The 72,089-nt window shown below is 42.9% G+C and overlaps 1 protein-coding gene across 1 annotated transcript; it reads left to right on the top strand.

Moving 5' to 3' along the window:
* Positions 1–20,629: 20,629 nt before the first annotated feature.
* On the top strand, positions 20,630–45,768 carry LOC116628859 (SET-binding protein-like). The gene is made up of 3 exons (XM_032399183.1): positions 20,630–21,092; positions 43,588–43,999; positions 45,648–45,768. The coding sequence occupies exons 1-3, from the start codon at positions 20,924–20,926 to the stop codon at positions 45,766–45,768; spliced, it is 702 nt and encodes a 233-aa protein (XP_032255074.1). The 5' UTR covers positions 20,630–20,923.
* Positions 45,769–72,089: the final 26,321 nt, after the last annotated feature.

The raw sequence follows: 72,089 nt of genomic DNA, 5'->3' as shown, positions 1-72,089 counted from the left end.
AGCTGGCAAAGTTGGTTTAGCTTCCTATTACCATCTGGTCTAGTAGCTACTTATTGAATTTTCTCCTTGCACACACTCAGGAAAACAAAACATAAAGGGAACTCAGTGTTTAGTTCTTAAGAGGGTCAAGTATCCAAGAAACCGGGATTGTTTGGCACTGTTTGGTGGTTGAGTCTTTGAAGCCAGCTTGCATGCATTCAGATTCTGACCCTGCCCACCTGCTAGTTGTGCTAGTAACAGAGGGTGAATTGCTTACTCCTTCTGGGTCTCAGTTTCCTCTTCTGTAAAATGGGAATAAATATAATATCCCTTCCACATAGGTTTGTTGTAAATATGAAATGAATTAATACATGTAAAGGTCTTGGAGAGTATTCTAGTAATAGTGCCTGTGCAATTGAAGTATGTGCTATTATTATTACTAGCACAGTTGTGAGATAAAGAGCTTCAGAAACTGGAATGCGTGCTTTAAACAACTAGGGGTGAGCCTTCTCTGGCCTCTCTGCCTTGGCATCAAGTGTTCCCTGATCAGTGCCCAAGCATTCTAGAGCATGGTGAGGAAGCATCTGGAAGCTGAATCACCTCCCTGCAGGTTTTCCTGGATTCAAGGCACAGAGAGTGAGTGGAAAGGAATGGCTCAGAACCTGGCCAGACCAGAAGGGAAGGAGCTGCATGGTGCAGGCATTAAAGTGCTTGAATAAGATGAATTTCTCAAGGGTCATTTCCACTGTCTTGAGGGTCTGAGCCAGATAGGGTGTTAAAGTGGGAGTATCAGGTCATCTCACATTTTGGCCCAGTTCAGAACCCTGGCCCCTCTCCCAGCTGTATATATTAGAAACTGATGCCTGGGTCTTGAGCTGCCTTTACCACTGTCACCCTGAAACCTTTACCTAAGAACCTACCCTTACATGGTGTTAAGAAGAACTCTTGCCTTTCCCAAGGCCTTAAAATACAACAGACATATACCTGATTTTCTCTGGGTGATCACAGCATACCTCCAACCACCCCACCCATGCCCCCGGGCCTGTTAGCATCTAGAATTGTTGGAAGGCTCAGAGGGCTTTTGAAGATATATAAACAACCATGTTTGTGCAAAGTAAAAAAGGAGTATTAGACCACACTTAGACCTGTTCATCTGTACTTATCAGTGTTGCCCACCACCACCAACTACATGTAGAGTGAAAGGCGATGAGGGAGGGAGTCGGTTTGCAAAATTCTGCTTTAGAAACAATCTTGGGTTAAACAGAGAAAAATAGATCGGTGTCTATACATACTTATGCCCATAAATCATCTGTTTAACAGAGAGAACATAAAGAGATTTGACATTTGGTCATGGGAATATTATATCGTTGAGTCAGATGTCTTTATAAGGCATTTTTTTATTCAGTCCTTATAATTACCATACAAAAGGAATTATTATCATGTATACTTAAGGAACCCGAGACCCACGGTCCGACCCACAGTGTGCACCCACTGGGAAGTTACTCCCTAACACAGACAGTCCCTTGGAGCATTACCGAAAGATATCAAACAACAAAAGAAAATACAGCCCAGGCGTGATGAAACTGACCAGCTACTTATTTTGCATTGTGGAGGCAGATAATTAGCTTGAGCTCTTGCGGAGCTTCCTATGAACTGGGCTGGTGGGGACGGGGGAGATTTTCCCTTCCATATACTATTTTAGGAAAGCCCAAAATTAAATCTAATTTCTGCAGCTGCCATTCGAAAGCAGGATGGCGGCAGCAGCATCTGGGGGACAACAGAGGCCCACGGAGCAGGGCAGAATATGCCGGGTGCAACTGAGAGCCCCAGGGCAGAGGGCAGAGCCACCTGCCCTAAAGTGGTCCCCAAGGCGGCACGGAGCCTGTGCAGAAAGTGGGAGGAGAGGGTGGCTCCCCAGCCCCCACCCCGCATCTCACAGAGCATCTCGCAGAGTTCCTGGAGCGGGGGGGAGCCTTCTGTACCTTTGTTCTCTCTCCGCCACGGCTTGTAAGTATTAGCCTGATGTTGTTTACTTCTTCTCCCCATCTCTCCAAGGAATATGATTCACACGTTTTCAGATTTATTTGAACAAAATGCAATAAATATGCTGCTTCAATTTTAACTGCTGGCCTGTAGCCAGGGTTTTTAATGAATCTGGCCTGTGCTACTGAAGTGTTCCAGGATCTCCAGGGCTCTGGGCACTGTGAGATTATACACACTGGTGTGCGTGCTCGCGCGCTCTCGTGCACACACACGTCCCCACCTCCTGTTCCCTGGAGGGCCAGTGACTCACAGTCAACTACAGGTTTTTCAGAGCCGACTCTGGTTAAAATTAGCGGGAGCCTTTATTGTTTAAGGATTCCTTCCTCCCCTTTTCACGGCTGCATGGAAATACCATCTTTTAATTTTTTCCCCTCTGTTGGAATCACTGTACCCACCTCCAAAAGCTGCCATCATGAGCCTCGTCTCTTTTCCTTTGTTTCCTTGCAAATGGTCACTAGACCAGGTCCAGCCTGTGAAGACTCCCATATAAAAAGAGCTGGCTCTGGGGGCTTGACGTGGAGCTAAAAGGACTCCGAGTTGATTTTCACCACAACCAGCCATGCTTTTGAGAGGTGGGAGCAAACAGGAAGAGGGACAGCCAAAAACATAGTCCCAGGCAGGACGCCCTTTTCCAGAAGGACAGGGAGGAGAACGGGAGATGGCTCCAGCAGACAAGAGGCACTCATCTCCTGGACCCCGCCTGCCAGGAAATACAGCCAACAGAGGGTAAAACTGAGGGATCTGCAGAATGGGTCCCACTTGGGGACCCCAGCCTCCTCTCTCTGTAGGAAGATGATCACCAGGACTTCCTTCAGCTTCAAACACCTGAAACTCCAAAGTTTTGTATCATAATGAACACTTACACCATTATGGGTGGGCATCCAGGAACCCCCTCAGAGGGAGGGGCTTTTTGCAGGGAGGGGTGATTTTAGGTCCTGGGCGTAGTTGCCCACTGGTGACAGAGACAAAGAGGTGGCTCCAAAGACATCGCCTCCTAATATGGTGGCCAGCTGCTGCCTCCTTGCTAAGGACACCATCACCCATTTCTCCTTTCAAAGAATAGACCATAGTCTGATCTCTTCATTAACACCAGTGACTTTTATTCATGTCAGCAGCCCACGTTGGCTTTTTCTCTCCCAAAGTTACTATCAAAAGTGAATTACAGATTGTTGGGCAGAAATCTGCCCACCTCACTCCATCCCCATCTCATTTAATCACATCCCCTAATGGGACCTCACAGTCATTAGGCAAAATAAGCAAAGAAGCTTGGAAGTCAAGCACCTGCGCAGGCAAATAGCATGAAAGGCCTGGCTGCCCTTCGCGCCCGGGGACGAGGAGCAGGGTGCAGGGGTCCAGGCTAGAAGTGCCTCACCAGCAGCGCACAGTGGGACCGGAGGGAGCCTCCACCTGCTCGTCAGTGCCATGACAGAACCCATTGAGTGATCTTTCCAGCCCCGATCTTCTGTGATTCTGACATCCGGACTGCAGACTTTGGGTGGTTTTCCCTTAACATCTTTTACCCTCATAGTAGTTGAGAATTAAAGACACTTACAGTTAAACACCCCTTCTCTGTGTTTCACTTTCTGGAAATGGAATAATAAATAGCTCTTATTTCTGCTGTGATTCCTCAAATCATAAAAATTGCATCCTCTTATTTATAATATTCATAGAACTGTAGAATTTTTCTTACGTAGACCGGGGGGAAAAAAAACACACCGTCTTGGTTCTACTTCAAGTAGTAGTGTTAGTGGTGTGGTTCTGTGTATGTCTGTCTCACGCCCCTCACAAGCACAGATGTGGCTCCGGGAAACACGGATTCGTCGGTCACGTGATCTCTTCCTAGCCCTTAGCTGGGTAAACACTGTTAGAAACCTATGAGAAATATAGGACCACAGACTCTTTTCCCAACTTACTAATTATCTTATTGGGAGGCCAGGATTACTGCGCATAATAATAATGATGATGGTGATGATGTTAACCAGCGTGCCTGTTCAGAAGCCAGGCAGCATGCTAGGTACTTGATGGCTCTTCACTTCCTGCAAGCCTCGGCAATTTCCATAAGGTATCTCATGTGTATTTCCATTTTACCCACAAGGAATCTAAGGCTTACATTAATTCATTGGCCCAAAACTGAGCCATGATTGAAAATGTATCTGACTGATTCTATGTGTTTGAGAGGTCATGTAACCAAGGGTTGAAGTGAATGTAAGCAAGGTCGATGGAACCGTGGTATAGGTGGATTGCTCCCTGCAAGGTCGGAGATATGGAAGTTCTGAGTCAGGAAGGTTACCTGCCACTTGAGTTCCTTTTTTTTTTTTTTTTTTTTAAGATTTTATTTATTTATTTGACAGAGAGAGAACAAGTAAGGGGAGGGAGAGAGGCAGAGGGAGAAGCAGGCTCCCGCTGAGCAGAGAGCCCGATGCGGGGCTCAATCCCAGGACCCTGGGATCATGACCTGAGTTGAAGGCAGATGCTTAACCGGGACTGAGCCATCCAGGCACCCCACTGAGTTCTTATTGAAAGGTATAAGCAGGAACTAACCCTGGGCAATGGGGAAGAGGCACCGGTCCAAAGGTGAGAAGGAGAATATGGACCCGTAGTAGATGTTAAAAGGAACCCTTTGCCACCTGCAATCCTCTTAAGCCACTGGCAAGCCTTTGATGAGCCCATTGGAGAGAGACAGCGTCCACCTGCCCTAGCCTGGACCCCAGTCGCTCTTTACGCTGGATGTCCTTCAAGCAAATTCCTGGCTTGACAAAGAGCTGCCCCCAGATAACTTTGATTATTTTTAAAACGGTGCTTATAAAAACAAACACATTCCACTTATTATATAACCAAGGCTGGAAAAATAATGTTTTACTGTCAGTTTTATTACTTGGGAAATGTAATAATTTCCAAGGTTTGAGAAATACAGTCCAGGAATTTTTTTTTTTTAACTTTTGTAAAGTCTTGCATTTGCTTTATTGGCCCTTCTTGGCTATTCCATTTGCTTCCTGAATCCTGGTTTTAGCCTCCTTTCTCTTCTTAGGGAAGCTTAATTCTCACGTTGATGTCAAACATAGAAGCTATTTTTTAGCTCTGAGTTCATGGAGATTGTCCACAGTTGCGGCCTCATGGCACATTCATTCCGAATTTTTTTCAACAAGCTCTGTGACTTCTTAATCCAGCATTGGGCCATTATCTGCTTGGACCCAGGGCTAGCTGGACAAAATTAAGAAGTAAGCCGTTTGCTGACAAGAGTTCTTTCCGTAAACCTTTGCCTAAAGAAAGCTTCACACTCTTTCTGTCCCTTTTTTGGAGTCCAGACACTAAAGCATCCATCTATTCCTTACAGCCATGAGGCAGGAAGGCTGTTTAAGGGCAAGCACTTGGCTGAGAGATTTGGGTTCAAATTCCTGCTAACGTTGTTGTTGTGAGACCCTGCGTGTGTTTCTTAACATCTCTGGGCCTCATTTTCCTCGCATATAAAACGTGGTTAATATTATCTACTTCATAGCGTTGTGGGGAGGTTTAGATTAAAAGTGACACATGTAATGAATCTTCAACCAAGGGCAGTTGGTCAGTCCTGAAGTAACCAAAAGGACTTCATTAAAAAGTGTCTTCCCTGTAAGGTGGCTCTAAGGTGTGCCCTCCTGAGTCGTTGTTACCATGAGGCGCCCACAGCCCTGGGTGTGGAACACATGACAGAAGCACCCAGACGAGCCTAGACCTGACTGTGCTTCTCAGGCCTTTTCATGTCCAGTTACTATTGCATTTATTTGGTTTATCTGGTAGAAATGAGAGCTCTGTTGTTGTCTTCTCAAAAATGGAAGTGATTCCCACTGTTGGCTCTCAGCTCTCCCGTTACAATGGCCAGATGATTTCCCTCCCGTTGAAAATCACAGGAAACCCTTCTATTGACCCGAGATGCAGAATCAGGGGGACTTAGAGACCATAAGGAACCCTCAGGACCAAAGCGAGTGGCATGCCCAAAGTCATAGAGCTAAAGATAGTGAGCCTGGGAATCCACCTCTGAGCCTCTGTGCCCCTCCCCCTCCACACCCTCCAGCTTTCCTGGTGATCTTAAACCCTGCACTGAGCACAGGAAGTCACCCCTGTGGGGAGAGCTCCTGCCCAGCATGGTTCTAAATGAATCGCTGGGCCAGTGTTCAGACTCTTTCTGACAATATCAGTGCAACATGGCTCATTATCTATTGCACGTTCGCCCATCAGTGTGGGCTGTCTCTGTGTTAGACTCACCCCCCTGCTTACTATTCCTGTGTCTTCATGCTCAGACTTTCACCTTGTGTGGTTTGCCTTTAGTGAGGGTGATAATCATCAGTGCCCTTTCTCGATTATTACACTAATTCTTGCCCATCTTTGTACAGCACTGGTGTCTTTACCAAGGTCTGCCAAAGTTCCTTCTTCATTGTAGAGGCTCAGTAGATTTTTTTTTTTGAATGAACAAATGGGTAAATGAATAAACACATGAATATTCCTAGCACATATCAATCCAGTGGTATTTATAACTTGCTAGACTGACTTCAGCTTACAAATTAAACAAGCCATGAAATTTGAATTTAGTAAAAGAATTTGGGGGGGGTCCTCTGAGCCAACTAATAACCATCTTGACTATCTTTTAACAAGTTGTTAGCATGCGGTGGTTTAAAGCCGTAAGGTGTCTGCTTCTTCAGGCACTGCCCCGGTGGCCCGGCGTGGTCCCATGCCTCTGCCTGGCCCTCTCTGCTTCCTAGGAAGGCTGGCAGCTTGCCGGTCCTCCAGCGCTGATGGAATGTCCACTCCCACTCATTGCTCTTATTTGCTCTTCTCTCCCCTAACCTCTCACTTTCTCCCCTATGTTCAAAGCTTCTTTAATGGTCTGAGATCTGAGCATCAGTCGGAGATTTTTGTATTGGGAATAAAGTCCTTCAAAAAGTATCTCAAATACCCAGCCCATGAAGACGGGAAGAAAAAATGAAACCTCAGGGCAGGTGTCTAAAAATCCACACTTGCAGAACACATACGTTAGGTGGGGACTTACCTTCTGGGAAACATAACTTCCTAAAAGCCCTCACCTCCAGCTGTCCAAATGAACAAAACAAGATTTGTTTTACAAACATATGATTTAAACATGGCTTTGGGTGTCTTTACAACCTTCCCCTCAGCGTCTCCTCCATAGTGCTTTGAAGGGAACGTCTAATGCAGAATTTGCCCGATAAAGGTTGAGGAAGGGAAAACGAAACAGAGGGAGGCAGATGGGAATTATACACAGTAGGGCACACTGGTTAACCATTCCATGTCATAGGTTCAACTTCCATCCTTGATTTTAAAATATTTCCTGTTGGCTGTCTGCTCAGAAACACCCCGGGAACAGCCTCCTTGCCTCTAAGGCAAGCCGTGGTAGAGAACTTTGTGTGTCTACATGGAAACCCTTCGGGACTTGCCACGACCCTCAGGTGAAGTCCAGACTCCTGGCACCATCCCCAGCCTGACCCAGGTCCCTCTCTTCTGTTACACTTCACCTGCCCACTCTAGAAGCTCTACCTCTACTGCAGCCACCGCTTTATGCTTTGAGCCTTTACACCTGCTGCTCTTCCTTCCCGTGATTCCTTTCGTGCCCTTTCAGCCTCTACCTCCACACTGTTAAAGACCCAAATCAGATGTTACCGCCCAGCGAAGTCCTTCCTGACCCAGCAGGGAAGTCACTCATTCTCCTGTTTCGTCATGGCTCTTGCACCTGATCTTGTTCTTATCAGAGAGTAGGAAAAATTAATATATATGGGTTTGCCTCCAGCTCTTTGAGGCTGGAGACTTATCTTTGTATCCTCACATTGAACTGGGGGGATGGCTACCCTGATTAATTCCATTATTGACGAGAAAACGAAAGCACAGAGAGGTTAAGTCAGCTGCCCAGGTTCAGACCACCAGTAGCTTGTAGAACTATGATTTGAACATAGGGAATGTGGGCTCACAGCCCCCCCCTTTGAATCACTTTGAAATGCTGTTTTTCCATAAAAATGATCATACTGGTTACCTTGTTACTTTTACTAGGGTGTCTTATTTTTTTTTTAATTCTTTTTTTATTAATGTAAATTCTTATTCTTAATCAACCAGATCAATTATTTATATTTGTATATGAGCTATACAGGTAATAAATTCCATCTTAAACTATTGTTCTAGGATACATGCTAGTGTGGCCCCAGGTGCGAGGGAAGGTACTGTAGGTGCTCTTTGTAGCTCAGGGGAGATTGTTATTTTTATTTAAATTTCTTGTTCCTACAACTTGGTTTTTTTAACTAAATATTTGACTACCCAAAGACTGGACTTTCTTATACTTTAAGGGTCCCCCAAAGGACCTGGAGTTGGCTGTGTTCAGGGTTGGCACTGAAACTTTTGCTGAACTAATTAACACAAGAACAAAACTGCTTCCTTGTTGTCAACTACGAACAAGAGAATGTGTCATCAGGTTGAATATTTAAGAGTCGAGAAGCTGTCTCACTGGGATCCCAGCTTTGAGAGCGTTGAGAGTTAGTTGGGATGGTAGAAATGGAGCGATGACTTGGCCAGCAACCTCTCCTCCAAACTGCCAGTCCTTCGTTCAGGCCTCCGGTGGCCTCCATCCTCGTCACCTTGCATCTTACAGGTATTATCTCATTTAATCCCCATGATAGCCCTCTGAGGTAGGTGGTTCATTAAACTTTTTTTTTTAAATAAGGAAATTGAAGCTTTGAGAGGTTAAATAACTTGAACAAGGTCAAATACCTGGTTTAGCAACAGAGCTGGGATTTAAACCAAGGGCCTTCTGACTCCAAGGTCATGGCCTTATTCACCAGCTTAAAACTTTCCTTGAAAAAAGTCTATTCCACAATTACTGGCTATTACATTTGGATTCTGATTCCCTTTTACACAGAAGATTTTTGCCTCCATGTCTTTATTTTACTTTCCTTATCCAACATCTCCCCCCATTTTTAAATAAAAATAAAAAATTTCCACAGATATTTTTTTAAACTTTTATTTATTTATTTGTCAGAAAGAGAGAGAGAGGGAACACAAGTAGGGGAAATGGGAGAGGGAGAAGCAGGGAGCCCACTGAGCTTCCCTGAGCAGGGAGCCCAATTCAGGGCTCGATCCCAGGACCCTGGGCAACTGAGCCAGCCAGGTGTCCCATCCACAGATATTTTTGATCCTGAAAATCAAACCTCAGCTTCCTGGTTCTATAACCCTGGATAGTTTGAGACTGCTTCTCCTGAAATGCTTGTTCCTTTTTTTTTTTTTTTAAATAGTATCCTACAGTCTCCAGTCTTTGGAATCCCATTTCTTGGCCTTCCAAATGAAATCCAGAACACAGAAGTCCTTATTCTTTTTTTTATTATTATTATGTTGTGTTAATCACCATACATTACATCATTAGTTTTTGATTTAGTGTTCCATGATTCATTGTTTGCATATAACACCCAGTGCTCCATTCAATACGTGCCCTCTTTAATACCATCACCAGGCTAACCCATCCGCCCTCCCCTCTCCCCTCTAGAACCCTCAGTTTGTTTCTCAGAGTCCATAGTCTCTCATGGTTCGTCTCCCCCTCCGATTTCCCACCCTTCATTTCTCCCTTGCTACTTTTTTTTTTTTTTTAACATATAATATATTATTTGTTTCAGAGGTACAGGTCTGTGATTCAACAGTCTTACACAATTCACAGCACTCACCATAGCACATACCCTCCCCAATGTCCATCACCCAGCCACCCCACCCCTCCCACCCCCACCACTCCAGCGACCCTCAGTTTGTTTCCTGAGATTAAGAATTCCTCATATCAATGAGATCATATGATACATGTCCTTCTCTGATTGAGTTATTTCGCTTAGCATAATACCCTCCAGTTCCATCCACGTCGTCGCAAATGGCAAGATTTCTTTTTTTTTTTGATGGCTGCATAATATTCCATCGTATATATATACCACCTCTTCTTTATCCATCCATCTGTTGATGGACATCTTGGCTCTTTCCATTGTTTGGCTACTATGAACATTGCTGCTATAAACATTGGGGTGCACGTAGCCCTTCGAATCACTACATTTGTATCTTTGGGGTAAATACCCAGTAGTGCAATTGCTGGGTCGTATGGTAGCTCTATTTACAACTTTTTGAAGAACCTCCATACTGTTTTCCAGAGTGGCTGCACCAGCTTGCATTCCCACCAACAGTGTAGGAGGGTTCCCCTTTCTCCGCATCCCCGCCAACATCTGTTGTTTCCTGACTTGTTAATTTTAGCAATTCTGACAGAAGTCCTTATTCTTTATCTCTGTCTAAAGACTAGATTCTCAGGAACTGGACTGACTCCCTGTGAATGTTTGAATCAAATGCAACCGTCTCTTCACCAGTTCCAGACCTCCCCAATGACTTTCTTTCTCTGATTTCATGCCCCACCAAGGACTCTTCCTCCCCATTGTCCACTTCTGTAAATTTCCTCACACCCTTCTCTGGATGACCAAGAGACCTCCTCCGATGCACTATTAAAATACCCCCCTCCCTTTTATCTGAAATCATATTGTCAGTCTTGCCTCATGTAATGGCATGTTGTCCCTTAGCCCCGTGTATGCACCACACACTGGTTGGAACCAACACAGGCATTATCCAAACCAGACATATTCTGGGCCACTTTGGGGTCTGGCAACAGTGAAATTTCCTTAGAGGATGGTTGGAAAAAGTGCACTGCCTCCCATTTCTTGAACAGAGGCTTGCATAGTCAACCAAGTAGAAAGAAATGTTGAGGTGCATTTAACCTCATTAGTTTCAGTAGGACTGACTCTCTCCAATCCATCAGAGTTGAGCTACATTAGTGAAACTCAACTATTTCCAAATCTCATTTACATAATGGATGAGATGTGAAATGAGCCCAATGTGAGGGGAGCTGCCCGGAGGCACTAAAGTTTATCACAATATGTAAGAGACCTTTTAGATCATTGCATTAAATTTCCACTAACAAGGTAACAAATTAATTGTCTGTATTACTGTACTAGCCCAAAGTCTACTGAGTGCAGACTATCAGTGAGGAAGCAGCTGAAGTTTCGAGGACTGTGGGCAAGAGGGATGTTTAGAGGGATGTGATGAATGCTACCTTAGCTCTCTCTTCTGCCCCTTTAAGAAATCCTCGGCACCTCTGTAATCTGATGGCGGACTTTGGCTTTATTAGTGAGGTAAGCGAGGATGAGTAAATCAACTGTATCAGACAAGCCTCAGGACATCTAGAAATTGATCATTCTGCCGAAATAAGCACTCAGTGTTTATTAGCTGGGAGTTCATCACTATCACTTCTCCTCATCCAATTCCTAAGAGATTTCAAAGCCATCATCATGGTATTAGCTCGTCTGACTGAACTACTAGAGATAAAGATTAGGAGATCTATCTAATGATGGGTCTGAGTTTCTGTGATTTTCTTCTTCTATTGCAAAGAAGAGAGCTTTCCCAGCACACATTCTGTGTCCATATGTGTATGCCCGCACACAATCAGAATGCATTTGCATTCTACAGGATGGATTTAAATAGTGGAACAGAGTAGGTGGTTTGAGGAAGAGGCCCAGTAGAGGTTTTAAAACAATACAGTTTTACCAAACATAAATCGATGACTACTAAACAAGGGGGATATGTGCTAAACTGACATTTCTAGCTGACACAGTGTGTCTATACAGTGGGTGATATTGCACTCAGAAGAAGAATTTGATTCTATAACCACATTATAATCCTAACATCCATACGTGGTCAGACTCCTACAGATATGTCCGTGAGAAATGAGTACATATCGGACTGATCTTTCACAAACCGGCAAATATGCATTTATCTATTTATACATATATTTATAGACACACATGCACTTAAGCTCCTGATATCAAGCGCTTTTCTCAATGTGGCTTCTAAATAAGCAGTAATCAAAATGCAAATAAGGTGACCCAGTTAGCATCGAGATCTGTATTACCATGCAGATGTGTTCTGTGACTCCACACTGTTAACGGTAAAAAGGAAGACACTACAAAAGATGCTTATATTAACCAGCCTTGACTAGTAAGCCCTTTATATTAGGAAGAATCTAGGGAAGGCATTCCCAGAGTCAACGGCCTTATAGATTGGATCAAATCTCTAGTTTTTGGCTTGGTCTGTTTGCAAACTGCCCGGTAAGTGTACAATACCGGGCGTGCCCCAGAAGAGCAAGAGGATGGCTTCTGTGAAGTCTCAGGATGGAACCCTTGCAGCTCAGTGCCAACATGCCGGCCTGCAATAAGGCCGGGGGTCAGAGTCATGGCTCTGCTATCCTCTCTGTGACATACTTGACAGAGCCAAATCTCAGCCCCTGTCTGGGATGAGTTGCCCAGGAAGGACCAGACTAACTCTAAACTTGCTTTGATTTTACTTTACTGAAGCTTCTTTGTGTTTATCTGTTGATGAAGCCTGTGACATGCTTAGTACACGACAGCAGCAAATTCCTAAGCTACCTGATCTCTAAGGACATAACAAGAGCATACTTGGTGCATCGTAGTATTAAATTGGTTTTAATTACATGTATGCATTGTTTCTTCCCTAGTGAATACATCTTGAAAGTCCCTTTGTTATATTTTTCAGAGAACAGCTACCACTCTATTGTCTCCACATTTTTTTTTTTAAACATGGGAGCAGTTACATCAGCATACTGTTTGGTTGTCTGTCAGCCCTTTGTCCTTCTTTGGTGTGTACACATGCGTCTGTGTGTGTGTGTATGAACGTAGGAATCAACTTAGGCAGGCAAGGGTTCTAACCTGAGCTTACAAGTATCTATGAACTTTAAGCTGTTTACAAAATGTGTTCACTGTGCATATATATGTATGTGTGTATATATATATATACACTTTTTCCCCCTAAGAAAAGGTTCTGATGTCTGAGATTCAGGAAGATTGAAAACCTCTTACTCAGTATGTCTCTCTTTGCAATTTTGAAATCTGATATATTTCCATTCTGGATGATGTAATTGGGTGCTTCTAGAAAACACCTTTCATCTGAGATGAATTTTTCACTATAGGATCAGGAGAGACTGACTTATGCATGATTAGAATTTACTGCATCCAGACTCTGTGAAGTTATAAATCTCTGTGAGATTCCAGTGGACAAAATATTATCCTCTCAGCCCATTTCTGCACTCCTGAATTAAGAGAAGAAAGAACTAATCAGATTGTTCAGCGGTTTCTCTGAATCTAGAGAGCGCGGAATCAGAATAGTAGAGCTAGAAGAGATTCTGACCAGTAGGAAAATGAAGCTTAGTGAGATTCCAGGTCTTGTCCGAGTTCATCCAGTAAATGTGGGGCAGATCCTGCAATAATTCAGTGTCTCAGAACTTTTGTCTAACACTCACATCAATAAATTATTTGTCTCTGATACAACTTATTGACTCTAAGTATCCATTGACTAGTTCCTTTGTGTCAGCTGTATGCTAGGAAGATAAAGGAAAAGAATATAAAGTCTCTGCTTCCTAAAGAATTTAAATCTTATAGGGGACACACATAACTTGAACATATGAAATAAGTTTATAATGAGAAAGCTAGTACTAAGACGATATAGTGCTAAGAAATAATAGTAATAGTTAACACAGGTGAGTGCTCATTATAGCTAGGCACCATGGTAACTTCTTTTATATGTGTGTTAGTTTTCTATCACTACTATAACAAATTTCCACAAACTTAGTGGCTTAAACAACACAAATATATTACTCTACACTGTTGGAGGTCAGAAGTCCAAAACGGATTTCACCGGACTAAAGTCAAAATCTCAGTAAGGCTGCATTCCTTTCTGGAAACTGTGGGGTAGAATCTATTTCCTTGCCTTTTCCAGCTTCCAGAGCCCATGCTCATTCCTTACCTTATAACCCTCCTCCTCCATCTTCAAAGCCACTAACGTAGCATCGCGCTGACCCTCCTTCCAACATCACATCTCTTTCTGGAACTCTTCTCTTCCGCCTCCTTCTTCCACTTTAAAGGATGCTTTGATTCCATTTCGACCACTTGGTAATCACGGCTACTCTCTGTATGTAAGGGCAGCTGTTTGGCCACATTAATTCTATCTTCAGTTCTCCTTTGCCATGTTACATAACACATTCACGGGTTCTGGGGATGAGGATATGGATATCTTTGGGGAGCTGGGGTTTTATTTTCTGTCTACCATAATGTATAAACTCATTTAATCCTCACAACAGGTTCATTTCACAGATGAGAACACTGAGGCACAGAGAGTTGATAGGACTTGCCCCAAGTCACACGGCTAGTGAAGCAGGTAGTCTTCTTCCAAAAATATATTCTCTACCTCTATTCTCTACTACATGGAAATAGGGGATTTAATAAAGAGGGCTGTGTGTGGACTAAAGTAGTTAGGGCAGCTTCCCCCAGAAGATTTGGGTCTAGAAGAATAGATGTGTTTTCTCTTTACCCATTCATCCACCCAACACTGTTGAGTATCTAGTATCTGTCAAGCTATGTGCTGGGGAATCAAAATAAAGTAAGACATGGTTCCTGACCTATAGGCAATGTTGCATTTGCCTCCAGGAATGTCAGAGAAATCAACCAGTAATGACACAAGAAGCCAGAAGTCTGTCCAAGACGATAAGACATATAGGAGAGAGGCTCTAACTCTACCCAACAATGGGTGGTGGGTTTCATTTTTGCCAGTGGCCTTTCCAACCATATCTCCTAGTATGTGGTTTTTATGACTCATCCCAACCACCCTTGTCTCAGCTGCACAAAGAAGGCTTGTTATTCCTGCTTCTACTCTTGTCGTTTCCCAGTCCTGGTAGAGAGAGCCTCCTCCTTCCACTTCTAGTGATTGAATTTTGCCCGTCAAGACTGGGGTTTCTGTATTTTTGTCTGTCTTCCTGAGTGGATAACTATTCATGTTCCCTGTGCTTAATGGTGCCTGGCACGCACAGGTCCTTAATGAATGTTGAATGAATAAATGGATGAGCACAGACCACCTCAGATCCCACGGAGATCTCATTTTCCTCCTAATTCCTGAGGGACTCATTTGGCTTCCTGTCTTGTTTGGTTTTCAGTTTCCTAAGTCTTTCTGTCCTATGTCACTCTCTACTTCTAAACTTTCTGTGCAAATACAGGGCTCACATCTTCCGAGTTGTGCTAGTAGGCACTCAGATAATTGTGAATTTTAAAATGATTAACTCTAGGCTCACTGAATAGCATTCTGTTCAAGAGTAACCTTGCCTGAATTTCACCTCCCAAGGTCCTAGAACGAAGTAAAACTTACTTGACACAAAACACATGTTGAGAGAGTCACTATGATTGAACAGGCTGTTTGCGGTCCACGGCACTGGGCTCAAGGGGGAGGTGGGGTTGAAATCCATCCCATGCTCCTCCCTCTGGACCTGGAGCAATGGAGATGCATGTGCACACAGAAAGCCAGGTCTTTTTCTAATGTTCACAGTGGTGCCCTCCCTTTGCTGAGATCTGGGTCCTTGGAGCTCTATCCCTCAGATACTATTAAAAAACACCTTAAGATCTTTCTGTGTCCTTATAAAAAGTAACAGCTGCCTTTGTGCATTGCCAAGTTTATTAGAATGCAATTCTTAGAAAACAGGGACTTCAATGGTTTTGACAAATGCTGTGTCCCTGGTACCAGTAAACATTCAATAAATACTTATTGAATTAATGAATACAATGATGCAACAAAAATAACATTTTTATTGACTTTGGCACAGAAAAATATTGTTTCCCAAATTCTAAAGGTATCATCTAGTGCTTGATTCACGTTCTCCCATAACATATATCCCCCTATGTGCCATGAGTGAAGTTCATTTGCAAACAAGAAAAAAGAGCAATGGATCAATCCGACAATTAGTTATGAGAATGGGAATTATTATCAAGTTTTCAAGAGTTTTTTTGTCTTGTGCAAAATATGTCATTTACTGGTTTACCCAAAAGGGAAAGAAAAGACATCGAATTGAGTTGACAGGCATGGATTTCCACACTCTTTCTTCTGCACATGTGATGTGTGAGTTTGGATCAGAAATCATCTGGTCCTCTGTGGCTCAGTTTCCTCATCTGTGTATTTGGAATTTCACCATCTGCCTTTTGTCATCCACAGAGATGCTGCAGGGGCAAATGGCATAATATATGTCAAAGCTCTTTGCAAGATTAAAAGCCACTGACTGCTCAGTATACCTCCCAGTGTGTGCCAAAGCCCTGCATTCTGCAGCATGAAGGGGGCCAGGGAGGTGACTGAGGAACCCAACCACTCAGGCTCTCTCACTATCCCAGACTAAGTTTTGTCACCAGGAAACAACTGCATTTGCGAATCGTATAATTAAAAAATTAATTAAGGTGTTCAACAAGCCTATATTAATGACATAGCATTTCCTAGATCTACTGCTCTCTGCAGTGGATGTTACAAAATGAATTACATATGATCCCTAGTGATGATTCCATTAGCCCCTCTATTTTAAAGAAATTGTGACATGAGGACCCATCAAGGAGTCAGGATCTAGTTCTTACCACTTCTTACCAACTGTGTGATTTTACGTAAGTTACACGACCTCTGTAAACCTCCTTTTTCTGATCTAGGAAAGGGGAGTATACAGTACTCCTCCTACAAAGATTTTCGTTTGTTTGCTTGTTTGTTTTCCCCAGAAAGAAGATGAGATAAAGTAGCTTTATAAACCTAGAGCAACATACAGATTACTCTAAGGTGAGGCTGGTTTATATTATCCAAGGTCACAGAGCTCATTAAAGGGATCCTGGGAAAGTCAGCCACCAAAGACCCTGCTTTTCCTCCATGACCCCTGTGACCTTGAACAACCCGGGGAAGAGGTAATTGAACAGCAACTACTACTTTGGAAGAAACAGAATCAAAATATTGAAGCTATTGACTCACCCTTAAGGCAGTAAACAGTGCTTTGGTCTCTGACCTTTTCCCATCCCGGGGCAGTCAATAACCTGGCCGCTAGATGCAGCGCCTGCCACTGATTCTGATTTGGGAGTACTTTAACCTTGAACCAAGCTCCAAGTAACCAAGGCAACAGGAAGTCAGCTTCTGCATCGGAGGACTCGGAATCCATAAATCAAGTCCCTAATGCAAACACGGTGTGCAGGTAGAGGTTTGAGGGGATAAGTGGTCTATGAGAAATTACCTTTGAAAATGAGTGACTGTTCCTCGATGCACTACAGCACAGTTTCAAAGACTTTTTTAAAATGTATCAATAGAGGTCAACAGGTTATTAGCAGAATGTTTTCCTATAGGTTTAACTTTGAAACAATATTTCCTCTTGGCTCTGTCTTTTAATTATGAACAGATGTTGGATCCACATAGTTATTAGCGTTGTTATTTCCTCCTTTAAAAACGTCCTGGCCTCCAAATATGCGAGCCCCAGTACAGTCTGTCCTGAGCTGGGGTTGACGGATGTTTCGAATGGAGGCGCCATGTGTGTTCTCCACACAGTCTGCTGTCTGAGGTGGAAGTGACCCCTTCCCACATCAAAGCTATGCTCACCTTTACTCAGGTCCCGGGGTTAGTTGAAGTAACACATCTCAATGATCCAGCGGTTCTTTCTGGTGGACCTCCAGCTTCACGCATCTCTCTCCTGCAGAGAGAGGGAAGCCAGGCCCATGCTGAGAAGAAAGGTTCCAAATGTCCCAGCACTCCGCCCTCATCCCACATCTCCGAGAACTTGCTTCTGAACTGTTTCACGCATGTCCGGTCATTTGGGCCCCTGTCCATGGAGCCTCAGCTCCCACCTGGAATGAAGGGAAATGAAGACTTCTGGTGGCCAGCCTGCCCAGTGCTCTCTCCCCGGGGGGGGGTCACCCATCCCAGGACCCCGAGCCCTCGGCCCTCAGGCAGATTTTGGGGATTCCAAATGCTGTTAGATTAGTCTTTGTTGAAAGCTTATCTAATATACTTGCTTCATGTATGCTATTTCTGGGATTGTTTCCATCATCCTTTCAAAACCCAAAAATGTCTGAGAAAACGTCAGGGCTCCTTTTTTTCTTTTCTCCTAATTGCTTTTCAAATTCATTGGATGGCAACTAACAAACAGTTCCATAATCTAGAAAATCCTAAATTATCGAGGGTTTTCAAGACAGCTTGAATAGTGACAATTTGAATTATAGAGTTTTTAAGTGTCATTTTATTACTTTTAACATAAACACTTGAGTAGCAAAGTATGCCCAATAGAGGTATGATCGAATGAACTTTAATGAAATGATGTGGACTGAGACTAATTTGGATGGTGAACATTTGCATGAAAATGGGTACAACGAAAATGACTTGAAATCAGTTTGTTCCCAAGTCAGAGTTAAATATCCTCCTGCTCATCCTGTTTGCGGCTTGTTCCCTGAGCCTGTCATAATTTGCACAAAGAATGACCTGCCCAACCTGTGTCCACAGGTACAAGGATGACGTATCAGTGGGTTTTTCCAGAGGAGCTGTTATCCAACAGAACTCTGGGACGGCTTGGACTTCCAGAGGCGCACTATGGCTATGGAAGGCCCACCTGCCTCCATTTAATGGGAGCATGCCCCGGGTTGCACGGCGAGTACCCAAGTGGGGGGACCGAACTGGGAGGACTTCCGTCAGACCCGGGGCTGCTGTCCCCAGTTGAGATTGTTAGCAGCCAGATGTTCAAGCGTAGCATTCTACCCCAAAGGCTGTGCTCTGGTAGACTTCTAGATTTTACCCCCAAAGTCTGTTTATTTTCTCAAAGGAAACAAAGTTTAATATGTTTGTGGCTTTGAAACTATTAACAAGAAAGAAGGCTAGGGAGTAAGTGTAAAAAAACTCCCTCTTCCTCACCAAACTTTGCTGCGCTCTCCTTCCTGAGGATAATCACTGTTAACTGTTCGGCTAGATCTCCTTGTGGGTGGTTCTGTATGTGTGTTACATGTGTTATGTGTGCACGCCTAGCCCATCCCTAACACCCCTGCATATTTCACAAATGGACATCCTGCCCACGTTTGCTGCCCTTCCTGGCTTCCTGATGGTCATGCCTTGCAATCTTTCTGTCGCAGAATTTGATGTCTGTCTACCTCCACCGTCAAAATGCTATGAAATAGAAAATCCAAAGAAGTGTAAATGGCATTGTTATTCACAACACCAGAGGGGGAGTTTCAGAGGGTGGGATGGAGAGTAGGAGGAAGGTAGTAGTAGATCAATGAAAATGTCAACATGCCTTTCTTCCTTAGATGCTTACAGGTGCTTTTTCCAGGTGTGAGGCTAGGGCCTGTGCACCCTTGATGTGGACGATGCTGTGGGCCGACCAGGGCAGTGGGCAGGTGTTAGAAGATGACCAGCTGGGCCGGGCTGATCCATGGGTCCTGGATTTAGCATCTGGCTACTTGCAGACTCCCAGCCCTGACATTAGGGCTGTGTGACTTTAGTTAGTTATCTCTTAACATCTCAGAAATCTGTTTCCCTCATCTGTAAAATTAAGAAACTGGTATCTTCTGCACTACACACTTCATGGGGCTGCCACTGACCCCCCCGAGCTGCCGTGTGGCGGCAACGTAACGTTACTCGGGGAGAGGACTAAATCACCCACGGTGGTTGGGTTGCACAAACGAGGATCGAGAGCTGTGGGATAAAGCCCCATTTGTTGTTGCTGTCAGCGGCAGGTAGCCTAGAAATGAAGAAATTCTGCATGGATGACCATCTGACATGGATTCAGACACGCCCAGCCTCTGGACTTGGGCTTGGACGAGTTGGAGAGCCACGTTCCTACAGCTGGGGATGCAGATGGGGCCCAGAAATCCTTGGGCAGGTCAGGGAAGAGAACGGAGCCTTTGCCAGCTGCCTTCCATTGCCCTGAGGAAGCCGCAGCTGCAGTACCGACAGTGGTGATAATAAGAGTAATAGGAACAGGAAACGCTTCCTTGTCCGGGAGTCTGTGCCGGCCACTGCTCTAAGCACTTTACGTTAATTGCCTCCGGGATCCTCCCAACCACCCCTGTGAGCTTATATGGTTCCACCCCATTTGTACAGCTCAGGAATCTCAGAGCTTGGAGAGGGTAAGCAACTTGCTTATGATCACACAGCTAAAAAATAAGAGAGCCTGGGTTCGAACCTCGGAAGCAAGGTTCCAGGATAGCTCTATAATATGTTATATAGTTCCAGGCCCTTACAGAGGCACTTCACAAGAGGCGCTTTTCAGCATCACAAAGACATGATTTATGATGCTTCTTAGGACCAGAGGCTGAAAAGCCCCCACATCAGCTTTCGCTCGGCCATGGGACTGCTACACACCAGCCCGCACAAGGCATCTTCTGCTCCGGCAGACCGGCCTCGCGTCTGGGTCATCTTCCTTCCCCACCCAGAACTCAGTGTGTGCTCTTCTTGGCACCAAGAATGCCTTTCCCTCTTCCTTGCTGCTTTAGCATAAGCTCTGGAAAGCCTTCCCTCACTTCTCCCCACACTAATCCTGAACTCCTTAGCGCTCCCCAGGCACCTAGGACGTGAATGGAGGAAGAACACCCAAGCCCGCCCGCCCTGTGCCATCCGATTTTTTCTTCTCCTTTAGTCTCGTGTCCCCAGCCAGATGACATGAGAAGCTAGGGTGGGGTCCCCTTCTCCCCTTCATGCTGCACACAGCACAACCTCTGTGAAGATGGGCTTCTTGACCCATAGAAGACAAAGGGTAGCTGCTGGCCTATCCTGCTTCACTGGGCCTGTCCCCCTGCTTCCATGCAGCCAAACTAGAATGTTGTCACCACTGATCTCAGCCACAAAACCAAAACCAGTCATGCTGCTAATATTTTTTTTCTTTAAATGTTCTAAAATTTCATTCTTGTTCTACCAGAAGGAGGGCAGGTGAATTAACAATTTTCTCAGCTCACTTTCAGGTTTTCTGTTGTCTGTTTTCCTGTTCTTTTCAAATAACTGCAAGCTTTGGGATTGTTCTTTTGTAGGGATGCCAAGTCCCCACCTAAAAGTGGACCAAACGGCACCACACAGTAAGAACGAGGGCTCCGCGTCCACCATGATGACCAGGAAGAAGCCAGCCGCGGTTGACAGCGTGGCAATCCCCCCGAGCCCAGTGCTCTCGCTCCTTGCTGCATCTGCAGCCACGTCTGATCCAGGTGAGCACTGGGCAGAGGCTTTGGGTTCACCCCCATGAAGGTGGGCACGGAGAAGGCCCACAGGGAGTGTGCTGTGGAATATAGGTTCTCCGCTTAGCAACCTCCCGTAGACACCGAGCGTGTTTCCACACTGAGTTTTCAAGATCAGCTCAGGACCTGGGGGCAAAGGCCCGTGAGTAGGAACTGAATGATAACAGTATTAATGGCTTTTTGTCAAGCCTTAGTAATTATTAATCTCTGCATCAGGGCCTTATCTGTGTTAATCTCACGTGACGCATAAAAGAGGTCTCTGAAGTAAATACCTATGTCCGCAGTTCAGAAGAGGAAGCCAGGAGTCAAGAAACTCACCTCAGGAACCTGTGGCCAGTCAGGATGCCAACATAGGTCCAGTACCCTTGCTCTCGGCCACTGGATTTGAATAGCTCCCTTGCTCACTGGGGGTGGGAGACAGTGATCAGAGTTTGTCAGAGGCCTTGATTCCTTCTACCCCATGATGTCAGGAATTCCTCAGTAGTCACCAGATCCCTCACTGGCAGTTGATAAAATATAAACTCCTTCAGACATCCCAGCTGCTCTGCCTTCTTCTGCTCCCCACATAATCTCCCACCAGTGCGTGCACCAGCCCCCACTTTGCCATGTTTATCCCTCCTGCCAAGAAAGCAGACCTTGGGCTTGGCTTAATGCTGTTCTTTGAGGACAGCCTTCCTCAACTCCTGTCTACATCCCACAGACCTTGAAGGCCCAGCCTCCCCCCCGAATGCACGCAGCACCCAGTGTCTACCATGTGTCTGCTACCTACTCAGACACTACAGAAGAACTGTCTTCTATTCACTTCTATTGTACACACCTCAGAGGTGGAATCCATGGTTTAGGTTCTTGCTCTCTTTGTGGCATGCAGAATGAGGGCACAGCGTGGACTTACTGCGCTGGTAACTGTTCAGCGTATTATAGTATTTAGAAATGCCTATTATGATTAGAAGCCCAGGAAGAGGCTCATTATTGATATTCACTCTAAACTCATCTTCTCAGTGAGCAGGATGCTTTGAGCAAAGAACTCAACTTGTCATCATCCCTACCTCCTTCATGGAAATTACCGGTAATTAGAAAATGTGCCCGAGTGAAATAACAGAAGGAAATATTTGGAGTGACGTTTCCCAAATTGAGTTCTGCAAAATATTAGTAGGTGTCTTGTGATAACAGATATTTTCATAGTTAAGTGAGTCTAGGGAATGCTGCTTTATACCTGCTTCCTTTCCATAGGGCTTTTCAGAGCCTTTAATTGACCAGTGTCTGCACTGTGATGCTCCAGGGAGGACAGACTCAGAACTTTACAATCTTATCTGACCACAGAACCCATTTTTCTTGCAATAGCTCTTAACATCTCTTGGAAGTGCCATTCTTCTCAGCCATTTGGGAAATCTTGCTTAGGAGAAATGGGATAGTCTCTCAAACAGGATCGTGAATCTACCCACTGTTCACATGCTAGGTGTGAAGTGAAAGTTCTTGGTGGAAATGCCAGGTAAATGATGCCTACAGTGAGAACAGGAAGAGGTCAGAGGGAAAGTCGTAGGTGAGTGAGGAAGAAACTACTCTGAGACTTGACAAATGGGAGCACCTTTGCAGGAGAGCGTCCAGGCAGAGGGAGCGATGTGGACATAGTCCTGGATGAGGAGCTGGTGCCAAGCCTGGAACTCTGAGAAGCGATCACTTGGCTGGAGTGAATGATTTGGTTTGGAGTCTGCACTATCCACCCCGATAATTACTTACGCAACCTTCTTGGTTAAGCTCTGGAGACCTCCCTTTATGGATTTAGAAATTAGCCTGTATATTTATGCCTTTGCTTGCCAAGCCCAGATATTTCCCAGAGGCAAAAGACAGGTGGTCCCCCCCATTTTCCTCCCCTCTTGGCTCTTTCCATTCAGAGTGAGAGAATGCATTCTTGGGACCCCATGCTTTCAAGGGCTCGCCTCCTCTATTTGCACTCAGTCATTTACAAATATGCTAAACAGGCATAGAAACAGGTGGGTATTAAACTTTTAAACCTGCCTCTCTGGTAATCAGAGCTGAGCCAAAGCTCTCCTGTTTCAGGATGCAGGAATGGGCTGTTTATTTTTGGCAGTGCTAAAATGAGACCCTCAGGAGAATTGCACAGATTTGGTCCATTTCCGGGTCTCAGGCTGCTAAGCAGAACTTTGGGGAGAAAACAAGCCAGAGATCTCCCCAGGTGCTGGAGGCCAGACCTTCCTGAGATTCCGCTCCCCACAGATAAATGGCTTCCCACAAACCTGAGAGAGTTAGGGTCACACAGCCTGGGCTCATGTCCAACGCCCTGTTTCACACGCAATGCACACGTGATTGCTTCCAAGATTCAGAGATCTGCCTGAGGTCATGCAATTGGATTGGAAACCAAACTTCTTGATTTATTGCCTGGTTTCCAGTGGATTCTCCCTCTGTCATAAGCCCAACATTAGCAAAGGCAGATTTCTTTCTCCCTAATTATAGACTCCTACTTCTTTTAGGAAATAGTGAGTGAAACTCATCATTTGATGCATTAACCACAGGCAAGCACACAGTAGAAAGTTAATAAATAGTAGCTTGGTTTGATTTCTTTCAGTTGTGTGCTTGTGCATTAGTCATATATATTTCTGCTGAGACAGTTCACTTCATTTTTGTTTTCTTTGGGGCCCCTTTTTCATCTTTCACTATAAGCAAGGTAATTTAGGAGTACTTCTAGCCTGTTTCCAGTAGGTCATCATTTTTACAGAGCGGTTTTGAAGACCCAGACAAGTGCAGAGTGGGGGCGGGGGGGGAGGAAAAGAGAGTAAAACTAAGTGTCTTCAAAAGCAAAAGTAATTTAAGAAATCATGTATTGAGATACAAAATATACTGAAGGAATTCAATTAATTAGAAATTCTTTTCCTTTTAAAGTAATGAATGCTAACATATCTAGTGCGGCCCTGACACGTAGTAGATGCTCAATAAATAATCACTGAGTGAAGTGGATTGTGGTGAGACCGTAGCTGCGTGATTATACAGCGCTAGACACGGCGGTAGACATTGGAGAAAAACATGCTCCGTCTTGGACGTTAACAATCAGATGGAAAACATTTGACGGACATGTGGTAGGCTGTTGGTAAATACTTGCCAAATGATTCATCAGTCTAGAGCCCTAACAGTATTTTTTCAAATAGGTGATCTTGGGTTTAAAAAAAAAATTGCCCACCTTATTTTATAAACATTATAACATGGGAGAAATGGATGTGGGTCAGAGGTTTAAAAACATGTCTTTTCTAGCTCAAGTGTGTGTGGGGTGGGGGTGGATGGATGGATGGATGGGTGGTTGTGTGTGTGTGTGTGTGTGTGTGTGTGTGTTTTGTTTAAGGCAATTTTCTAGCTTCTCGGAGTCTGGGAAGCATGCTGATTATAAAGTTATTGATTTGAAGGAAGAGGCAGAAGACGAGCTGCAGGAGAGGGAGGCCAGGCGGAGAACATGTCAGTTTGTGAGCTACTGGGAGGGAGGGATGGCCGTGGCTGCCACTGGGGCTCAAGCAGGTCAGCCTTCGTGACCAAACTGCTCAATAGCTATCGATCAGCCACAGTCCCTGGCCACAGTGCAGGGTCTGATTCAAGGGAGCACTGCATCATCCTTGTGAGTAATTAGGGCTAATGCAGTAAAGGCTTCAATAAAGTTTGTTCAAAGTGATGCATAATTTGAAATAACTTCTATTGCGCTGTCCCAGTCATGATTTAATAACCATATCAGATAATCCATACCTGAATAAGTCAGGCTAATTTTTCTGCTCTCCTACATATTGACCTAACTTCTCAGGAAGGTCATGCAATGTGGAGAGAATTTGTGATTTCACTACCGAAACGTCCCCCGACCTTTGTATTTCAGATGAGACTACATTAGTAAATAGATTAAAAATTCTGTAGGAATTCAGTAAAACGCCAAGAAAACAGAATCTCTACTGTCCTGCACCTGAAAGTCTAGTTGGAACACACACACACACACACACACACACACACACACATACCCTCAATATCCTTTCATCTTAAATCCAAGGAGAAAAAAACATGTATCAGGGTTGCTATCACTGATCCAATCTCAACTGCTCAGGGTGTGGCCCAGTAGAGAGAACAGCGGGAGGCAGGTGGGCACAGCTCATAGTTTCTGTTTCGTACGAAGGCTAATCCATTATTCTCTAAACCTGTATGATCGGCCTTGTTTAAAACAACCAGAGCCTATGAGTAAGTGGAAATACTGGGTAGAAGGAGGGGTAAAATAGGTGAGGGGGATGAAGGAGGGCACCTGCTGTGATGAGCACCGGGTGTTGTATGCAAGTGTTGAATCGCTAAATTGTACACCTGAAACTCTTATTACACTGTATGTTAACTAACTGGAATTTAAATAAAAACTTAAAAAATAATAGTGATAATAAAATAACAAAGTACAAAATAAAGGACAAAAAAACAAATAAATTTCACAAGTACATTAAATGCTTAGACATTTTGCTTCTGAAGGCAGAGACTGGTCTTAGGCAAACCATTTAATAATTAACCAAACTATCAGCACCATTGGAACGGACATATACCTGTAATCAAGATGCAAAACCTTAAACTTGAAAAATTACCTTCACAAATAAAAGAATACATTCTTAATTTTAATGGATTTAGAAGGAAATCCAGTATCCTAGTAGCTGGAGCAAAATAATCATGAAAATTGCTTCTGGCCCCCATATTCTAGCATGCCTGATTTTTCGACTAACCAACTTCCATCCATGGAGAGGGGCCCGGAGTAATGAAATCATATTCAGATGCAAAAAGCAATGAATTCTTTTTCAATAAGAATTGTAAAATTATTTTTTTTATTTGCTTTGTGCCTATGTGAAATCATCATCTGATGCTCCTAACCAAAATAGCATATCAATTCAGCCAAAAGTCTTGTCTTTTAAACTGAAATAGAGCAAATAAATGTACAAGTTAATAGGATTTGGAACATCCAAGGGCTATAAATATACAAATTGAAGAAGTCTTCAAATTATAAAATAAATTCCTGCAAGGCCAGATTAATCACTTAAAATATACAGTAGAAAACTTTCAGAAAAGTCCTAGGGAAAATAAAGCTTTATTTTATTTTATTTTTAAAGATTTTATTTATTTATGTGAGAGGGAGAGAGAGAGCACGAGCAGGGTGAGGGGCAGGGGGAGAAGCAGGCTCTCTGCTGAACAGGAAGCCCGATGCAGGGCTTGATCCCAGGACTCCAGGATCATGACCTGAGCTGAAGGCAGACACTTAACCGACTGAGCCACCCAGGCGCCCCTAAAGCTTTATTTTTAAAAATGAATTATTCAGCTTGCCTGAAAAGTGCTGCCTATGGACCCAAGTGGAAGCAACACAGAATGACTGTTTGCCTAGAGAGCTCTCCTGAATGTGGGACTTATGGAAAAGCCCCCCTCCCCTTGGCTCTGGGCCATGAAGAGACTCAATAGGGTTGGAACCTTCTGTGCTTCCCTGAAGATCCCATCACAGCAAAGGCCTTCTGTAAAACCTCCAAAAATTCTTTTTCTTTTTGCCCCAAAAGGAGGAAATAAGCTCTTTTCTGATTTCATTAGTGGACAGCTGAGCTGTCCCCATGGCCACAGCTATAAACATCCCAGAGAAGCACCAAACACTCCAGAATCTAGCCCCTGCCTTCTGCTCCAGCCACATCTCCTTGGAAATGTTAACCAGCGCCAGACTCCTTTGGAATTCCACTGTCAGAGTGTAATTAAAAAAAAAAAAAAAACCCTAAAAACTCATGTCAAAAATTCATTCAACTCTTTAACAAGGATAAAGCTGATCCAAAGAAGAATTAGAGGGGCAGGACGTTATAGGAATGTAAGCATTGGAGAAAGAACATCAAGCGAGATTGCTCAGTTAATGTCCTAATGGGCAATAAAATCATAACCTCCGGGCTTATCTTTTCTACCAGTCAGAAATCATTTGCATATTTTCTGAGCAAAAATCTTCAAGTTAACATATTACCTGGCAGAGTCTGGGCCCGTAATCAGTAGTGGGTAGCAAATCCAACAAAGGTACATTTCCCTAGATAATGAATCCTGGGGCAGCCCTTAAAATGATGACTCTGGGAATCTGAAAAGACACGCAACCTTCTATTGGCCTTGTTTCTAAGTTTTGGCCCATTCTTCTTCACCCCACACACGGGCCATGCACTGCTCTACTTGAATGCAGGTGTTCTTGCTTCAGATAGTCTACACTGAGAGCTGGCTGATCTCAGTCCTCAGTGCTCACATCTATAAAATGGGGGAAAGCATATTACCTAGGGTAGAGAATCATGGCGAGGACTAAATGAGATAGTCCTTGTGAAAATCTTAGCAGAGTGCCTGGCGCATAGCAAGAGGTTAGCAAATGAGCGCTGTTGTAGCCACTGCTGCGTTTGCTATTATTGTTGCCATCATCAGATTTCTACGCTGGAATGTTCCTCATCCACCCTTCAAGCCACATAGATGGCTAATTCATGATCATCCTTCAAGACTCGGCAGGTGCCTTCAACTCTAAGAAGCCTTGCCTCATAGCCACTTGGAGAACCACCCCATGGCCAAGTTGGATGCCTCACGCTCTGTCCTCCAGGGCTCCCTGTTAGAAGTCCATTGGTGACTGATCCCTACATTCAATACGGCGTCTGTGCTCATGCCTATGTCCCGCAATGGACCGTCCCCTCCCCTATTGTCGGATCTTATTCAACTTTAAAACCCCCAGTACCTGGCACCCAGGTGGGCAAACAATAGATAATCATTGAATATTAGACAAAATGAACTAAACAACAACTGTTTGCTGCGTAAAACCATCTGGTGCATGAAAACACATACTTTAGCGTTATATTCATTTGAGTCGAGAGGCAGTGATTTGCCTTTATTTTCCATATCAGTACCAGAAACAGCAAGCCATCCTAAGAATGTTCAGCAGAAGCAGCTACTGAAAGGGACCTCTGGGGCCTCCAGAGTCTTGTGTTCAGGAATGCCGCCCAGTTCCTGGCTAAGCCACGGGGATATTCTCGGGGGGAGATGATTTTCAAGGTGAGTGTCAGCCTATATAGCACAGCCTGTTCAGTACGAAGTATGTGCTTCTTCAGAGAAGAGGAGCCTGTACTGCATCTCTCCTCACTCGGCTCTTTTATGGTGTTTGGGGGATGAGCCACTCAATGGAAAGCTAGGCTGTAATTTAATTACTTTATATATAAGTGTCTCGCGTTGTGACCAGAGTACTGGTTTCCCAAGAGCAGCAATCATATTTCCTATTTCGGTTTTGTCCCCTTTGATGAGTATCGAGTCTCTCATAAATTCCCAGAACCTTTTGTTCTAAGGGATGAAAATAAGAGAAGCAAAAGCCAGGCTATTAAGCAACCTGTAATCATATTTGGGTGTCAAGAACCTTGCACGGTGCTGGGTGTGTAGCAAATACTCAATAAATATGTCTGGACTTGATTTAACTCTTTTTTTCCTCCAGAGTTGAGATTTTAGGAAAGACAGAAGGTATAATAACAGGTTTGAAAAGTGCTGTGTCTGTGAGGAATTTAACTCAATTTATCTTCTCTGAATGCTTCGTACAGATTATGCTCCCACCCACCTCCTGCCACAGTCAGACCCTCTTAAAAATAGAGTAATGATAATAATACATTTTCTCTTCTTCCCGGTGATGGTGTCATTCCCACCTCCACCGAAGCCCAGTGGGAGGTTTGGCTATGAGACGTCACACGCAGGGGGAGTCAGGTGCGATTACTGTAATGAGGGCTCCACGCTCGGCGAAATGCGGCAAAGAAAACCTCCCCTATGTGAAGTGATTTCTATTAAGATACTCATTTTATATCAAATATTCAAGCTCCTCTTTATAAATCGGAGAGAATGAAAAGAAACTTCTTCAAGGGGGAGATTTTATGTGGCCAGGAACGAAAGGGCACAAATATTTTATGATCAGTTTTGAGATGAAAGTGGTGTGCCTGCCTCATTCTCTGGCTCTTTCCGTTTCCACAGGTCTAATTAGATTGTTGGTTTAATGGTGGCGAGATAATTTAGTGGCCACTGAAAGCAACTGTGTTCATGAGAAGGGGGAGACCGTGCTTTGGGTTTCCTGTAATTAATGAAGAGTTTTTGAAAAACTTCTTGGTTCCAATGAAGTTGGCATAGTGTGCCCAGCTGTTGAGAAAGGAGGCAAGGTCTTTCCTGCTCATTGCTGTGGAAATGGCCTCAGGCAACGTGGAAGAACTGTGTAATGACTGTCGTTAAGAATGATCTTTAGTGGCCCAGGCAGGCTGTAGTCAGTCTACAATAAAGAGACAGAGAGAGAGGGATAGGGAGAAAGGAGGCAGTGAGGGAAAGCAGAGTAAGGATTATGAGACAGGCGTGACAGAGAGACAAACAGACATTCTACCTCTGGGAGCCACTGAAATAATCCCACTGCATCCTCCCAGGGCATCTCCTTCTCTTGTTGCTTAAACTGGAGTCGACCTGACAAGATTGGGTTAGACCAGCCTCGAAGGGCCCTCTGCCAACCTCTTCATGGCAGACGGTGATGAGGAAATTGAGCCCAGACAGATGAACTGAAGTACAAACCTTACCTGCAGGGAATTAGGAAATCTGGACTCTTTCTGGCCACCACACAGATATATAGTGGAAAATGGATTAGGAATTCAAGGGCCAGGGTTATGGTATAGCCTTGCAGGACTTAATCGTTCCTGTAGGTAAGTCGCTGAGTCTTCCTGAGACTTCTGAGTCTCAGTTTCCCCATCACTGAAAAAGAAAAAGTAATTTCTGCCTTTTAGGCAGCAGTGAGAAAGAAATAGCAGACGAAAACACCAATCACATATTCAAAACAATATATCACTGTGTCATGGCCCCTCTCATGTCAAGAATGAAGTCATGCTGTGTCATGATTTAATCATGTTAAGTCATAATTTAGTCATGTTATGACTCAGATCATAACATCCATTAACTATCTTTGGAAGTTTTATCCTCACTCCCTGCTCCAAATACTCCTATCTCAGAGCACAGTCAAAGCCCCCCACCCCTACCAGTGAGGGTATTAAATGCTATATCAAGTTCATCTTACCGGAACTTCTATAAGGCTTTGTTACAATTGTCAAATAATTTTTACGTACCTGCCACTCTGATACCTACAAGTATAAGATCAGCCCCTGCCCTGGGGTACTTTCATGCTATTTGGAAAGGCCTGACTCAAAACATGAGATGGCCAAATAATAGTAACGAGTGAATAAATTGAAGAACAATCTCAGATGCTAACAGAGATATCATTGAGCGATTGACAAGTTATTAACTTCCAACCAAATGGTACTAGGGAGCTCGAGGGACATGGTAAAGTGATCCGGGAAGAGAAGAGCTGAAAGAGCTTTCTGGGGATGGATTGAATTAAATAAGCAGACAAGCAGATGGGGCAGATTTACAGCATCTCTGAGGTAGGAGTATATGTGGAGATGATGAGCAGTGAGGATGCAAGAGAGGTTTGGTGTCAGATTATGGAGTCCCTGAAATTCTAGAATGAGGCACAGTGACCCTTGTGAGAGGCAATGATGGCAAAACAGCAACCATGAGTCAATAGCTATCTGCAGTTGTACTTTGACAGGGGGTTATACATTCTTAAAAAAATTAATTTGTCAACATCAGAAGACTTACCTAATAATCAAGAGTTTTGGCTTTTTGAAACTCAGACTACCTGATGACTCTGGGCTCGGATTCCTACCTGGCAACAATTGACTGATACAGAATAACATCCACCCCATTAAATGGGCCATATTCTCTTTTGTTTCTCATTCTTCTCCTTCCCCCCCCCATCTTCCTTCAGGGTCCTGACCCAACTTCACTCATTATCCTGGCAGCCTGGCCCCCTAGAAGGAGCCATCAAAGGCATTTGGACTGGACAGAGTAACAGGATCAAAACAATGCGCAGGGACACCCCATCTAGCAGAAGTAGCACGAGTAGTCGGTACTAACATCTTACGTTATTTAACTATGGAATTCGGAGGTTGGAACAGGCCTTTGAGATTGTGAAATTGAGAGGAAATTTGGCACTCTGATGCAGTCAATAGTAGAAAAGTAACAGGGAAACCCAAGCTTTCTTACTCTCTCTAGCTCCCCGTCGTCTTTGCTTCCTTAAGGAAATATGGTACGAAACTGGCTTTGAAATAGGGCAGCCCTCGCTTGAATCCCGAGTCCATCACTTCTAAGATGTGTGCCTTGGGGAAAACCATTCAACCTTGGAGGTTCCCATTCTCATCTCTGTACAACAGAGGTAGTAATGTCCTCATGCAGTTGTGATCACAATTAAATGAGGAAATGTGAAATACTGCAGCCCGCTGTGGGTGCTCCAAAAAGGATCGTTTCTTCCCCTTTCCCTTAGTCTCACATGGCTGCAGGCACGCTACCTCAGAGTCCATGGTGTGATACAAAGTAGATGTTACCAAAGTAAATGTCGAGTAAATGAATGATCAAAAACCCAGCACACCCCGCCCCTAGCAAAGAATGAAAGCCCTTGTTCTCACCTCCCCACCCCCACCAGGACTCCTAAAATGTGACATCTGTTGTTTAAGTGTCCTTTGTAATTCACTCTGTTAGTTTGTTTTACGAGGTCTGCTTTTGGAAAGGAACACAAGGAGGGAACTCGGCTGCCTCCCCCTCTCAGAATTTCCACCTGTTGAATCCTCTTCCCCAGCAATTTTTGCATGTGTCTTTGATACATCGTTAAACTAAGGGAGACCAGATAGCCTTCATGCAATAATGAGGAAACATGCATTTCTGCTACCAATGAGCAGTTTCAAAAGACAGAGAGAAGGTACTAATGAGGGAATTTCAGCTGTTCATTGATCCCAGTGATGTCTGAACACCCTGTGTGGCCTGGACCCACGGCTTGCCCCATAAAGATGACAGAGCTCAGAACAAAAGAGAGTAAGCCTCATATTACCTTTCAGTTCAGCAGGGGATGCAGGCCAGCCTCATGCAGAGTTCCTGGGTGGCTAGGTATAGTTTCAATGCTCAAAAACACTCTTCCAAGGAATTATCTTGCCCTCCAATACCTGGAGGTATTTTGAGAGGACTTTCCTTTATTTTGAAATCCAGGTTTGTTAGTGCCTAAATAGTCACAGTCCTGGTCTTTGTCTCATGCGTGATGCCAGAGTTAAGTGATTTGGGCTTTACATATGGAAAGTTCATTTTGTTGTGTAATTAATGGGAAGCAGACTTTGGGAAGCTGATGATCCAGGCCCTTATTTATATGAGAGCATATGTCTATGTTTTGTTTATGACTCACTCTCTTACTCCACGCATTGTAACTTGGGTTTGTTTACACTGACTTTTCCTAGAATCCAAGCCACATGGTATATGAGCCAATAATTTATGGTCTCTAAAAGGGAAAGATGATGAATGAGCTTTTTCCTCTTAAATTGTCAAATCTTAAACTGAGGAAGAAGTATTTGCTGCCTTGAGTCTGTCCAAGCTTGTATTTGGGGGGAAAAAAAAAGGTAATGGGAAAACTTAAAAAAAAAAAAAAAAAACTACTGGCATAGCGCTCGGAACTTGAATATACGTATAGATATTTGCCAAGAAAACATATGACCACTCCCCCACAATATACCATGTAATTCTGATCCAAATGTTCAGCAGTGAAAAGACCATTCATCCTCTGTTCCTGTCTATCTCTCTCTCTGTCCCTCTTCCTCTTTGTCTCTCACTCCCATTTTTTTTGATGTTAGGTAAGTATTATATAATATGTACATGCCTCCCTTTTCCAGAGGCCCCATAATTTTAACCAATCTGTGGGCTTAAATGTTCAAGCTGCTTTTCTTAAAGGCACTTAGTAAATTCCAAACTTATTTTTGGCATTGAATCTCCACTTCACCTATGGAGTGGTTTGGATATCAGTCTATATTTCACAGTACTTCCGTGTTTTTGGTCATAGCTTAGATACTCCAAACAGTTAATGGTGCTCTGAGGAGAGTAGGGAACAGCTGAAATATGTGAAGATCTAATTTAATTTACAGTGATTTGGATCCCCTTCAATAAATCCTTTCATATTTCACACACAGCCTTTACAAAATAGACAGTAAGTGTTGGTTTAGGTCAAGTCATGTAGATTGATTTCAATTCAAATAAGTCAGCTGAGCTGTGTGCTGGTCACATGGGGGAGGGAGGCACGGAACTGAGTGTCTAGCACAGAGCCTGGCACGGAGTGGGCTCAGTCAATGCTTCTTCCAAGAATGAATAAGAATGGATAAGGCATGGTCCTTGTTCCTTAAGAAAACACAGTTTGAAAGGAGAGAGAAATGCAGATTAATCCCACAATCTTAACACAGGACAGACTATATGAAATGCTGCCAGAGAGATACAAGCAATGTAGAGGGGACCAAAAAGATTAATATTGAAATGAGAGTCCTCATTAAGCTGAATTCCAGCAGAAATTGGAAAGCACTAGACGCATACTGAGTATTGTTTTGTTTTGTTGTTGTTGTTTTGTTTTGTTTTTTTCCCTTTCCTTGTCTTTCCTTTTCTCACTAGGGCAGGAGAATTGCCTCTGGATAAAAGACAAATGTAAGACATCCCCCCCCCCCCATCCAACATCAGATGCAATATCCTCTCCGACAGAAATAATAGAGTCGGGCACCCACCTGTAGGCAATGCGAAGTCCTGTTTCTGTGGCACATCCATCACCTGCTAACCAGACAGACACAGAAATATGTAAAAGTCTCAAGCAATGGGGAGACAATGCTTGTTGTTTTTATGAAGAATACAGGGATATTTTGTTGTGTACATTGCCATCTTTTTTCTTGAAAAACCTCAATAAAGAGAAAAATAATAGCATGCATTTTGAGTCACTTGAATCATGCCCAGAAGGAGTTAAAGGGACAGTTGTTAACTCTGAGGGTATTCAAACCCTCTGGAAATTCTACAAATCTGGGCAGTCTTTGAGAAAACAAAATTAAGATTCAAAACTTTCGTAACAGACTAGAACACTGGACTAAAACCAATAAAATTAGACTTTGCAGATTTAAATAGAAAGTTTGTATTTAAGCTCAAGAACCAATTCCACATAGCAATGGCCAGGTTTGGTAGCAGTTTATATGAAAGCATCTAAGGGAGTTAATTGAGCTTCTATTTAATATGAGCCAACAGTGTAATGTTGCTGGGGCGGGGCGGGGGGGGGGGGAGACTTCGAAGGTTTTATTTATTTATTTTTTATGTAGCTCTCATTAACAGAAGTATAGTGCCTTGATCACAGAAATTAATCAACCCGATCTTTCTGTATAATTATTTCATACTTGGAAAATCAGTTCAATTCCAGGCACCAAAATTTAAGATGAGATTTGGCAGATGCTAAAATCTCCAGAGGAACACGATCAAAATGGAATATAGTCTAGAATTCATTTCATATGAAACACAGACGAAGAAAGTGAGGGGTTTTACCTGGAACAGAGAAGACTTGGAGGTGTTTGACTTTTTTTGTTTGTTTGTTTGGTTTTTTTTTGTTTGTTTAACAGAATTGTATTTATTTAGTAAGGGTCCTGCCAAGAAGTCAAGATATTTGTCTGGAAGCACAGAACTGAGGGGTGGAAAGTCTAGACTAGAACCTTATTCTCATAATGTCCCAGGCAATATGTTTTCTATCAGGTCATAAATAACCAGCCTGAGTATTTAAGTAAACAAATGCAATTATTAAAACCAGGAAGAAAATAAAGCATGGATTACCTACCATTTGATGGAATTCTTCAAGCGCTAGCATGGTCAACAGGGTTTATTTTAGCTGAGCCTAAATATTAAAAATGTGAACATTTTCCTAAGATCATGTTTGGTGCATTCTTCTTTGTTCTTCCCTGTTTTTCTTTTCTTTCTTTCTTTTTTTTTTTTTCAAAATTTAAAAGAGAGAAAAATCTCTCACAATCAAGTACGAACACACAGCTACAATAATTGGTGTATTATATAAGGGATGGTATTTATGGTTAAGGATACAGTTATGCCACGTTTGAGAGGAAAGGAAAAAAAAGAAATATAAAGAGCCCTTTGAGAGGGTGCGACCACCCCCGCCGTGTGACCACCTGGCGTGCTGTGAGACTCAGCAGATGTAGCGTCAAACTTTTTGGCGTTAACTGCATTTCTCTCCAGCCTCTCAACTTGTCTAGTCAGTCTGCTGGGGCTTGAGCCACAGGCAACAGACAAAAGCCAAAGTTAATTGAAAGGAACAGAGGAGGCCTCCGTGGCCCTCATATGCCTGTTTCGGAGTGCCACTACTCACAATCCTCTCCGCGCCAACAGCCCAGGAAGCCACGGTGGCCCTAATAAGCATCACCCCCAGAAAGACTCCCAGCTCTGAAAGACTCCTTTGTGGACCCCTCCAGGGCAATGCCTACTAATGAATATGCCCAGTGAGCCTTAGAGACAGTGGCGGCTGCTGCTGGTGCCCCGATCTCTGAGCTCTCTCCCCCCCCCAACCCTCTCAGCACCCCCTGGAGTCCCGGTTACCTCCCCTGGAGGCTCTCAGAGCAACCTAGCTGTGTGTTCTTGCTCGGAGCCGGTTCTCTCTGGAGACAAGTTACCACCGCCTTTATCTGTCCAAAGCCACAAGTGGTTTCCCCCAAACTCAGCTCCTGAGATGACTGGCATTATTCCCCCGTGGTCAGAGAAGTCAAGGATTCTGAAAACCTGGGCAGCAGGACCTCAGGACTGCCTAACCGAAGAAAGGAGGTCTGCCTCCAGCCCCATTGTAGAGGCTCTCCGTGGAGAGGACACTCTTCCGACTGCCTCGGAATTACATGCGATTCAATTAAAGCGGCTCTAGGGAATATAAAGATTAATGATATCCAGGCTTTGGTCTCCAGGAGCTTATGATGTGAAATAACCCGGCAAGAAATCTTAAGCAGGCATGTACTGTGAGAAAGGCCCTGCACTCTTTGTTAGGAGGGGATGAAGAAGAGCACACAGTGTCTTCAAGAAGTGTGAAGGCTTCGTACGCCGCGCACTCCTAGAAAGTGAAGATCTTTGAGAATGAAATACGCAGTGAACAAATGCTTCAGGAGTTTAGAAAGAGAAAGGACAACCTCAAAGCAGCCCTGGTTTTTGATCACATGGTGATATCAGTAACATAATTTTGAACAGTTACCCCATGTAAATACATATTCAAAACGTTTGCACTCATCTTTTAAAATACAAACTTTAAAAAGTTGAGATACATCTGAAATCATATTGTTAAAATGATTTTAAATTTCATTTCATTTTTTATTAATGAAACAAAAATATTTTCACTGTCATCAAAATTTTACACTCATTTTAATATTTCTAATAATGTTTCAGGAGGGCCGATTGAATGAGTTTGAATACTTCTTTTTTGAAAAGCTTGGGTTTTGTTTTTTTTATAACACTTGTGATAAAGCAACTTGTAGCTCTGATTCCAAATTCTGTTTGTTTCAATATTTGTTAGTAGATGTTGTAGGTTAAAAGGCTATTTCACATAAACATACGTCCAAAAAGAGAAAGTGCATCATTTTGCTTAAATCAAAATACTATTTTTTTTTTCAATCCCACCCATCAATTAAGCAAAGGTTGTTGTTGAAATTTGGCTAACCAACTTCTTTAACAATCAGATGGTCTTGCATATCAAAAGGCATTGCATTTTTTAACGAGTTCAAATCTCTGAAACTCTTCATTTGAAAGTTAACTCTGTTTATGAGATTTCTTAATTTGCAGATTTAAGGGATTTTATAGGTTACAATATATCGTCTCAGCAACAAAATTGCCAAACAGTGGAAACATTTCAGTTTTCAAAAATGCTGTGTCTCGAGTATTGAGTTTCTTCCTAAAAGCAGTTAAATTCTTGCCCATTTTACCCTAACGAGACATTAAGTTTTTGTTTGTGTTTTTTACTGACAGCCCATTGACAGCACAGAAAAGGTGAGGACATTTAGAACCCTTGTCTTTTTATACAAGAAATTGCCAAAATTCATCTCTGAAAATGGTATTTCTTATACAGTTTGCTAAGGGAAACCGGTAAAACTCCGCATGGCATATAACTTATTTCATGGATATTCCTGATCTTATTTCGAAGTATTTCTTTTTTCTTTTCGAAGACCTTGATTTTCTAAAATGAACCAGGAGGGCCGACCTATTGTAGCATTTTGAATGTAGGACACGACAACGCCCCAGAAGTCACGAACTCACGGGATGCCTGTCAACCCTTTAAATGAATGTGGCCTCTCCTTCTTCTCCTGGGTCCCCCCTGTCCAACTGTGACAGGTGACACATCATCTGATGTACAGTTCTCATAAGGCCGTCACAGTTGCTCCAAATATTAAGCATTAGGATGCTTAACTTAGTTCTTATTTTTTAGATAAAATAGAAGTAATATAAATAGACACTATTCATATGTTTTTCTTGTGGTCGGGTGGAGAGTCTTCTCCAGGGAGAACGCGCACCGCACTAAGGAAGGGGCTTAGGGAAGAGGTGATCAGAGCTGGAGAGGCACAGGGGGGCGTGAGCAGGGTGGGCAGGGTGGCGCAGGCAAGTGGGACGCAAGTTCCTGGATCCCTCGTGCTGGTAACGCCTCCCAGAAAATCTAGGGGAGGCACCCTGGTGGCCCTTGCCTCTTCAGAGCTCCCCATGTAAAATGCACACCCCAACTTCATTTCTCCATCAGCCAAAAGGCCCACTTTGCCGCCACCCATCGCTGGTCGCGGGGAGAATGTGAAGTAAGAGCACAACGAAACCAGGGTCCCCCAAGCCATTGCGGCCCAGACAGGAAGTTCCTTCACAATAAACCCCTAAGTTTATTAGGAAGCTGTCCCGGGAGAATCAAGCAGGGACTGTGCTTCAAACAAGCTAGTCAGGTTTCCAGAGAAACCCCAAACTCTATTAAGATGCCTTTAAAAACAGAATGAAAGCACCTTTCTATCGTGACAAATCTCCCACATCTGCTAACCCTTAATTCTAAATTACGGCTTTGAAATTGGAAAGCAATACTATAGCATTTGTGCTGATGACGGACAGCAACTCAGATGTGCCCCGCCTTGCAGAGGACTCGGCAGCAGAAGCAACTTGCCATCTTCTTTAAAAAGGGCCTTTAAGGCCAGGATTGTATAAGGTTAATTTAAATTCTAAGGAAAAAGGAAGAACGTGTGCATGCCAAGGCAAGTTGCTTCATACATCCCATTAAAAAATAAAAGGCAGCATTAGGAAAACAAGAGATCATTACTGAGTTAAGTATGAAGTTCCCCCAAAAGGCACGATTTCATGGGAGAACATTAAACAAGTGAATTCCCTTGAGCTTGTATTTGCTGACCACGTAGTGTATACCAGCTCGTGTACTACTGTGGGAATGAGCTTGTACTGGGGACCCTAGGAGTGCAAAGAAAAGACGAGGCTTTGGCCTTGGAAGGATCTTAATGTGAATCACCATCCAGTGCAGTTCCCACCGCAGCTCTCTGCCTTGACTGAGGAAGGTGGTGTTCCAGCCCCTTCCACCCGGGAAGGCCACTCCAGGCAGCTCAACAGTCCCCAGTATTACTCCACCTCCCCGGAGGGATATTTAAATAGCAAGAAACATCCTAATGAATCCAGAGATGAATTTACTTCCCTTTCTGATGCACCCAGAACTTTCTTGTTTAAATTAGGGTGTGTCTTGCACGTGGACAAACAACTAGCACCTCTTTGGGGGCAACTTTCTATGTAACGAAGCCTTGTTAGCCTTTATCTTGCTCACAGTCCCTGTCCTTCATCTGCAAAGTCCGAGCGCAAAACGCAGGGCTAAGTCCAGTCTTTGATTATCACAAAAGATGTGACAAAATCAACAAATGCTGATGAGCCAATCTTCTGATAATGGGAGCAGAAAGATAGAAAAGCTAGATCTGGGCCCAAAACCAAGTCAACCATTTGCATGACAATTTTAAAGACAGAGAAAGGTCTAGAAGATGATTTGCTTTGCAGAGTTATGAAGACATGAATTTTCATTTTGCCTTGGCCACTCATAATTATTTTTTTTAAACTAACAAAGAACAGACAAGATATGGATCCATTATAAGAAAGAGAGCAAATATGGAATCAATCTTTGCTGCAAGAGCTCAGAAATTACTGTCTAATAATGAAACAATTTGAAGAGAGAAAAATCTGAAAACATTTAGAGGGACAATGAAGTCATAAGCAATAAGGAGAAAGATTTGTGAATATCAAACCCTGCCAAGTCCAAAGGCCCCCCACCCCAACACCACTAGGATTTCAAAATCATTAGAGGGAATAAATGTTGTAGAAAGCCACCTCACATTTGGGAAGGCAATTGATAATGAGAATAGGAAAGAATGGCAGCAATCTTTAAATCTAGAAGGGAATTTTGAGAGCCTCTAGTCTAACTGTCCAATGTAATAGATGAAGAAGGGGCTAAGGGGTTCGTCCTTGTTCGGATTGGTTTCCAGCTGACCCCACAGAGTCCTGCTTGCTGCCCTGCACCCTGCTGTGGTTCATACGCAGTGGGAACAAACCTGAACTGAAGTATTTGGATTATACATACAAGGACAAAATAATATTCACAATGTCCAGGAGCTGTGAACCACCTCCTCCAAAGTTTATAATGTCAAAAAAGAAAGAGGGATATTAAGTCTTCACACCTGATGGCATCAATGGAGACTGGGCCCTGATCACAGCATAAAACCCAGAGCACTCATTCCTTCTCTCATCCCATTAAGCCAGGAGGGGAGCTACCAGCAGAAATTTTCTAGGGAGATGATGTGTGCACTTCCACTGAGGACATTTCTTATCCTTCAAAAATGATTTAGGGGAAATAGAGACCCAGCACTCTATAGTCCTAAGATTCTAAGAAAGACATTTTATTGGCACTTACCATGTATAGGTTTTTAACCATATATTACGGAATTATTGAGTATATACCAAAGGCAGACTAGCATAATAAACCTCTGTGTACCCATCACTCAGGCTCAACAATATCAATTCAGAGTCAATCTTATTTCGTCAATACTTCTACTTACCTCCTCCTTTCCTTGTTGTTCCAAAGCCGAGCCCAGATGATACCACGTGACTTCATCTATAACTATTTTAGCAAATATTTCTAAAAGATGGGTACTTTAAAAAATGATCATAATGCAATTGCCAAACACCTAAGAAAATAAACAGTAGTTAAATAATATCATGAAATGCCCAGACACTATTCAGATTTCCATGAATTCATGAAATATGATCTGACAGTTTGTTTAAACTGGCAGCAAAATATGGTCCTTTTTCTCTCAAGTCTCTTTTAATGTACAGTTACACCCCCTTGCCTGCCTTTCTACTAAAGCATTGTAGTTACTTTAAACCTCCACACCTGGATGTTGAAAATGAAATAAAAATTCAAGGGAATCTGTGTGTTTTTAAAATGTTATAAATACTATATTTACAAGTACTTTTATTCACTTTTGTTATCCAACATTTTTTTTAGATTTAACCACATTGATACATTATGTGTAGCGCTTTTTTTTGACAGATGTATAATATTCTGTTGTTTGAATGTATCACAACTGATTGATTATCCCTTTAACATTTAGATTGTTTTCAGTCTTCTGAGCTTCAAGGAACATCCTTATAGGTTCTCGGCCTCCTGCTATAAATGGGTAAAGGAGGCAGCCTGGACACAATCTCTGGGGCATTGAGCACTCCCATCTTCATTGCTAGTGCTCACTGCCCAGCTGCTCTCCAGTATGAGGATAGGAGTTTCCATTCCCACCAACCGTGTGCAAGGGTCCTCACTTCCTTACAGCATCACCAGCATTGGGTGGTTTCAGCCTGGTCATTTTTCCTAATATGGGTTCATGCATATGCAGTAAGAGTATAAATACCAGCGTGAGAAGGGGAGGGGAGGGGAGGAGACAGGAGGGGAGGAGAGGGAAGGGGGAGGGGAGGGAAGGGGAGGGCAGGGAAGGGGAGGGAAGAGAAGGGAGAAAGGAGCACTGACTTAGCTGAATCTATAATATTTTCTTTCCTTAAAAAAATAATGTATATATTGTGAAAGTTAACATTTGTTCAATGTGAATGGTGGGTGCAAAGGAGTTGCTAATGATATTTTTAGTACTGTTTGGTACATTTACACTACTCAGAATCAACTTATTTCATAATCACTTTCCAATGGAAAGGCTTAATAAAATATTATGCAGCATATAACAAATGACTGAATATGGTATTATCTACTGGGTTCCTTTTTTTGTTTGTTTTTTCGCACTTCATGCTAAAAAGAAAACCCGGCGAGAGACAAGCCAGTGCTTGTATTTATCCCCAGTGACCTGCAGCTCATAGAGTTTTCCAGTCAAGGTTCACTCGGTCAAATATTGCCAGCTAATTGCCTAAAAATGTTTTACTTTTTACCTGTATGCTATATTATATATTACATAGCATTTTCTCCCCCCAAAGATGATATAAGCTAATGAAAAGGTAAAATGCAAATGCCATCTGTATTTGGAAGAATGCCCCAGGTTTTGTGGAGTACCTCTGACTCCTTCTCATTTACACACCAACTGTGTGGACAAGGTAAATTGCCCGGCTGGGACATGGAGGCTTGCTAGCTCTTCCTGTCACTCTATTTGCAGTGGTTGCTTTAAATTCCAAACTAGATCTCTTTTAGAGAAGACTGTGATTCTAAGGCAGCAATGATTAGTGTGATTCATCAGTCCAAAAACAATTTTTAAATGCCATCCATGGGCAAGGCACCATGCCATGCTCTGTGAGGGACAAAAAGATGGACAAAAATTGGTCCCCGCGTCTGAGAACTTACAATCGAGCAACCTTTTTCTTTCACAACACTAACTACAAACATTTTATTTTTGTACTCAGAAGCTCACTCTGCCTTTGTTCTATTTTGATCTTTATAACTTATTTTAAAGATTGTTCAGTAGTTATTCATTGCTCAGTAAGTCTTACAATGACCTTGGGCCAAAAGCAGTAACATTTTGACCTGTCCTGTGGAACTGAGAGCTTCCCACTCCATAAAGCCAGTGGCATAAATAACTTCAAATAATCCCCTCCTGGAGTTCTGTGTCAGGCACGGCATGAGAGAGAAAGGGGGTAAAGCAGGGAAAGGAATAAAGTGGGAGTGCCCCAGAATAAGCGAGAGTGGTATCCATGTTTGCAGCATTTTTGTTCCTCATTTCCCTTAAGATACGTATTCCGCCTCTCTACTGGCTGGAAAAAACATGGAATAACACAGCAAACCGTAACACATTTCCTGTCGGTCTCGTAATGTTTGGTAGGGTCAGCATCTTCTCCATGGGTGTCTCTGGGGTTGAGCATTTAGGGTGTATCACGGCAGCAAAAAACTAAGTGAGGACACACTTCTTGAGTTCATAAAAAGGGAGGGGCCAGTGTGAAGGTGGGGCAGCAGAGTATGTGCGAGTGCCCGTGTGTGTGTGTGTGTGCACGCACGTGAGCGCACGCACGCGCATACCCATGGATGTACACGTGTGCCTGCTCATGAACAGCACAGGGAGGAAAAATGACCTAAAGGGGGAAAGGTCTGCTACGTCTTGAAGCCATTCACACTTCACAGTGTCTGAACTTGCAAATGAAGGGGTTCTGAAGGCTGGTTAGTGGTGGTGGCAGTAGGGACTTCTGGACTCCTTGACTCCTGCAATACAGGTGCATCTGGCCAGCAGGATATGAAAAGAGCTCTTTGCAAACAACAAACAGCCGAGTAGTGGGAGTGTGAATGACTCAGAAACACCTGGCTGATCTCCCTCGAGGTGTCCAGAGGATGAACTGGTTAAGAAGGAGTCGGTCATTGGACACTATCAGGCAGCTTCACATGCAGAACGTTGGGGGCAAAAATTAGAGAAATGGTGTCATCCCAAATAGAGTGTCCCAGAAAATAATCCCCCCTTCTGTGGAGGAGGGTTAGAAGTAAATAGGTTCACCTACATACATACTCCCCATGAGGTTAAGGTATGTCTTTTTTGAGGTTGATAGTACGTAGGAATGATCCAGATTGCTTGTTTTAAAGGACTGTTGGCCATTTTTTTCATTCAACATCTTCTACAAAAAGAGAAAGCATAGCCTAATCCTAAATTCAATCAGATCAAATGTCAAAAGGCTGAATAAAAAATAAAAGTTATAATAGGGAAAGGTCATGGGAACATTGATTCTGACCTTGACCCCCAGGGTAGAGCTTCCTACAAGGTAGGAGCTTTGGTTTCTAAGTCTTAAAAATGGGAACAAGAATATTTCACAGAATTGTTGTGGAGATTGAAATGGTATAAATAGGAATGCCATGTCCAGAGAAGATATTTAACCGCTGTTTATTTTTATTATTTTCCATTTTCATAAAGAGAAAGGAAGAATAGATACCGGGTCACATCCTCAGCATTGCTTCTCCAGAATCCTCACAGCCCAATACAGTGCCAGTTGTCACTGCCGAGGCTGGGTTTGGGGCAGCTTGCCTCCCGTGCTCAGTCTTCTCTTTCCTCTCCCACAGCCAACTCCTCCCTGAAGAAGCGATTCAAGCGGCGGGAGATCGAGGCCATCCAGTGCGAGGTGCGCAAGATGTGCAACTACACCAAGATCCTGTCCACCAAGAAGAACCTGGACCACGTGAACAAGATCCTGAAGGCCAAGCGGCTGCAGAGACAATCAAAGACAGGCAACAACTTCGTCAAGAAGAGGAGAGGGCGTCCCCGAAAGCAGCCCACCCAGTTCGACGAGGACTCCAGAGACCAAATGCCGGTGCTGGAAAAATGCATCGACCTTCCCAGCAAGAGGGGGCAGAAGCCGAGCCTGAGCCCGCTCGTCTTGGAGCCAGCGGCCACCCAAGACACCATCATGGCCACCATCGAGGCGGTCATCCACATGGCCCGGGAGGCGCCGCCCCTGCCCCCGCCGCCGCCGCCGCCCCTCCCGCCCCCGCCCCCGCCCCCGCCGCCGCCGCCCCCGCCCCTGCCCAAGACCCCCCGAGGAGGAGGGAAGAGGAAACACAAACCCCAGCCTCCCGCCCAGCCCCCGCAGCAGCCGCCCCCGCAGCAGCCCCTGCCCCAGGAAGAGGAGGTGAAGGCCAAAAGGCAGAGGAAGTCCCGAGGGAGTGAGAGCGATGGCCTTCCCTAGGGTGGGTCTGGGCGTCTGGACCTGGGGCCGGGGGAACTGACACATTGGGGAGTGCAGGGAGCCGGGCTGGGGGCGGAATCCCACGCTGCAGGGACACCGATGCCCCTCTCTCCTGAAGCTGGGCAGGCACAATCGAGCCAGATGACGGGGTGGATCCATCAGTAGCTCTTGGGAAAGCAAAGCAGGGGGACGCCGTCAAAAGAAGCTTGTCTGTGCTTTACAGCAGTTCCAAACCACGCGGCACTTCAGTATGGCTCGATCCTTTGCAGGCGAGCAGAAGACCCACGGAGGAGGAGAAAGAGCCGGTGGTGCTCTCTGACAGCCACCTGACCTCCTGCATCCAAGGTGCGTCTCTGATTCCATTGCATTTGCTGGCCAGGAAAATTGAAAGGGAAGCACCCTCAATTAGGAAACATTCCAAGGGGAGAAAAGCTGCAGATTTCTCGACTGGCTTTGTTGTAACCCATTTCCATTTAATTGGTTTTTTACTTTTATTTTGGTTTTTCCAAGCTCGCATAGGCTTTGGGGCACCCACATCATCTTCAGGTGACCTGAATCTTTCCGTTAACCATACAGTTTCTCAGATGGATTCGTCATCAGAAGGTGGAATTCTAGTGATAGGCAACTTAGACACGCATTCGTATTCTTCCGCACGCCGCCTCTGTACCACACGCTGAGATTTAGCGTAGTCAGTTCCTAGTTTTCCTTTTGCCCATTGTACTTCCATATACCTTTTCATTAACTTACTTGCTGCCTTTTCCTTGGTACACGCCTAAATAATGTAAACTTTATGTGTGTTGTAATGTTCACCCTTGGCATGCTGTCCCAAGGAACTTGGCTTTGAATCCCAGTCATCGTGAGACAGATGCTCAGTATTGATAGAGCCTTTTTAATGAGTGATTTAGAGCAGCCGAGGATATGTTGGCCGGGGTGTCAACCAGGTTATTTTTATACTTAAAACATATCAGCAGAGAATAGGCAGAATAAAACGGTTTTAATAAACCCACAGCAAATGGAATAACTGACAGATCACCAAAAATTGAAACCCCAGACCCACCAGAAAGACAAATGTCTAGCAATGCCTTGGTATGTGAATTTTCATACAAGTAACTATCATAATAGGTCGTTGAAAAAAGGAAACAAAAAGACAATAGAATAAGTCCATTATCTCTTGATGATTATTTCTTAAAAGCAAATGGGAGTAAGTGTTCTTATCTGGAAAAAAAAAAAAAAAGAAAAGAAAATGCTCAAAGGGTATCACCACTCCAATTGTATGAAGCCACCTTGGACAAAGTATCCAAATTGTGGTTGCCTTAATAAACTAAAACATTTTTGTACATAATGTAATTATAAATCTATCAGTCTGCATGGATGCAAACTGTGTGTGACAAATCGTCTTTTAAATGGTCAATTTCAACTGTACATTTCTCATCCAAGTTGTACTCTAGCCATCGGTTTAGCGTGGACAGATATTCCATCTCTATCACCCATTTCCACAGCTCAAGTAAAACATGTTAAGAAGACTCAGAATGAATATGAAGTTACTCCATTGCCGTAGATGTTTTCTAAAAGTCAGATGTGGAAATTTCAAATAAGTATTTTCAATTTCCTCCCTTCCTCCTCCCCTAACCTTCCCCAAGACATCAAACACCTGGCATGGTAGATTATAAAAAGAGAGACACTGAGAGACAGAATTCAGTTTTCTAATGGGAATTAGAGTATCTGGTTTACCTCCAAATTAAGTTTCTTTACAGGAAGTTGGGACTGGCTGGAAATTGTATTATCACTTCAGAACACAACACTGTTTCCTTAGAGAGAGATGGATTTTTGTTGGGAACACAGGAGAATAAGGGATGGGGTATCTATGAAAGTAAATTTAAAAATCCCAAGTTAATATGCTTGCGAACATCACTGCTTTGTCATGGCACCAACAATTGGTTGAAATTACTCACACTATTCTGCACTGTCACCTTGGACTTAACATCATTTGCTCCCCACTAGGTCAGTCACATTTAATCCTAGCAATATGTAAGTTTAAAGGGATGCATTCTCCTGTACTTGAAAGCTTATGTCATAGATACTCTATTTGTGACCTAGGTGGACCTTTGGCATTTCACACAAGTTGAACAGCAAAATCAAACCAGCCACTTTCAATTTGTCATTCCCAAGCCATGTCTGAGTGGTTCTAAAGTCACCGGAGAGGAAGATTTAAATTAGCCCCGCTCACCCCACCATTGCTATGAAAGAGCAACCATTTTCATTCCAATTAAACCATAAAGGGGGTTCTCTCCTGTCAGACTTTGAAAAATCAGTTCCTTCATTCTTTCTTTTTGCCCCTCTTACTTCTGCTGTTGTAGTACTGTTTCCCCAACCGAGACTGTGAGTAGACTAAATCTTCCTGCAGACAGGAATGAGCTGCCACTCTCTAAGCTTCTTAAAGAAAGACCCAACCCCTAATTGACATTAACATCTCTAGTTGGAGAGAAATGTCAGATAACTTAAGGATGCATTAGAATTTCCAGACCGAGGTAAAGTATTCCTGGAGGGATACAGCAGGCTTGTTAACTTATTCGTAAATTCAGTTCTACAGTTGTCATGTGAGTTAAATGCAAATCCTCCACGCTTATGACCCTAAGAATAGATGAGAAAACTGCAGAGGACCCAGGGTGAGACATGCTGAATAGCCCGTGGAAGGTGGAAGCAAGTCCCAGCACCTACAAGCTTCCTCTCTCCCCTGCCCAGCTCCCCTTCAATGTCATGTGACATTTTCCTTTTCCTTCTACCTTCCATTAAATTAACTCATCTCATTGGTACAACCATTTCCTTGTTCTCTAAGTAATCCCTTCCCGTTAGCCTCTCCTCTCCTGTCCAGGCTCAACATTGGGCCAGTCTAGTTTCACCTCTCATTCACTGCAGACCCAGGATGAGAACCCCAGCCATCCTGACCCGGACCGGGGAGACTCTAGCCAGTCAACACTGCCTTCTGGGGCTGCATTTTTATTTAGAGAAGATGTCATTTGGGATGCACGGGACTCCATAAAACACCGCCACAAATTATTTCATTAGAAATCTCTTGGTGGTGGTGGTTTTTGTTTTGTTTTGTTTTCTGGAATACTTTCCTTCCACAAGCAGATGTGAACCCACTTACAGGGAGTCTGATTAGGGGTGAGCAAAGGATGAAACTGAGATGTAAAAGCCTCCTTGTAGGTGATGATGGGTCTCTGATCCACCTTCCTAAGTGGCTGAGGAGCCACGTGCTTTTCAACCCCTCATCTCAAATGAAAGATAGAAAAGTCGAACTTCCTCTAATAGCATGGCTCCGGCTACAACCCAAGGAAGATAGGTCAAAAGAAAGGAGAGCATGTCACGGGCTGGTTTGTGACTTGGCAGGACCGGGACCCAACAGCCACTGACAGCCCGGAGTAGGTGACTAAGGGCTGACAGAGGATTAGCATGTTAACTTGGCTGCTGTCTGGAGTGGGAGGCCACGTTCTGTGGCAGCCGGAATTTGTGTTCTGCACATTGCTGGCTCTATAAATATGATAAGCAAGTGGTGACAGAATTATAGTATAAGGTGATGTACTACATGCAGATCCTAAAGGATTTGGTTTTAGTACTTTAGTAGAAAAATCCCACTCCTACAGCTTATTACCCAACAATATTCAGATAATGAGTTTTTGGAGAATATTTTTTTCCCTACCACTAGGAAGATTTACCTGGGAACTGTCTAAAGTCTATACATATATTTCCAAAGCCTTTAAATGCCAACTGTAGCATGGAGAGAGACGGGGTGGCAGAAGCCGAAATGCCTCAAAAGCCATTTAAGTGTTACATTGCAGGATTTTCAGTCCTTCTCATCATGTAAAAGTAGATAAATATAGACATTATTCTCAACACTACCCTCTAGTATCACAATGGTCCAAATGCCAGAGCTTACAGATAATGTCATCACAGTGCCTAGAAACTCGAACTGTAATATACCGTAGCATTTTCTTGGTGTTTTTTAAAGTTTCTTTCCACAATACAAGGCTCCCTCTGCTTCTTGTTTCTTGGAGAGTTTGCCCCACTGATGAGTCTTCCCTCCCATGGGACTCGGTCATTTGGGGAACAGTCTTAGAAGCACATATCAACCAAGGAAGAAACTTCCTGGATATCGATTGCCCACTTCCCCAGGTATAATAAACACTACAGGGGGGGAAGGATTGAGAAGAGCTGCCACCGGTCAACACAGAAGGGCAGTTCCAACCTAGGTTGGTGTCTTTCTTTTCTTCCTTTTTTAAAAAATCTATTTCTTAAATAATAATAAATGCACATGATGTGTTAAATATGTATATATATATTTCAAAAGAAAAAATGGGGCACAAGATTGTCTTATAAGTCGTGCTGGCTAATTTTTAGTTTGTATTCATAAGTGGTTTTTAAAAGCCTTTTTTAAAGTGTAATTTGCATGTTCTCCTTTGATTGTATGTAAACATATTTTAGAACAAAAAATGTATTTGTATTTTATTGAATATAGAGGCAAGAAAATTGTACATTGTTTGAAATGTTCTTTTTGTAACAGTTTTTATTCATAAAGCATTTTTGTACATTTAAAATGAACACGGACTTGCTGTTATTTGAGGCGTAGATACATCTAGCATGCTTTACTGTCATGCTCCTCCATGGTCTTAGATGTTGGGTTTTAAACATTTTTTCTAAAAGAAAGCTCACTCTTTTTCGCTACCAGATCAGGTTAGCACAGTATAGAGCACTTAACTATTAAAAAAAAAAAAAAGTTAATCCTATTCATATGTTATTCATTGTGTGAAATTAAAGACATTCAATTCAGTCTAACATGAGTTGTGAATTCTTTTGTTTTATTTTCCATCTGGTTCACATCACTAAGGAGTTTAAGAGTATTTGGGGGGTCTTTGCTCACACAAACTGGATATAGAATCATTGAGAAAATTCTAACCAAACTTCTGCCTCTTGTATGAATCTGGGAAGTACATTTGGGGCAAGATTTGAGTCTGATTTACTCGGTTACTGTTCAGAATATATTACACCTGGACGTAAGGCCAATGGCTGATTCAAAGAACCAGTCGGGCCTCTGCTGAAAGCAATCAGAGTTTGTTGTATAATGTTGGAGACCTATCCTGTCCTAAATTTTTAGAACATTATGGATGGGGATTAAGCTTTCTTACCAAATATCCCGTGATGTCAGGTATCTGAAGGATAGATCCCTGGCTGGATTTAAAGTTTGGAGTGATAGGAAAGGCTAGTTAATCAACCACAGACAGTTATAGATCACCTAGCCAAAGTCTACCAGTCTGAACAAGACCCTTGAGGACAAGGGCCAGGAGTAAGAAGTCCTTGTTCTGAAGGAACTTACAAGGCCTGAGTGTGAAAAACCAACTCGCAGTTCTAAGTGAAATGTGGCAAGTGGTAAGAGTGATGGGGTCTCAGAAGAAGCGGCGAGCCCCCAGGCTGGTCCTTTCTTCTCTTCCCACTCTGTTCCAATTTTGTGTTTAGAGTTAAAGTTGGTTTTTTTTAAAGCCCTATTGAAGTAGTATTTGTACATTCTACTTGGAGAGTATGTAAACATACATACATTTGTGTATTTTTCATTTTCCTTCTTTATCTAACCTGATGTACCACTTTCAAAAGCCAACAAGGTACGTAGGAAATGTCGTGAGCAGCTTTCATCCCCTACTATCAATCGGACCTGCTGTGACATTTATTAGGACTCTGGGTATTTGCAGCACCCACAGTGGAATAACGGAAGTCTGGTGGAACGGATGGAAGTCGTCGAGTAGGCTATCAGGGCAGCCTCAGGATGGTCAAGCACTGGCGCTTTGGGTAGCCTCCTGGGGCTCAGAGAATTTAGTCAGCAACTTCTAACAAAGTAGAATTGCCCTCCTTTCCCTCTCTGCCAACTATCTTGCACTGAACCAGGAAAATGTAAAGCCTTATATAGTCCTCTTTCCAACTCGGGTTCATTAGACCGGTGGTATTTCTGAAATCAGCAATGACTTCCCAGAGTGCCCCTAATCTCTTCCCACCAGCAGGGACAAAGCTGTTGCCTTGGAATGGATTGGCCCATCTTCTGGGGGTTTTAATCAGTCCATAGAGTGGCAATGTGCTGACAAAGATTCTCGGGAAAGTCAGATGTGTTCACACGTGGGGCTGGTATGAATCTCAGTCTACAAATAGGTGGGTAGAAGGAATAGATATCGTTAAATTTCTCTGCAACTCAACATTATTAATTTTTAAGCCCCCATTCCACCAGCATAGCAGAATCTTAGTTCCAGACCTAGGGGTCCTCTTTCTAACCTAGAGGGGAAACCTTGCTCCTACTTCCTTCCAAATTGTTTCCCTGTGCCCCAGTCCTTTCTACTTCTCTAGTTTTCTAGGCATTTGAAACGGAAAAGCCAGGGGGGGAAAAAAAAAGTCTTTAATTCTTTTCCCCTCTGCTTTCTGCTGTCAGATACATGCCCTGAGGGGATGAGCACAAACCAGCCTCGCTGCCTGTACTGGGGGGAGGACACCAGCGGCACAGTGGGCATATTGGAAATAATTACGACTTCAAAATTTTAACCTGTCACACACATGATAGGGAGTGAAGACAATAGGATATGAAAAGCTAAAGGATTGGCCCAAGGTCACAGGGCTCTTTATAGTTTAGATGAGATAATGACCGGGGGTGCAAAAGGAATCGGGAAGGGGGCTAATTGGGGTGTGCGTCTCCACTGTTACCAGTAACACTTTCACTTTTATGGGAAATGCCCACACCCAGGGTTTTATTTGTTACACAGCGGTGGCAGTGAACTTCCTAAAGTGTCATGAGGGCTTTTGTTTCCAGAATTAATTAGAGGGAAAACTGCTTCCAAGTCTTACTGACATTTATCTATGCTAAATTGGAAAGTAACAAATTAGAAATAGTAAAACCTCAAAAGGGTTCGAAACCACACATCTTCTCTCATTACTAAGCTTGATATTTTAAAATGTAATTCTCCCGTTTTTAGTGGACAGAGCAGTAAAATAAGAATCGAGAGACCTGGGATGTATTTCTGCTTGGTCACTAAAAGAATTCTGTGCCCAGGTGCCAAACTTACTGGAGTCTCCCTTGCTTACTCTCAAATGGGAGGTTAAACTCTCAAGGATATCTGCAAGTCTAAAGTCTCCAATGCCGTCATTTTGCGCCTCCCCAACAGGTCCCACATTGAGTTTCCATTTTTATCCCCCACCATTGTGTAAAGCCAATGACAAGTTGGGGTTGTCAGCTCAACATAGTCTATCCTATCCTAATCTGATCAAAGGATGTGAGGGTATGGAAGATCAGTGGGAAAAAAACAGAATCATATATATATATATATATATAAAATCAAGTTTTTCCTTCCTTTTTTCCTTATTTCCTTCCCTATCTGCACATTGCCAAGTACCAAACAATGTAAGGAAGAACAAGGAAGACAAAAATCTCACTGAGCTTTATGCAAGCAAATCCAGATCATGAACTCCCTGCTCCCATTCTCTACCTGTTCAACTTCTCCATGTCTTTTAAAGTTCAATTCAAACCCCACCTCCTCTGGGAAGTTTCATGTCCACAACCCACAAATTCTCAAACCACTCTTTTGGTTACTGTTCTTAATAATACCCCAGGTGACAGAGTATAATCCTCAGCCAGGGCGACCATGTCCAGTTGTGGAGGTTATGCCCTGCACAAACAGACCTGGCTGAGAAAGAAAGTAGGAGCTGAAATCCAGCCTGCACAGTCTTTGTCAAGCCGTGCATCCTTGCTGTGGCATCTTCACCAGGTAGGCATCTTTTTCTCATTCTCACAAAAGTGATTTTGTGAGAACAAAGCTTAAAAAAAATTTGAGATCTGTGCATCTCTGGAAGGTAGAGATGATCTTTGCTGTTGCTTCTCACCTTGCCCCTGAGATCCCCAAGACCCGTCTCCCAAGATTTCCCTTGCGGCGTTCATTAATACTACTCCAGAAGACCCTAAATCTATCCCCAAACTAAACAACTGGAAGAAAACAATGAAACCAGACGTGATGGTTCATTTTATGTGTCAGCCTGAGTGGCCACAGGTTGCCCAGATGAAACACTGCTTCTGAGTGTGTCTGTGAGGGTGTTTCCAGGTGAGATTAGTTTGAACCAGTAGACTGAATTAAGTGGATTGCCCTCCCCGGTGTGGCTGGGCCTCATCTGGTGCCGTGAGGTTCTGGATAGAACAAGAGGAAGAAGGGGGAATTCACCCCTCCTTTTGTGCCTCACTGCTGAGATGGCCTCTCAGTGCACATCTCATCTTCTGCCCTCTGACTGGGATTCACGCCGTCAGCTCCCCGGGTTCTCAGGCCTTGGAGTGTGGACTGAAGGACGCCACGGGCTTTTTTGGGCCTCCAGCTTGTAGACGGCCGACTGTGGGACTTCCTGGCCTCCATTACCAAGTGAGCCAATTCCTATAAAAAATCAACCTCTCTCTTTCTCTCTCTCTGTCTGTATAGAAGTATAATCTTATTGGTTCTGTTCCTCCTCTGGAGAACCCTAACACAACCAGACACCAGCCTGTGCAAACATGTCAGGTAGTGTCAGAGTCCCATCCCCATGAATATAACTTGCTAAGCTAGTGGACGTCTGATGTCTCAGAAGGTCTCCAATATTCCAAAGACTTTGGGAACTTTGATTTTGAAATAATTACAGCTTCCCGGGAGGATGCTCAGGAATATACACAGAAGTCCAGGGCAACCGTCTCCGAACTGCCTCCCCCACCCCACGTCAACATCCCATACGACCACAGTACAATAACGAAACCAAGACATTGACATTGGCACAGTTCACAGAGCGTATTACCAGTTATACATGAACTCGTGTGTGTGCGCACACATAGGTCTATGCAGTTTTGTCACATGGACGGCCCTGTGTAAACACCGCCCCCATCAGTCAGTATACCATCACCACAAAGATTTCCCTCTGCTGACCGCTCCGCTCCCTCCCTCACCGCCCTAATCCCTGGCAACCACTAATGTGTGCTCCAGCTCAACAATTGTCTTATTTCAAGAATGTTACATAAATGGAATTGTGCAATATGTAGCCTTTTTAAAATAAAGTCTATTTTTAGAATAGTTTTAGATTTACGAAAAGTTGTGAAGATAGTTCCCGTAGACCCTGTAATAAGGCCAGTTTCCCTTATCAGTAACGCCTTACCGTATAGTGTGGGATCTATGTCACAATTAATGAAACAAATTATTACATTATTATTAACTATATATTATTCAGATGTCTGTAATTTTTAGCTCACATCCTTTTCTTATGTTCTGGAATCCCTTCCAGGAGACCACATTACATTTAGTCTTGTCTCCTTAGGCTCCTCTTAGCTGCAACAGGTTCTCAGACTTTCCTTGTTTCTAATAACCTTGACCATTTTGAGGGGTATTGGCCCATGTATGTTCCTCAGTTGAGTTAGACTGGGGTCATATGTTCTTGAGAGATGACCACAGAGGTAAAGTGTACATACTATCAAGACTCATCACTGCTGATTTTAACCCTGACCACCTGGCTGGCAAGTTGCTTTCACCCCTCTCCCCCCACTTTCTCATACTTTGTTCTTTGGAAGGAACTCACTACACAGAACCCACACTTAAGAAATGGAGAGTTATGCTTCTCTCCTTCGGGACTGCGTATCTATATAAATTACTTGAAATCCTTACGCACAGAAGAGTGGGGTTTTTTTTATACTTTTTATTTTGAAATAATTTTAGGCTTACAGAAAAGTTGCTAAAACAGTACAGGGTTCTATTTAATGCCTCCACCCAGGTTCCGCTAATGTTAACATCTTACATAGCCATAGTACAATTATCAAAATTAAGAAATTAACTTTGGAACAATATTATTAGCTGAAATACAGACTTTAGATTCCACCATTTTTTCCAAAAATGTCTTTTTTTTTAATCTTTAAAAAAAATTAATCACGGTAAAATACACATGACAGAAAATTTATCATCTTGACCATTTTTAAGTGCACACTTCAGTAGTGTTAAGTATAATTCACGTTGTGCAACTAATTTCCAAAACTTTTTCATCTTGCAAAACTGAAACTCTGTATGCATTAACAGCAACACCCCATTCCCCCTCTCCCCAGCCGAGGCATTCCACTTTCTATTTCTCTGAATTTGACTATTCTAGATATCTCATATAAATGGAATCATACAGAATCTGTCTTTTATACCCACATATTCATTTATTTAATGATTGATTTATATTGATATGGACTCATGGATATTGATTTTATATTCTGGGTTATATTCTAATACCACCTGATTTATTTTGTTGCTTAAATTATTAGAATTATAGCCATTGGGAATTCTTTCAATTGACTCCTATATTTCTTTGACATATCATCATTGCATGTGCATAATTTTTTTGGTGGGGGGAGGGGGATTGGTGGCACTTTTTACTTTCTGGGTTTATAAGATGTTCCAGGCTCATCTTGTGTATTTCCTGTGCCAGCCCTAGAATTAATCATTTCTCTAAGGCTCTAAGTTCCTTTTATTAAAGAATGGTATTAGAAGCCAAGATATGGGCACTAGGTTTGCGTATTGCTCTTAGTATGTCATTATTTCTTGGCCCTCTCAGCTGGCAAAGCAAGCAAATATATACGTGTATACTAACCTGTGTATGTACACTATATATAAATATTTTTAAATGCAACCATCTGTATCTCTATTAAGCTAAACATGAGTCTAAACCGGTATCTCTAACTGTAATAAATTACATGATCATTCTAGCCTTCTTCTCTTGCTTATCTGTAACCTCCCACTCCAGCAGACAAAAACCCGCTTCTCATCATCTGCCATTCATTCACTCAGCTGTTTAATTCCAGTATACCAGTATCAGAGTAGTTGACTTACACCTATGCTTTCGAATTGGCTTTTTTTTTTTTTTCACCTAGCATAATTTTTTTGAGGTTTATCCAAGTTGTGTGTTTTGATAGTGGGTTCCACCTCATTACTAAGTGGTACTCTATGGTATGGATATATCAGGATTTTTCAACTATTTACCCATTGAAGGACGTTTGGGTATTTTCTAATTTGGGGCTATTACAAATAAAGTTGCTACGAACATTGATATGCAAGTAACTGTGTGGAAATAAGTTTTAATTTATCTGGGAAAATTGCCCCAAACTCCAATTGCTCGGCTATATGGTCAATCCATTTTTAGTTTTGAATGGAACTGATAAATTGTTTTTTAGAGCGGTTATACCACTTTACATTCCCACCAGCAATGTATGAATAATCCAGTTTCTCTGCATCCTCGCTAACATTTGATGTTTGTTATCACTACGTTCCATTTTAGCCTTCCATTCTGATAGGTACATAGTGATAACTCATTGTGATTTAAATTTGCATTTCTATAATGGCTAATAATGGTGAACATCTTTTCATGCATTTGCCATCTGTATATCCTCTTCAGTGAAATGTCTATGCATGAATTTTGCCCCTTTTCCAATTAGATTTGTTTTAACACTGAATTTTGAGAATGTTTTATATATTCTTAAATATAAGGCTTTATTGGTATGTGACTTGCAAATATTTTTTTCCTAGTCTGTAATTTGCCTTTTCACTTACATTTAAAGTCTTAAAACATGAGTGTTATTCATACTTTAGCAGGAGGAAACAGGCTTAACAAGATAAAGGACTTGTTTTTTAAATACACAGTTATTAAGGGCATAGCTGGGATTAGAACTTGTACATGCTAACTCTTAGCCAAGTGCTTTTCTATAATGACCATAATCTTGGTGATGTCACACTTGGTAATGTGTTTTCCTTTCTTGATGCCAAAGACTCTTTCAATTAATAATAGACTGTTATTTGGAAGAAACCTTAGAAAGATTATAGCTCAAGTCCCTCCATTTACAAATGATAAAACCGAGCACAGGGAGATGAGATGAATCAGCTGTATTCACATGCTTACTACTTAATGATGGAACCCAGCCTGGAGCCCAAGGCCTGGCCTCCCAGTCTGATCCTTTCCTTGTCCTACCACACGCGCCCTTGGTACTCCTCAAGTCTCTGCACTGTTAGCATGCTCATGTCCTAGAGCTTAGGGGTGGGGAGAATAATGACCTGAGAGCTCAGAAAGGAGCTCTTCACCTGGAAGGGTGAGGGAAAGTGACAAAGTGCCCCGGAAAACAAAATGGCACCAAAGGCAATTGATGTGGGCACCTGGAGAGCCTTAGAAGCTTCACCTGTGAGGATGCACGGGGGCTACTGGTGCCTGTGAATGTTATCACTGCATCCCCAAAAAGATATTTATTTCCCCACAATATCTGTGACAATCTTAACAGAGGCTGTTTGTGCCTAATCGTTTACTGTTATCTTGATTCAAAATGCTAAAATATATTTCTTTTAAATAAGTGAATTATCCACAGTGCAGCAATTGATGCATACACCTTCCATCGCTCTCTTCATCACCAACCCCTTACCCTCTCACACCCATCCAGGCACACACACACCTTGAGGCAGGCTGGGGTGGAGTGGTGATGACCCACACTGCTAGGGAAAGATGCTCTGCTTCTCTTTCTGCCTGGGCTAGAGCCTTTGGCTTAGGAGAATGTCGGTTATACACTGTTGTGTTCTTGGTGACCCAGGAAATGTACATGTTTAGAAATAACCATGAGACTCCCAAAGGCTCTTTAAACTCTCTGGGTCCCTGGGGACATTTCCTTTTATTTTTTAAAACACTGGGTGTTATACGCAAACAATGAATCATGGAACACTACATCAAAAACTAATGATGTAATGTATGGTGATTAACATAACAATAAAAAATTAAAAAAATAAAACTATGTATTATAAAATAAAACAGTAATACAGAAACCACACCAAATATGGTTTATTGAATCATTGTAAGGTAAGCACTCTATAAGCACCACCCAGGCCAAAAAATAGAAACTATTAAGCTACCCTAGAAGTGCTTCCATGTTCTCATCCCAACTCAGTCCATCCCTCCTCCAAAAGTCTCCTGACTTTTACAGAAATCACTTCAGTGTACTTCTTTATGGTTTTATCAGCAAAGTATACCTTCCTAGACATGAACAGTTAGTCTTACCCATTTTTTAAATTTGCTCTGATCTTTAGGTCTCTTTGAATGTACATGTCTCCCCTTCATCCCTTACTCTTCTTTCCATGGTCCTGTTGAAGAACCTTGGCTCTTTGATGTGCAGAGATGCCCACAATGTGGATGCTGCACACTCCTGGTATAGTTCAACACGTTCCTCTGTCCTCAGAATCCCCTGCAAATTGGCAGCTAGATCCAGAGCTATATCCAGAAATAGCTGGAATCAGGTCTGATCCCTTAGGAAAGATTGTAGGTGGAATTGTATCCATTCATCAAGAGGCACATAATGTCTGGTTGTCTCTCTGCAATGTTAACAGCTATTGATGCTTGATGCCTAGAGCTATTAATTTTTTAAGGATTGAAAAGTGGTGACATTTTAATACTGTCATTACTTTCCACTGATTAGTTGGCATGGTTTTATAAAGAGGTGCTTTCCCTTGTCTCCTCTTCAGTCACCTGGTGGTACAGTTTATATAAGAAAAGCAAAAGAAATATTTGATTTTTCCTCTTATTTTCTGGATAATGAGTTCTTTCCCTATCATCCTCCAAAGGTGACCAACTGGTCTTTTTAAATATTATTTTGAACTCAGGGATTTAAACATATTTGAAGGGTTTCACTCCATTGCAATTATTATCATTATTAAAGCTCCAATTGGCCCATCTGTGGCCAGTTGGAGTCTCTTCAAGTTGGCTCCTGAATGTTTCTTGTCTAACTCCAGCAGTTTCATATAACCTAGTGGCTTTGATAGCTTCTTGGCTATCTGATATTATGAGATGTTCTAAGCTCATCTTGTAATTTTTTCTATTCAGACTTTAAACGAGCCATTTCTCTAGGGGCTCTTGTTTTGCTTTGCTTTGTAAATTTTTAAGTGAGAAATGGTATTTCAAGACCAAATTCTGAGCACTAGGGATAGATAGATGATAGACAGATAGATAGATAGATATAGATAGATAATCTGAAATAAATTTGAACTGAAAATATCAATATGAACTTGGTGTGTGTGTTCATACTGATACTTCTAAATCAAATGAATCAGAAGAGTTTTTACTAAAACTTACATCTGTGTTTTTCTTTCATACCGTGAATCTTAAGGACATAAAGGCAAATGAAATAGAAGAACCATAAGTATTCATTTTTTTCTACTCCACATCATATATACAACAGTCTCCGTGGAATAACCTGATACCATCATCAATAGGATTTTCTAAAAAGTGGGGAAAAAATAGCATGAGCTTTCCTCCTCCTCCCATCTCTATTGCCGTTCTCTGTCCACATTATCAGAATATAAAGAACACATATGCTTGCTCTTTTTTTGACACACATTGAATCTTAGTTCTAAAAGTAGCTGACTGTTTAGTACTTAACCACTGGAATTTGGCCAATGTCTCTACTTGTTTTGGTGTCTGAAGCTCAAAATCAAGTAAATTCCTAAGAAAAGATTCTTGGGAGTATAATTTCCTGAATCCTTGCAGGTTAATGGGATGGTGCCCTTTACACTTGAAAGTCCATTTGTTGTGTATAAAATCCTTGTCTCACACCTTCTTTCCCTGAGTCTTTGAAATAGGTCCTTCCGTCTCCGTTGGCATGAAATGCTGCTTTTGAAAATGATGATCTAATATTCTTTCTTTGTAAGTCATTTGCTTTTGCTTTTGCTTTAAAATCCAATCTTTTTACTAGAATATGTTTCATTGTTGGTCAATATTCTCTTAAATATATAACTTAAATTTCTTTTAAGGAAAGTTTTTCTGAACCCTATTTTTTAAGATCCTTTATTCTGCTTCCTCATTTTGGTTTTCTTCTTCAGGGACTCCTGTTACCCTTCCAGGATCTTCTTTGTGTGGCTCCAGTTTTAGTCACAATATCACACATCCTTTTTCCCTCTTCATTCTACTCCTTTTTTTATTTTAAATTTTTTCTGCCACTTAACCTTCAATTTCTCTTCAGGTATTTTCATTTTGTGTTCATTCACTCTCGTATTCCTTCTGCTTTCATTTTCATTTTTTGACATATTTTTATTGATTTCAAATCTATCCCTGAGTCCTGTCACTTCATTTCTGAGGTCTTTCTAATTCATGCTGTTCTTCTTTTATATCTTTTAACATTTTCTTCATATCTTTGAGCTCATTCTGAAACGGCAGGCGGGGGTTTTGATTTGTGGGCATGTTTTACTGGAATATGTTTATTCTACCTCTTGATTCTCTTTTTACTATAATAGATTTTAAAGGATTTAAAAGTTGATACTTTTTTGTTTCTAATTTTTATTTGAAATTAGTTTTCCTAAACTTTTAGAAAGAGACGAGGGTGAGGACAGCTTTTCTAATTCCACATCACTTCATCTTCTGTGTTTCCCTGTTGTGTTAAACATGTTGGTTTGTGTTCTAAGGTTTCCTGCCCCAGTTTCCCTTACCCACTCTTCTCCGAACCTTCTCTCTCCATCCTATTATCTCTATCCTCTCCAGTGCTGGTCATTTTATTTTTTATTTTTATTGTTTTAGTTTTTTTAAAGATTAAAAAAAAATTTTTTTTTTAAAGATTTTATTTATTTATTTGACAGAGAGACAGCGAGAGGGAACACAAGCAGAGGAGGAGTGGGAGAGGGAGAAGCAGGCTTCCCACCGAGCAGGGAGCCGGATGCGGGGCTCGATCCCAGGACCCTGGGATCATGACCCGAGCCGAAGGCAGACGGTTAATGACCGAGCCACCCAGGCACCCCCCCCAAAAAATTTTTTTTCAGTAATCCCTACACCCCATGTGGAGCTCGAATTTCCAACCCCGAGATCAAGAGTCACATGCTCTACCGACTGAGCCAGCCAGGTGCCCCTCTGGTGTTATTTTAAATGACACAAGGGTTTGGCATAAGTATTTTCTCATGTGTATTCTCAGTGGCCACATGCTAACCACTGGCTAGAACTTAAGGGGCCTAGAGGCCATCTTTTTTTTTTTTTTTTTAATTTTATTTTATTATGTTATGTTAGTCATCATACAATACATCATTAGTTTTTGATGTAGTGATCCATGATTCACTGTTTTCGTATGACACCCAGTGCTCCATGCAGTACGTGCCCTCCTTAATACCCATCACCAGGCTAACCCATCCCCCCACCCCCTCCCCTCTAAAACCCTCAGTTTGTTTCTTGGAGTCCATAGTTAGCACTGTTGCTCACAACTTAATGTTGTCTCCACCTTTCTCTGTATATCTGACATGCAAAATGAAAGAAGATGACTAGGCCAGGACCTCAGGATTTGAGGAGTTACAAGGAGAAAAAGGATGTATTTAAGTGAAAATAGGACCCACGCCTGCCCTTAAACTGTGGATGTAGACTGCTGGAAAGGGCAAAGAAGAGGCATCCCCTGGCATGTGTCATAAACAGGAGGAAGGAAACATAAGCAAACGTTCTGTAAGCTATGCGTGCGCTATGATCATGGAACAGAGAGATCAGATCAGATGGATGGTGTGGGAAGATGTCCTAGAAGAGGAAGAAAGGATCAGTGGGGAATAGAAGTGAATAAATAAGAAAGCATCATTATGTTAAAAAGAAAGAAAATTGGGGTTGAAACTACTGAGCATTTGTGATATGTTTTAAAAAACAATAAACCAGGATTCAAAATTCCAGAGAGACTGGTTTATGCTTATGGTCCAAGTCTTATATTTTCATTATGTGCTCCCTTTAATACTTAGTACTGTGCACACAGAATACTTTCAAATTCGCTGAGTCAGCACAGTAATAAATTACCATAGGCCCACTCCATAAAGAAGTCTGTGGGAGCCAATATAAATAGAGCAGCCATAACGCAGGTGCTGGCCCTCAGAGAAAGTAGAGCCAACAATGGCTAACGTAACTGAGATAGAATAGTCACAAACCAATGTGGCTATGACTTACATCAGCATGGCTCAATTAAAAAAAATACACTCCTTTTCAATATTTTTATGAGAGGTCCTTTTCACTTACCTATGTGAAGCAAGCAAAGAGCAAATGACTTTAAACTCGAATAGAGGTAAATGTCAGTACTTAATAAATGCCATTTTTCTTCCTCTTCCTCCCCTTCCTTCCTTTTCTACCACAAATGCAATACTGTTTCTCCTAGACCAGGAGTTGGCACACGATGGCCAGGGGCCAAATCCAGCCTGCTCCCTGTTTTGTATGGCCTACAAGCTAAGAATGGTTTTTACATTTTGATTTGAAAATCAAAAGAAGAATAAGATTCCATGTCCCATGAAAATTACATGAAATTCAAATTTTAGTGTCCATCTATAAAGTTTTATTGAAACCCAGCCCTACTCATTCATTAACATGTTGTCTGTGGCTGTGTTCCCACTACTGCAGAGTTGAGTAGTTACGACAGAGACCCTACAGCCCGCAAAGCCTGCAATGTTTACTGCCTGACCTGAACAGAAAGTGTGCTGGCCCCTGGCATGGATTAACTTAACTGTTGGTCACCAGGAAGTTAAAACACGGGTTGTGTGCACACAATTCAGCTCATTAGGAAAGTTGCTTTGTAGCATTTGACTCAGCTCCCGAGAGGGAACACAATCCCCATCTCATTTTTATAACTTCCTACCCCATTCCCTTTCGTGCCATGCTTCAGGGGCCCTCAATCACCGGGGCTTCTAGTTCCTAGATTAGGCTGTATTTACAGGTTTCCCACTACCTGAAAGCAGGGTGTTCCTGTGAAATCGTTTGTAAGTTGAAACAGCATAAAGTGAAGAAGCTGTTAACTATTAATTTATACGGAAAAATGTTTGCACGTTCCCAGACCCCAAAAATAACCTCTCTGAGGCTTTTCTGATAACTTAGAGGACACATCTTGCTAATTGGATGCACAAAAGTCCATCGAGATAAAGCATCTGGGCACAGTTTAAAGCCTCGGCAGTTGATGCTGAGATGCTGAGTGTGGTTGTTCGGGCTGCCTGCTCCGCTCGGGGGCCTCTATAACATAATCAGGGGCTGCGAAACAATGAACGTTACTTTTGCATTTCACCTTTTTTCATAAAAGCAGAAGTCCTCTTTGAATTTCTTTTGGTTAGCAAAACAGGTACTGATGTACGTCTTTCATAGAAGCCAAGTGGTTTAAAGCAAACTTTTGGAAAAGCAGGGGACAACTGTATTTGGACTGTTGTTACTGGTCCCTCGGTGTTTCCATTGTGTCTAGTTTTCCAGTCCAGTGAAAGCCCCCTGGCCTCCAGAATCCCATCCTGTGTTCTACCAGATGAAGGCAGTTGCCCCTCTGCCCTCTAGAGCAGTTAGGCACGAAATCCAGGGAATCTAGTCCTGATTAATAATTAACTGTCTCTTACTGTTTTCGCTCTTGTGGGTGTCTACTCAGGCCTAAGGCAAGCACCTACTTAGAAGCACAGCCTCTGTTTAGGAGTTTGTTCTATCCCGCCTATCCAATGCCAGGCACAGCCCCTTTGGAGATGATCAATATCCTTTGTTGATTGACTGACTGAGCAGTTGAGCCATTGAGGTGTCAGCCTGGGGTAAGAGAGCAATCAGAAAAGCCTTCCTATGAACACTGTGCCTTGGGCTGTGTTTGTTTGCTTTGTGCTCTTTCTTCTTCGAGTTCCTCCGGGTTCTCTGGATTTGAGTAGCAATTGAGAAGGAGAGAAGATGGTGCAAGTGAACCAAAGAACTTGCTTCCATCTGCCTTCAATTCTCAGACTAGGGAAACATTCCCAGAAGGCCTGGTGCATGAGAACCTGACGTGGTGACAGAACGTTCTGTCTCCCTCTTATTACATGAGCAGCACACAGAGTTTCTGCAGGCTCATAAATCCTGAGGGCCTTTTCCAGCCGCAGCGCTCGGGCTGCTGGCCTCCATTCCAGGAAACAAACACTTGGAAACCCCCATCAAAAGGGAACATTGTGTTTCTGCACATCCGGGCCCACTGTGGGCTGATTTCTCCCAGCACAGGTAGGCTGGGCCGACCAGTTAAGTCAGATGTGCTTTATGCTTCCTAAGCTCTGGCCTGTTGGAAATTTGCAGAAAAATTCAGTTGCCCAACACTGTTCAGTGGTATATTTTGTGAACTGAAGTATGTATTATGAATTTGCTAAATTAAATTTTCCAGGAGAAAACCCAGAAAAGTGTTCCCCAGGGGCTAACACAATGTGGTGACTCAAGAGGGGAAGTGGGGAAGACCAAGTTGCCCAGTGAGGGCCCAAGTCAGACCTGAGGAATCTGTGGTGGGCCCCAGGTGAGCAGCTCCCCAGCTGCCCTGCTTTGGGGGCTCTCCCCTGGCTACTGAGGGGAAGAAAGTCTGGTGCCCAGCCTGGAGGTGGAGGGAGGAGGGAGAGAGAAGTGAAAACTCCCTGGGGTTCTTGTTCTCCCCCTCTCTCTCTCACAAACACCCACCCCTCTCCCCCCCCACACACACGTTCACCATCAGCCATCAGCACCAGCCTTGCCCAGCACCCCTTCACACACTACTCACCTCCATGCCAGGCAGCTCTTTGGTCTTGGTTCTGCCTTCTCTTCTGCTTCTTTTCCCATCAAGATTTGTGGTGTTCCTGGCCACATTTGGAGTATTTAGTGTTTGGCAACACATTAAAAAAGACATGTTGTAGCAGAAAGAGTACTGCATACTGGTTTAAAGGCAGAGCATTGGATATGAGAACTTGGGCAAGTGATACATTCAGTTCCCTCTTCTGTAAAATGAGAGACTGTAGTATCGACCTCCCAGTGTTACCGGGATGGTAAAATAAGACAATAGCTATGAAAGTCCTTTATGAACCACAACACAAGTGGAAAACATTGTTAGTATGCCCGGCAATGTTATGTAAGCTGCTACTGTTAAACTTGCTACCACTGTGACCACTTGTCCTGCTAATGCTACCAGTGATTTTCATCGAAGGGCTGGATGGTGAGCATGAAGAATCTGGAAACCGCATCGTACCTGAGAAGGATGGTTGGACAAACCAGCTGGAGTTGGCCCAAGCAGAGATCTCAGTGGGAAAGTAACTGTCTTCAAGGATCAGAAGCTGTGCCATGTGGAAAAGAAGGTGGCCTTGTTCTGGGTCCCTCCAGTGCAAACCCAAGGCCACAGAGAATTACAAGGAGAAGTATTTTATTAAAGGACAAGAAGAATTTGCTCTTCATGTAATTGTTGAACAATGCAAAATACCACCTTGGGACACACTGGACACACTGTCTTCGGAAATGTTGAGGTGGAGAGAAATGAGCATCTCTACAGAAAGACTTGGTCATTCATCTGTTAATTTACTTATGCAACAATCTCTGTGGATGGCCTACTAAAAGGCAGGCAGTGCTTTAGGTGCTGGGAACAGCACAGTGAACAAGACCACCTCTTGCTCTCTGATTAGATTAGATTAGATTAGAGCATTGGGTAGAGGTTGGATGCTACTTCGTGGCTGTCATTTCTTATCGCTCTATCGTTCTGAGTTTTCTAGAACACTATGATTTCACAAGTGTGCAATGAAGAGGAGAGAAGGGGACAATCAACATGGTTTTGCCCTGCATGAAGATTCTCCCTTCAGCCTGGCAGGGAATGGCTCTGGCAGTAGAGAATCGGTCATGGAAGAAGCCTCTAATTCCTTGCGAATCCTCTTGCCTGAGTGGCTCTCCTTCGCTGAGAATGGTCTGTGCTTCCCCAGTGAGTTTCAGGGGCTGGCCCTCCTGGGAGCTGGACTTACAAGAAGCCCCCAAGACCTCTCAGAAGCTTCTGCAAGGTGAGCAGCAAGGTTCTTGCACTCTGGCAAGGGTGACAGCAAACAGGATGATGTAACCCTCCCCTCCCTAAAATAATCTCCTCTTGCCCTCGAGGTAGCCTACAATTCCTCCAGGCAGCCTCTCTTAAAAATGCAAATATTCCTGACAGGAATACACAGTACTGCCTGCATTCTAGCAGCCAGCAGTTCCTAAAATTCACCCTCCAAAAATCTCATCTGGCCATCTCCTTCTCCCTCCATATCACCTGTGCCTCTCCACATCTTGCCTAAACAGCTGCAACGGCCTCCTGCCCTCCCCGCCATTCACCCTCACACCCCTCCTATCCTTGACACCTTCATGACAGTGTCCTTCCCCACAGCCTGCCACTCAATGATTAACCTTCAGTGGCTCCCTGTTGCTGAGACCATGGTCTTTAAAGGGGAGTACACATGCCCCAGGACTCTGGGAAGGAAATACTATAACTTCCATGGGTATATTTTTCTAAAAAGTAGGAAAAATAATCTTTAGAAGAAGCAACATACAGATCAACAGAGGGTCCTTATCTAGTCCTCTGATTGTCATGGGTTACTTAGGGTCCTGAGGTATTTACAAGGTAAGGAGGTGGCTCACTGGAGTTGGCAATGGTACCCTCTGGGTATCCATTTGCATTAGTATACTGAGAAACCAAAGACCCTAGAATCAGAGAGACCTGGATTCAGTCTCATTCTGCCATTTCTTAGTGGTGCCACCTTGAGAAGGGAACTTACATTATCTCTCAAAACCACAGCTTCCTCTTCTGTAAGATGGACATAAAACATTGAGCACCTACTCATGCAGTAAAAATTAAATGAGATAATGCATGACTTTTTTGTAATTGCTAAGAAATAGTACTCCATAAATGTTAGCTATTTTATCAATACTGTAATACAAAATTGCCTAATTTATATTTTTGTCCAAAAATTTTTTGACTAAAATTTACAAAGTGCTAGTATTTAAATGACTGAGGGATTCAAAGATCATCCAGAATTGGACAGTCAATGCAGAAATCTGCATGTGAGGCAGGATTTGTAGAGGGGAGGATGTATACTACTGAGATGTATGCCATTATGTTTATAAAACCACATGGCAAAGTCCAAAGTATCTATTCATTCATCTAGCCTCTTTCACTGCCTCCCTGTCCCCTACTCTTCCTTCCTTCCCCACTCTCCCCACTCCCCCCTTCCTTCCTTCCTTCCTTCCTTCCTTCCTTGTTTCTTCTTCCTTTCAGTCAGGATTAGAAGAAGGAAGAGAACTGCCCAGGTGAGGAGAGAAGAAGACTCTAGCATTCGTAGACCATTTCCTCAAGTACATGAAGCTCAGTTCCTAAATGAAACCCTTAACCATAAGGGCTACAGATGGGTGAGATGGTGGTTTGAGATATCCAGGGCATGTGGAGTTTGCTATTTTACAAAAGAGTTAAATATAATAGTAATTGAGGGAAGCAGTTGGATCAAAAGGAATTATTTGCTAGGCAGTTTCAAAACCAGAAAATGCTTAAAATGCAAACCACAAAATGAAGAAACCTCAAAGGTTAATGAAAACCTGCAATAATAGACAAAGGAAATGAAGAATTGCAACAGAGCCCTCCTTCCAAATCTATTAAGCAGTCATACCAACATCCTTCCAAGTGGGGAATGCTATTCAGCTCCATTTATTCCGCCTTGGAACTGCTGAAATAGGGACAAGATGTTAAGATAAAATGCCTCAGTGTCTTCTCTCTTCACTAGACCAAGAATAAAGACACTAGTCCCTCCAAACATCGCTGAGACAGCACAGGCTTGTGCCTGGTAGATGTCCCACAAGGATTTGTTGAATGAATTAGAATTCTTGGGTCTAACCAGTTAAAAGTCAGGCATTTACTAAGAACCGGAGAGAACAGGAGTAGAGAAACTGTGTGGTAGGTCTAAGGTAGAGCCAAAAATACTGGTCTAGGGAAGGCACTTGGACAGAGTGAAAAAATCAAAAGTCAGAGGAGTAACCATAAAATCTTAAAAGTAGTGACAGGGAGGCTGGAAAAATCAAACTGGATATCAGGTTCTAGATTGAGAGGAGAGAATGCAGTGCTATAAAGGGCACAAGTTCAAGATTCAGGAATTCACATCCAAAAAAAAGAGGAGGACATGCAGCCCTGAGAATAGGCCTGGGGCTAGCAGACACAGGCCCAATACGCATAGAAGAGTGAGTTGCCCCTGGATGGTTAGGATTTATGCTTCATGGCCTCTGGCCCTACTGCCAGCAGAATGTATTCTTGGAACAGTGCCATGTTCCCTGCACTGTAGTCTGGCAGTGAATGCCTGAAAATCAAGAATTGTGACTTCCTGCCGATGCCTTGTCTAGTGCCCCATGAGAAGTCACTGAACTACATATATTACAGAGACGAAGGAAAGAACTAGTTTGCATGACACAAAACAGCCAGAGCATGGGAGGGAGAGAAAGCCAATAGACAGCTGTCAGGAGGCCTGGATCAAGGCCTAACTCCATAACCCATTCATTTGTGGCTTTGGACAAACCTTCTAGACTCTGTTTCAGTTCACTCACAAAGAAGATAGGGATAAAATGTCTTATAACTTGCTCCTAGGGATATTGTAGAACCTAAATGAGATCCCGCAGCTATAAGTTCTTTGTCGACTTTAAAGGACTATTCAGACATCAGGACTTGCTTTGTTTGGACAGCAGGACATCTAAGTTTTCAGCCAGCACCATCCTAAAACTGTCCAATTTCTTTCTAAGGAAGAACTGAATTTTGTTGGTTTTGGTCTGTTTTATTTTTCTCCCCCAAGTTTTTAACCTTCTCCTGGGAAACTGATGGTTGGCCTGATCTAGGTTTGGCACACTCATCCTTTTCTTTACCTGGCACCAGCCTTCAGATGCTTTGATGTCAGACACTCTGGTTCGCATCTCCAGCACATGCTGCATTTCCCTGCATGTCTCACAAGCTGTCAGGACAACAGGAAATTTTACAGTTGGCATCAGAGTATAACTCAGCCACCCTGGACTCTGTTCTCTCCAAGAGATAAGCTCAGTTGACTGTGAAGACGAATGGAGGGTAATTCTGCGGAAAATCGCAGGGAATTGGCCCATTTGGGTGCCATGTTGTGGCGATCTTGTGCACATTGGGCGAATTGATTTTCAATGAAAACATCACCTCTGTCTGTTCCTTTTTGCTGACAGCACACAGAAGGAATGCTGAGCCAGGAGAAATGGTTGCAAAGTTTGGCCTGTGGTCTTCCCCACAGCCCCCCTCCCCACCCCTGCCACAAATACACACAAGTATCTCCCGACAGACGCAGCCTCTGGAGGGGGGACACTCAACTGCCGTATGACTATAGATTCACCCTTGTGTGTGTTTTCCCTCCTCTACCTCTTTAACCATTGTTCTCACTCCTGTGAGCCCCCAAGGTTCATTTCCACGGAAGATCCTATTATCATTAATGAAGCCTTAGAGTAATATATAACGAAGTGAGCCCAAACAGTGAATCAAGAGGCTTGGGTTCAGTCCTGAGTGTTCTGCTGTGCACTGGAGTGGCATTGTTGGCTTCTTTGAGGCCCAGCTGCTTCCAGTGTCAACAAAGGGAAGGATAATAATGCCATAGTTTCCCTACCTGCCTTATATACTTGTGGGGGGTTGAATAAAATTAAAAATAGAAAGGCACTTTGACAATTATAATGTCACAGTAATTTAGATGGGTTTTCATCATTACTATCAGTAGGAATAATAGTATTTGTATTGGTAGTAGCAGTAGTAGTGACCTGGGTAGTAGTGGTCTTTATAAAATCTTAGAGTCTTGGTGTCAGAAAGGACCAATTTCCCACCAAATATAATATTGTTATTACCTACTAACTTCATTATCATAATTATTATTTTATATGCTTCTTCCATTCTGTTTTCTCTAGGGCATTCACTGAAGCAAAACTAATGTCTTCCTATCCTCTTCCACATCTCCCCCATCCAAATCTGCTCTTAAGAAATGATCTGATCTCAGTCAATAAAACCTCATGGTAAAAGTAGTAGAATAAGGATCCTAAAACCTAGAGAAGAAAAAAAGTGAAAAGGAAGGAAAGAAAGAGGCCAAGACAGAGGAAGAGGAGGAGAGCATTCTCCTAGACTTAGAAGCTCATGGGGGAAGAAAAGAAAGAGAGACTATGTTTAATGTCTCATTAGGACCTGCCTCCAACATCTCCCTAGGCCAGGGGCAGTTTGGCCTGTGGTCATTTTCATGGCTGGCTTAGATTTCCTCACTATGGGAAAAGATTGCTCTTATAAAAGTCCCGACAGGGTTGGAATACAGGTGATTCTGCAGTTCAGGGTAAAATCTCTGTGTTATTTTACACAATTAATTACTTCTTCCACATTTGCTTTAGGATGCTATTTTCAGATCTGAGTGAGCCACAGGAAGCACTAAGTCTCCCCGGGCTGAATGGATGGACTGTGTCTTGGTGATCAAAATTCATTTCCAAGTTATTTCCTGAAATGGTGTTTTGACACCTGGGTCATATGTTAGTTTTATGGAGTTCCTCTGTGACATGTAACAACAACGCAGGTAGGCAAGGGGACATTATTCACAGGGAGGTAACTTGGGAGTTCACTGCTTCTCGTCAAACTGCATTAAGTAAAGGGAAATGTTTAAGAAGTGAGATTTACTCAAATGCAAAATGCAAACAGGTTAGCTCACTTCCCAGTTGGGAAGATCTTCCATGGCAGACCCTACTGTCTACAAAAGAGTCTTGGTAAAACTCAACTGAGAATCAGAGAATTCCATATCTTGGGGCTAGAGGGACCCTAAGGGATCACCTTTTTCAGACATCTGCCAGAAAAAGAAAAAAAAAAAAAACCCACATTATTATCCTGAATTTCCTGATGAGGAAACTAAGGCACAGAAATTTCAGTTAGTCAGTCATACAGCTGATAGGTGGTAGGCAATAGGCTCAAACCCAGGGCTCCATCCTAAGTAGAGAGCTGCCTCTTACTTTTATCCATAATCATCCAGGATTACTGTTATAGGGAACAATGAATTACTCTTTACCCTGGGTTTGAGAAAGTTCTGGAAGCAGTCACCTTTGGCTTTCCTAACATAACTGTCAGTGTTTTCTCTGCACACATTGGGCCAGCACCATGAGTTGGCAGAATAGGAAGCTGTCAACAAGATGTGATTACCTTCTCAATCCTCCAGGACCTCCAACACTTGAAATACCTTTGCCCAGGATCAACATCTCTCTCTTTATTAAGCAAGGAGACTTAAAATGCAAATATTTCTGTGGCAGCATGCTACTCGAAAAGAACAGGTTTCTAGGACTCCCCAGGACCAACTGGCTGTGTCACCTACTAGCTGTATGGCCTCAGGCAATTACTTCTATATTATGATTTAGTCTGCTTCTTTGTTAAACAGTAGTAAAACATTTATCATGTGAAGTTTGTATCTGATTGAGTGAGATCATAAGATCCTGGCATATAGAATAGATCCAAGGATTCCATTTTGCCAAGATAGAGAAATAGGGCAGTCCTTGGCTCCCTTCCACAGGTTAACTCTTGAAGAGCTATAGAGGCAAGAAGCTAATATGAATTCCAGGAACTAGTAACAATCACAAGTGAGGAATCCTCATGAGACTGATGCATTGCGAGGTGCTCAGCTATAGAGGGCAGAGAGGCGTAAAACTGGAGGGAAAGGTTATATCCTGTTCTTGCTCTCCCAGCATTGGCATAACTTTGGACAATCATTGCCCACACCTTTGTGCCATAAATCTGTAGCAAGAACCCAACAACCAGGCCAGTCAAAAGTCTTGCTGGTTGAGTAACTGAAAAGCAGGTGCAAGGTGTTGGTTGTCCTTGGGCATTCACTGCCACCTCCACCCTCCCTCTTCCCTGTAGGCCATCAGCCTATTAGTTTCTTACTGCTGCCCTAACAAATTATCCCAAGCTTAGCAGTCAGTTCTGTGTGTTAAAGCCTCAGTCCAGCTTGGCTTATTTGGGTCCTCTGTGTAGTCTCACTAGACTGAAATTAAAGTGCTGGCAAGGTTGTGTTTCCTTCTGAGGCTCTGACCAAATTCAGGTCCTTGTGATTTGGGGACTGAAGTCATCCAGGGGATGGTCGTTGTTCCTGAGACCTGCCTGCATTTCTTCTTTTGCTTCCTACGTGGTCCCTCTCATGCTCCAAATTTCCCCAACTTCTTTTTTCTGCCATCTCTCTCTCACTTCAGACAGAGAAAGTTCTCTGCTTTTAAGGGCTCATGTGATTAGATTGTGTTCAGCTGGATAATCCAGGATAATCTTCCTGTTTGAAGATCTGTAACCACTGCTGCATCTGCAAAGTCCCTTTTGCCATGTACCACAACATACTCACATGTACTAGGGATTAGGGCATGGACCTCTGTGGGGAGATCATTCTGCCTACCATAGCTGGCATGTATATCGGCATATTTTTTCCAACAAGAGTTATTCCATCACCTGCTCAGAGCTAATCCCTTCACCTGTGTGTGATCTGGATTCTTCTCCTCTTGCCTTCATTCATTGGTTATTTCCTTTTTTTGCATGTATTTTTAAACTGTTTCCCCACAGCTCATTCCCTACACCTGTAAGCATTTTCTAGTTACCCCCTCCCATCTTTTAAAACCCTCTCTCAAAGCTTTATCTCTTTATCTTTTTTTTTTTCAAATTCTCCTCCAAATAACATTCTGTACTTGTCTCTATCATTCCTTTATCTGTTCACTTCTCAGTCACCATAACAAGCCTTTTGGCCCACAACAACCCAAGGAAATTTCTCCAGCATATGCCATTAATGACTTCCTAACTTTCTAACTCAAATGAATGCAAATCCATGATTTTCTTATGTAATCTCTCTCTTTTTTTTTACATTTGATGTTATCCATGATGCCCTTCTTCCTCAAATGTTCTCAACCCCTGGTTTCCATGTCCTCCCCATTTCCACATTTCTCTCATCCCCTGGCCACTCTTGGGTTTCTCTCACCCACCCAATTTTTTAAATGCTGGCATTCCTCGGAGTTCTTTCTGAGGTCATCTTCTCCTTTCACCTCATGGGTTCTCCGTAGGCAATCTCAGCCAATTCTGAAACTTGC

The sequence above is a fragment of the Phoca vitulina genome, unplaced genomic scaffold (assembly GCF_004348235.1).
Source record: "Phoca vitulina isolate PV1807 unplaced genomic scaffold, GSC_HSeal_1.0 scaffold136, whole genome shotgun sequence".
Classification (NCBI taxonomy): Eukaryota; Metazoa; Chordata; class Mammalia; order Carnivora; family Phocidae; genus Phoca; species Phoca vitulina.
The sequence above is the reverse complement of the archived record's forward strand: the minus strand, read 5'-3'. Positions and strand labels throughout refer to the sequence as shown.

Coding starts and splice junctions, on each gene's coding strand:
- LOC116628859 (XM_032399183.1), top strand. CDS start 20,924: ATGCCAAGTCCCCACCTAAAAGTGGACCAAACGGCACCACACAGTAAG. Junction 21,093..43,587: donor TGCAGCCACGTCTGATCCAG/GTGAGCACTGGG, acceptor CCTCTCCCACAG/CCAACTCCTCCCTGAAGAAG. Junction 44,000..45,647: donor CTGCCCCCGCCGCCGCCGCC/GCCCCTCCCGCC, acceptor TTCTCATCCAAG/TTGTACTCTAGCCATCGGTT.